Source organism: Pezoporus occidentalis, unplaced genomic scaffold, assembly GCF_034315485.1.
Source record: "Pezoporus occidentalis ecotype Australia unplaced genomic scaffold, CSIRO_AGI_Poc_V1 ctg353, whole genome shotgun sequence".
Classification (NCBI taxonomy): domain Eukaryota; kingdom Metazoa; phylum Chordata; class Aves; order Psittaciformes; family Psittacidae; genus Pezoporus; species Pezoporus occidentalis.
In genome coordinates this window covers 81,048-153,136 of record NW_026915516.1, presented here as the reverse complement: position 1 = coordinate 153,136, position 72,089 = coordinate 81,048, and the positions used below count along the sequence as shown (strand labels likewise).

Below are 72,089 nucleotides of genomic sequence, written 5' to 3'. Positions count from 1 at the left end.
GAAGAATCACGATGAACTCCACAGGTAGGTAAGAACAGTACATTAAAATGATATTTTAAACTCAATTATCTAATATCTTGTTCATTTTCAAGTCTCAGGGATAATAGTGAAAATATAATAGGAATCAAAAAATAGGCCTGGTACTTTGGAGACTTGGTTTTTGTGGAAATAATCTCACTGAGAAAAAAAAAAATAGCTACTTTCAAAACACCTCTATTATTAACATAGCATGACTTTTCAACTTTACAAGTTAATCTGATGCATTGCATAGAGTAATGGAAAAAGTGTTGTACTGTCCAGACTACTTAGCTGCAAGTGAGAAACAAAACATTCCTTAGAAATGCACAAGCATGAAAGAAATATTCTGTAATTTGAAATGGTGAACAGAAAATAAAGACACTAGGTATTGATACCTGAAGACGTCATTAAATATTTCCAGTAATTTATTAGCTGGTAAATTTTCTGCCTGAAGCCAAGGAAATTACACTTTCCAATTCTCACATATTCACATTCAAACCAGAAAGATCAATCTGTCTCTTTACCAGGCACAGCAAACACTTTAACTGCAGCAGAGATGCAAAGGAAAATTTTTAAATAAGATTTTATTTTACTAAAATCTACTCAGAAAGTGATCAGGTGCAGGCAAGCAGAGTATGAAAATTCCAAGACCATCTGAACAAATTATATTTCACAGAAATGACAACTACAACAACATTTTGTATATTTAAGCTAGTTTGCTTGCATAACCTCTGCCTATTGTTGAGCTCTTTATCTCAATACAGAAAACGTGCAAATGGCACAGTTCCTGTTAGAAGAGTCTTCCATCAAGTTATATAGCTCACAACACATTAAAATCCAGAAAGCTAGTGTTCAACATAACTTTTGCATTTGTTTAAATTCTTGCTGCAGCAAGCAAGACAAAAAGAGTTAGAGAACACAAAAATGAACTGCTTTTTTTGGTTTTATTTCACCGGTAGCTGGCACCTACAAGACAAACCTTACGATGAACTGAGTAATAATAATAATATACCCAGTTAATAAGGAAAATTATCTGAGTCCAGAAATACTGTATAAATAGAACCAGTTGACAATATAAGTTCCATTGGAAATGGCAGCTACAGAGCACATCTCTCTGCAATTCTGAAAAGCTTTGGATAAAAAATTCTCCACACATTCTTGGACAAATTAAAAAGAATGCCATTGCCACAGTTTCATCCTTTTTTTTTTTTTTTTAAGAAATCCTGATAGACATCTAGAGATTGGAGCAATACAATTGGTGTCAAGACATTAATAGATATTTATTATAAATAAATGTAATAGCAGTCAACATTTTATTGACAGAATTCTGCCTATTTAGGTGTACCTACCGGCCCAGCCCTTTGCCAAAACTGAGTGGGTCATCCCTGCTAAGATAATTCTGGCAAACATTTAATTCTTTCAGTAACCCATCAAAACAAAGTTTTTTAACAATGTCTCGATTAGTTCCTGTGTCACTACTTCAGGGAAGGTGCTGCCTTAGGGAGCTGGCAGAAGGGTCAAAATAGAAATGCAACACACTACAGTCAGTTGGTTCTTTTGCAACTGCAGTGATCTGAAAAAAAGCCAATTAGAAGGCATGTGATAGAATACATGTACCAAAGGATGCATAGTTTTGCCATTTTCTGATGATAAACAACTACTCTAACCTACGCGACCACTTTTTGCTCAGTGCAACATTTTAAGTATATAATTTTGCAAGGTGTTGTTTAGGCTTTGTGGTCTGTTTCATGAGAACAGACATTTTTTACCATCAAAAAAACCTGGAGGATGCATCTCAACTTTAAGCATTGCTACACTTTGGGATCATTAGTAGAGATGTTCTTAGATACACTTATTAAAAAATGTAAGACAAATCCTAGCATCTGAGAAATGAAGATTTTTTTCCTCTGGTGTCCTGGTGTCAGAATAATCTTTGTAATTACCATAAATTAAGCCCATTTTTAATATTAGAAATAGAATTATATTTCATTAGTAAGCAAGCTTTTCTACCACTGCACTAAAAAACATCCCTCCTTAATGAATGACTATGAAGGAAAACTGGGGTACTTTTCAAACAACTTGAGCTACAGCTTTTTCCCTTTGTTTACCAGTGAGCACCATCCGAAAGTTTATCCAGCACAGAAAGACATCTACTGACTAAACAGTTTTCTGAAGTAAACATTTCATTAACCTTTCTAAAGTGAACAGTTTCTCCCAAGAGAGAAAGCAGGTTTCAAATAAAAGAACAGAAAGCAGGATACATGATCAAAAGAGCTTTCATATTAAAGACTAGCTGTCAGATATCAATAGTGCAAAAACCTAAGAGATATAGAAGTAGATAATAACAAACCAAAAACTCCACCTTTTCGCTAGCATCCCAATCACAACCAAAGTCCACCAGGCAAACAGCTGGCTGGAAGCCACTTTGTATTTTTAGATAAAAGCATTCTGCATCTAAGCTACAGTTGTGCAGTTCACATATCTATTCACTCCAAAGACAGCAACTTTCTAAAAGCAGCGGATTTTTCATGTGTAGAGGAGCCCTTTAGTAGCTGACTTCAGCCACTGTGGCCCAGATTTCACACCACTTTTACAGGATGCTCAGCCACAACCATGGACCAGCAAAGAATATGTTCAGCTGACTATGCTGAACCTATCCCATGCTGAAGCTGACTTCAAGATAACCTAAATCAATACATCTGCCTCATAAATGCCTCTTTTAAAATGATTTGGAGTCACATTATCTTTGTTTTCTTGTAATGGTGTTCTCTCCACTAGGACCTTGGTTTTCTGCTCATTTCTGAAGGAACCAAATGAAACCATTGACTAGAGAAAGAAAAGCAAACACTGAGAATTGCATGTACACAAGCCTATTCACCAAGTGAAAACTGGGAATCAACTTTTTTCCAAAAATCTTACCGTATTTAAGAATCTCAAAATGCTTCATGTAGTAATTGTAGATAAAACATTTTCAGTCATGATTATGATTTCTTTTACAGAATGTCTTTAGAATTAAAAGTAGGGGTTGATCCCACCTTTTGCCTTCACAGTACATAATACTGCAAGCAATTTTTACACTTGTCTCCATGTTTCATTATCTTACATTTAATTCATACCAAGACGAATAATAGAATCAAATCACTGAGGTCCATACAAGTATGCGTCTCTAACTACTTACAAGTAAGAAACCTGGTAGAAGCAGGAGAGTATAGTGAATGATGGCAGTTGGAATATCTGGTGCATGAGAATGGAAATGTAGTCAGCTTGTGCTGCCATCGTTCCCATCCTCATTGCCATGAACTCCCATTGCTTGTCTCCCTTGAATAGATGTTGAGGAAGACATGAAATGATGCCACAGGAAACAGACAATAGTGGATAAGCAGGAAGGGATTCAGTTTTAAGACATCTGAAGGTGAGAGAAAGATACTTGCAATAAGGACAATGAAGGGCACCTGCACTGGAGCTTCAAACTGCTGCTAGTATAGTCCAGACTACTGGCAGATGATCATATAAGCTTCATTTTCAGCACACTGGATAGTTTGAAGTAAGTAAAAAGCATTTAAAATCAAAGTTAAAACTAGATACACAGAACTGAAGAAACTAAAGAAATCCTATAAGAAAAGGTTATTACTTCAGAAACTATTTCTGCCCACTGTCCTTCCTATTTTCTTGCTAACCTACACTGGAGCCTTACTGGTGAAATATTCAGAAGTGCCCAGACCCACTGAAATCCAATTTCTTTTTCTATTTTTAAAATTAAAGGCTTGAGTCAAACCCTGATATATTATGCAATGAATCTGCAACAAGAAGAGCTGTATAACATTGCCAGCTAGTGGTCACTTGACTTCAGAGCACAATAACTCAATTCTAGCACAGTTTTAATAATTTTGAAATGCAATCAAACCTTTTATAGTTGTAGTTTAAGAAGATGAAAAATAAATTGCCAACATATTTCAGTAGCTTAGGCATCAGAACCTAAAATCTACACAAAGTTAACATTTAGCTAATGAATATGTTAGTCCTGCATTTATGTTTAATTTTCCAATTCAAGAGCACACGGATATTTATAAGATCATAACAGCACTGATTTCCATTGTTCAGGAAATTATAGTTTAATTAGTGTTGTTTAATTTTACAGTCACTGCCATCTCTGAGTTATCTGTTCTGACACCAGGATAATAATACAAATTTTTTATTATGATTGCTGCTGATAATTATTATTTATCAATTAAAAGAAAGCTCTCATAAAGGCACAAACTTCACCAAAACAAACATGAAATGGACACTAAAGGGGCAAGGAAAATGCAGGAGTGTGCATTTATAATAAGCTATGCATCTATAATAATTACAATATTGATGACGCATCGTTCTGTATTCTCTCTGTAATCTAAGGTCTAGCTTCAAACAGGCTATTTTGTGAAATAGGGTATAAGGGAACATGAACAACAAGTAATGAAAAATGCATGCTACAAGAAAGTGAAGGAATGGAAAGAATGGATCCTAAAGTAAATGTCATGTCCTGCAAAAATATATATGCTTAACTCTGTTTCTATATAGAGCTCCAGTGGCGATGCTGCATTTGTACAAGTTAAGTCAGTCAGCATTTGCATGTCAGGATGTAAAGTTCATGAAGCAGAATATGCATTTTGGAAGTAGATATAAGAAAAACAGAATTTATAAGAAATTATATTTAAAAATTACAACTAACACAAAATGTTAAAGGCAAAGATATGATGCTATAAATAGTTATCACTAAATAATTCCTGCTAAGGCAGGTCAAGGGAGATGATTCTCCTCACCCCACCTGGAGTACTGATTTCAGCTCTGGGGCCCCTGACATAAGAAGGATACAGACCTGTTGAAGCAAGTGCAGACGAGGGTTGCAAAGACAGAGGGCTGGACCACCTCTCCTATGAAGATGGGCTGAGAGAGCTGAGGTGGTTCAATCTGGAGAAGGCTCCAGGGAGACCTTATATCAACCTTTCAGAACCTAAAGGGGCCTACAAGAAACCTGAAGAAAGATTTTTCACAAGCGCATGCAATGATAGGACAATGGTAACAGCTTTAAAGATTGAGATTAGATATAAAGAAGCATTTCTTTACTCTGAGAGTGGTAAGACATCTGCGAACAGGTTGCCCAGACAACTTGTGGCTGCCACATCACTGGAAGTGTCCAATGCCAAGCTGTATGGGTCTTTGAGCAACCTGGTCTGGTAGAAGATGGGTTGAAACTAGATGATCTTTATGGTCCCTTCCAACCCAAACCATTCTATGATTCTATGGTTGTTGGAATTAATACACTTCTATTACACCAAAGGGTGTATCTATGCCACAATTCGCAGCCAGCTTTAAACTTGCTCTGTTTGCACTAGGATCAGCCAGGATTGGGAGCTACCACTACCTTGCAGTAAAATTGTGTTAATTCATCTTGCCTTGCAAGCAGATTTATTGTGTAGTCTTCATCTCAGAGCTAGCTGCAGTTATGGGGCCTGGCCTGCTCACAGGAACACATCAAGCTTGTATTCATAAGGAACACCAGAAAAATCAACCTGGTTTTTGCCTGTATAGGACTGGGCAAACACATCCTAAAAAAAAGTCTGTTTAAGTTCCTTCCAGCCACAGGACATTGTTCTGCAAAGATTTACATGCCCATTTAATTTTATTTTGACTTCAGAACTACTTGGCATGGATAAATACAAGCTTAGCAGGCATCTTTGCAAATGATTCTGACAGCCAGGATAAGTACAAGGAGTGAACTGAGATACGAGCCTGAAGTTCAAGACCCCCTTGCCTGGAAAATTGTACTGCTATTAAAATTCATATGAGGAGTACCCCTAGAGGAACAGATCTGTCACCAAAAGCACAGAGCTACTACTGAGGACAGAATATCTGTCCTAAACTCAGAATCATTTAAAATTATCCACTATCTGTGAATGAAGCCCTAACCTAGCAGGTGTCTTTCTTTAAAAAGAGGAAAGAAGGAAATTTTCTCCTTTTAACCTGTGAGAGCAGTTAAAGGCAGCAAAGGAAAATCTGTTCCCTTCAGGCTGCATCTGCACTAGCAACTTGGTTGAGCAGTTTTGAAGCACTTCCCCTAATTGTCTTTACTTAACATTCTCTTTTCTCAGAGTGTTTTTCCACACACAGAACAGATTCCTTAGGTCTTGTACCAGGTCTGTCTGTCCCAAGAGTATCCATTTGGGCAGCCCTCAATCCTTTTGCCTTTAGCTATGTCCACACATGCGATGGAGACTTCTGGCCCAGGGGACCAAGCTAGATGTAATTCAGAGTAAACTCCCTGAACCAGAGCTGCCAACAGAAGCAGAAGACAAGGACCAGGTTCCAACTACAGATCCCCTTCTGTTGTGCCAAGTGATTTCCTAACATAGATATAACAAAATGTATTGAGTAAACAACACAAAGCCACTCTTGTTACACTGTTAGTCACCACAAACAGAAATCTTCAAACACACACAAACACTGTTTGTAAGCATATTATTTAATTAGCCTCAGCAGTGTCAGGTACTGTGAGGTGCACCTGTAAGCCTCCCAAGGCACAAGCAGACTTGCTGTCTAGCAGTGAAGTTAATAATTCTACATGGGCCACTGCCATCCCTGCAAGTGTCAAGGGATGACTTAAATTTTGCTAACCATCACAGTGCACCAGGGAGTTCATCTCATCCAAGTTCTCAGATTCTCCTTAAGTATTTGCAAAGGTATCCAGCTGACAGGAAATACCTATTTTTAAGCTACATTTTTTCAGGCACTTGCATCAGTGCCCCACATAGGTTCTCCTCCAGTCCAAGGCTGCTCTGTGGCTCCAGATTCCCTTTGGGTCAGACATGGTGGCCTAAGTCTTGCTGTGATCTAGCTGTAAGCCTCATGTTTTCTTCCCCATTTTCAATAACAGGATGTTTATGGTTTTGTTTGCTTGCTTAAAGATGTTGGCAATACTTTTCTAATTAACTTGGGTAGTTAAAAACTTGTGCAGCTACAAGCAGCTTGCAGAGGAGTGCTTATAGACTGTCAGTAAACACCGTTCCAGGGCTGTCCATAAGTCTACAATGACCAGCACATTTGTCACCTCTTGCAGCACCCTGTGCTGTGCCAGCACTGGCCAGTTTTTACAGCGTATGATATGTTTCCCTCCGCAGCCTTCACTCTCTGCAACATAAAAACTTTCCAATGCCAAAGGCTCATTGATCTCACCTTCCTGTTTTCACTCTCTGTCCTACACAATCCAATACCTGATCAGGGACCTGTTTTCCTCCTTCCATCAGCAAGTGCCATCAATATACATACATATGCTTGCTTTCTCTTTTATACTTAGAGCTTTTCTTGGTATTTTCTTGATAGACTTCATTTCTGCACAGAGAGCAGCATTCCTAAATTTTCCCTAATGCAGTTAGCTCATCTGCCTGAGATAATGGAAAGACATTTAAACCACACCAATTCAGAACTAGCATTGCCACCAAAGAAATTATCCTCTGACAGGCTTCCTGCCTGGTGGCATCACTTGCTTTTGTGGATACAGAGCAAAGTACTTTTCAGCCACCACTTACTCTACTAAAATTATGTCAGTCATGGCAAGGCTTTTAACTCACTCCTATATTTGTGGGAAGTTAGTGTAGCAAAATTCAATGCAAGATGTTACAGATGGGGAAGGTGATTTTATTCAACAAAATTATCTCAGATACACTGCGCATGTAGTTGCATACCAACAAGCACCAAGGCATGCAGCTAAACAGTCTGGCCAGGATTGCTTTGACACAACACGAAGGACAAGCAACACTATCTACTCAGCTCTCACATACTACGATTTCTCTTTGGTTGACTTATAACTTTTAATAATTCTTCACTGTGGGCACCGCTTAGGATTTTTCACCTCCATAACTTGTCTCAACCTTTGTAAACCCTGAGTAAGATGCCTGAGACTTGTTACTCTCTTCTCTTCCTATATGGGTATTTTATGACTTCAGATCTCTCACTTTGACAGCATTAATATTTCAGGTTTTTTTTCTTGCTGCCAAGTTATCTGAATCAAACAACGTACAGCATTCTGTAGCAATTAACACATACCATACCCTTGCTTGGCTGTTTCTAAGGCTTCAACACACTATTCTGTTCACACTTCAGTCATACCAGTCTTCATATTTCTGGTAGAAATCTCTGTACATTCTTTAAATTAATTAGCTTACTTTGTTTCCATTTGTTTTTCAGTAATTCTGCTATTTAACACCTGAGAGGTGCAGCTCCTCCTGTGTTAGACTACTTTATATTTGTCATGTTTAATTATAAAACAGGAATGTGCTTTATCTTCCATCATCTGCTTCAGCAAATACATTTTCACTGCAGAGGGTGATTGGTTTTGAAAAAAAATTTAGTTTAGAAATCCAGACTAATCAGTACACAAACACAGAAGACAGCTATTCAAGCTTACTAAGACTTATAGCAAGGTATGAGCAACACAGACTACACTCTATTGTGCATGAGTGACAATTTTTAGTCCATCCACAGATGAAACCAACCTCAGATTTCACAACTGGCACTTCCAAAGAGATCAACACAAGCACTGTTCAGTCCCTCAGTCTGTTCTTTACCAGGGATTGTCCTTATGTAGCATTAGAAATAGAGTTTGTGTCCAGTTGGTAAAGGGCTTTATGGTCCTTTCAGTTGAAGGGTAATGCCAGATATATATATTTTTTTAGGAATTCAATGGCTTTTTGCCATAATGCAGGCACTGGATTTTCTAAAACCACTGACAAGATGGTCTCAGACTAGTATCTAAGAAGCATCTGTGATGTTTTACCCAAGCATTTGAAGCTCAGTGCCTTGAGGCACTTTCTGACTAAAACAACATGCTGGGTTTTGTAGATTAGATGTACTACTTTCTCAGCTAAGATTTTCTCCTACGACTAATTCTACTCAGGAATAAAGGGGTACAATCTGTTTACAAAGACACCTACACCTTAAAGTACTCCTGAGACCACGATGTGAATGCTAACACTGTGACAACTAAAGCCAAGATTTCCACATGCTTTTACTACTATCACTAGGCTTTCTAGACAGCTGCAACTCACAGTATCAGGCACTTCCACTCTCTACTGTCAAAGGGATTAAATATCTGAACCTTGGCTAGTAAAGAAACTATGCAGTCAAGGCTTAAATGATCAGTACGTACGATGCTCTAAATAGTGCTGCTGCGTCACCCTTTCCTTAGACTTTTACATCTTTTTTATGCAGGACAGAGAGGACACAAAAAAGCATTAAACCAGCATTCCTCTGACAGCAAGCATCTGAACACTCTAACTCAAACATGGTTATTTGCTGCTAACACTGTCACGTGCCAGCTACTAGAAATCTTCTCAAAAGTCACATGGTCAGAAAAGAATTGTCATCTTGGCAGGGGGGAAATACTGGAACATGAACAGATAAGCAAAAGACATTTTTACAGCACTGCAGTTTAGGAAGTGTACCAGCTGGAAGCAGCTGCAAAACGGACATCAGAGACTGCAGCAGCTGGACTCTCCCAGCTTTGAAGAACAAGGTGCCTGAAGCTGTTAAGTTTTCTTCTGTGGGGATAAATGAATACCAGAAAAGCTTGTGGCACACAAGGTGTCATGGGAAAATGGCTCTGTGTGAGATGGGGTTGAATTGTCTTCTTTGTTTTCAGGTTTCAGAGATCAAGTTTGGTGTGCAGGGTTTTCTACTACCTTTTGATTCATAGGACTCATTTAAAAAAAATCTAGGTATATTTCAGATATAACCTTGGCTAAAGTCTTTGATCAACAGGATGTCAAAAATATTTAATTTCAAAGCCAGGTCTTAGTGAAAGTAAAGCACTTTTTAACTAAATGATTTTAACAAAGCCTTTGTGCAACCACTACTAATCCTTATTGCATCAACTTCCAGATAAAGCCGGCTCACTTCATGATTTCTATTGGGTCTGAAAACTCAACTGGAATTCAAGCTGCTTTCTTTCCTTCTCTCTCTTCAGTAATCCCATGTTATTTCAAATGCATTTTTATTACACTTACTCTGCACTTCAGATGGCCAGAATTTCTGACAGTTGTGTTAGAAATGTAACAGCACGAGTTGAAAAATCTCAGATTGAGTTTGGAGTCTTTGCAATTAAGGAAAAATAATATTTAAAAAAATATTACCTCAAAGGGCACACACGCAATCTTCCCTGTTGCATTTTTATAGTCCCTTTTCCAAATACTACTACATGTAATGCTGAAAAAAAACAAATAAATTCAAATATATTTGCCTTGGGCTTCTTCCACAAACAGAGTTAAGCTTTTACTCTTTCTGCATTTTCCAACCCTAACTATTCTATGATTCTATTTCCTAATAAAATAAAAGACCAAGACCTCGACCAGCTGCTTGAGGCACCTGTGAAGATTTTTTTAATATTATTGCTACATGGTAGCTTGATGTTTCCCCCCCGCCAGAGATGGGTGAAATAGGGCAAGTGGGTTGTTTTTACTACCTTCAGTTACTGCCTAGAGTCACGAGTTGTTTTTCCTTTTGATGGATGGTGTAATGTCAATGTGGCACCAGCCCACTTTTGCTGAGGCTTTACCCTAGGAAAGTGTTTTTCTCATAATGCACTGCCTAACAGACTGACCTTTATCACATTTTTCTTTTCTTTCACCTTCACAAAGGGCAGCTGTGGTGCTGCTGATGTATTTCATACGCAGATAAATAATTTCGTAATTTTAGAAACACCAACAATTGAACTCTTCTCTTGATCTTGCCACATAAGCTATTTTCATGTGATTTGCATTAAAAATAAAAATTAAAAAAAAAAAAAAGTTTTATTTTGGATTACTTGGTTCCAGAATCATTAGGAGTTCTCAGCACTCCATTATTTCCCATGGTATTTACCCAAACATGCCTACATGTTTGAAAAATGAAAGCTAACTCATTGGCAGGGAAAGCTTGCTTCTTGAGGAAAAATGGAAACCTGTTTTCCAAGCACATTAAATCCTTAACCACTCCACAAGACTGCAAATTAGCAGCTAGGCAAACAGCTTTTTTCCTCTGTGGACTGCAGGGAGGCCTGCAACCTCTCTCAAAGGTCAAAATGCGTGCCTGACAAGGATCTGCAGAATGCAATTGGCTTTAGGTGGCATAGTCTATAAATAGTATTTATATTCCTCAGACTTCTTGCTCTCTGTGTTAACGAAAATATAAAATATACACCTTTTGTAGACTTCTTTAAATATCGTATTTAAAGTATCCTAGTAGCACTCAAATGCATATTTAAATCTTTCTGGGATCACTAGCAGCATTGAATTAAAACTCATAGTGCATTTAAGTGTAAGCACAGAGTGCAGGGGCTAGAGGACAAGTGTGGCAAAACAGAAGTATGATGTTGCAGCCACTTACGTACCATGGCAGGGGGGGCTGAGCTTGATGATCTTAAGGTCCTTTCCAACCCTAACTATTCTATGATTCTACAAATGAAGCCAATGACTACAAAACACATTTCAGTTATTATGCAGGCATAAAGAAGTAATGCAGCAAGAAAAAAACAGCTTTGGAGCTTTCACCAGCGTGGAAGGATGATTAGACACGTATGTTCCGTTTTTTCTTCAGCGTATAACTCCTCAGTCTGTTACCAGAACTATTATGACATGTTTTTTTCCAGCACTATTTTTCACAGGTATCTTTCAATCATTGCTCTAAGAAAAAGCATCAAGGTGTCAACAGTAATATCTGCATACATACAGCAGACACCTCCATACTTTATTATCTCTAATAAAAGAAACTCTTCACTTTCAGGAAAGACTGCAGTACTTTGCCGCAAAGCATGAAAACATGCTTAGAAATACTATCAAAACTGGGAAGAGAAGAAAAATAGTTGCCAGTAAGACAAAATCTGCCTGTAAAACAGATTCTTCTGAAGAAAACAATAAAACCACAGCAAAGTTTTCAAGAACAGACACTTTCCATGTGTACAAAAGTCATTTGACATGGCTGATGCTGCTTTTCTGTTGTTCACTGTCAGTTTTTGTTGCATAATCACTAAATAAGGTCCTTCTCGGCAGACTTTTGCCTTTGTTCAGACCTAGCAGCACTTTCCTTTATGGCCCATTTCTTACACAATTGATACATACGCATTAAGGGATACATAAGGGAGCAATTAAGGGACACTTCAGATACAAGCAACTTTCTGAAATCCACAAGCCTAAATTCTCATTTAGCTATGCAATCAGAAATGGCCACCATTTCCTGCCAACAAAACCAAGGGTTACAAAAAATACCGTAACTTCACAATTAGTACCCAATTGATAAGACTGCATTTACACTACCCATTACTTGTGCAGCAATTAAGTTGGACTTAGAAGTGCACAAAGTGCTACAAGATGTCATCAATGTGGTTAATTTTATAAACCCAAGGACCTTTCAATATTAGAATCTTCACAATACTTTGGGAAGAGATAGGGAGTGACCATAAAAGTCTATTGTAACTCAGAGGTTCACTGGTTATCTCATGGCAAAGTGTTTAAGAGTAATCAAACTTAACAGTAAGTATACAGTTTAATTTCAGAAAAAGAGAAGCAAGTTTTTTCAAATCTCCTGACCTTTTCTATGATGAAAAAGGCCTGTCAGTACCATGCTACCTAGGCCAGAAAAATAAAAACATTTAATCTATCCCTTCAAGGTAAAGGTGACTTTTTGACAGTGAGTGGGAAAATAACTGCTTTTCTAAAGAAACTCATTGTATGGAGAGATCATTTTGAAAACAGAAGTTTGGAAATGTTTCCCTCATCGTGATTTTGTTGCAAAAAGGAGGGCAAAGGTATCACCTATAAAAGCTCTGATACCTGCATATTTGAACTCGAAAACAATTTCGTCATCTATTTAAAAAATCTTCAAATGATGAGGTTTAGTGCCTTTTCAATCCATTTGTTAAAATCCACAAAAATTCAAGACTTCACAGTTTGCTTGCAAGAACTGATTCACAGTAGAGGATGGAAACCTACTGCCTGAATTTTAACAAACACCTCTGCATAATTGCTGGATGGCATTGAAAAATGAGAATCACAATCTAGTAAGCAGAGCCAGCAATGCACTTGTTCCATTTGGATCTACGTATCTGCGTGAAGTATTCTTACAGCAATGACAGCCATTAAAACTGAGTATTAAAATAAACTAAACTTAGAACCAGACCTTCAAATCCCCATGCTGCAGTGTTAAACCCAAGATTTTCAAAAATAATGAAGCATATTCCACAGCACCAATTTTTTTGCATCTAGCTCTGGGTTTCCCAACAGAAGAAAGACATGGACCTGTTGGAGTGGGTCCAGAGCCAGGCCACAAAAACTATCAGAGGGCTGAAGCACCTCTCCTGTGAAGATAGGCTGAGAGAGTTGGGGTTGTTCAGCCTAGAGAAGGCTCTGGGAGACTCCTTAAGTATATAAACATGGCTTATAAGAAAGACTTGAGAGATGTTTTAGCACTGCCTGTAGCAACAGGACAAGGGACAACCTTTTTTAAACTTAAAAGTTTAAAGTAACTTTTTTTTTTTTTTTAAACTGAAAAGTGTAAGTTTAGCTTGGACATTAGGAAGGTCTTTACTGCAGTGGTGGTGGTGAGATGCTGGAACAGGTTGCCCAGCGAAGTGGTAAATGCTCCATCCCCAGCAGCATTCAAGGCTGGGTTGGAGAGTGCCTTGGGTGACATGGCCTAGTGTGAGGCCATGGAACTAGATGATCTTAAGGTCCCTTCCAACCCTAACCATTCTACAATTCTATGGACATGGAAGAAAACACACCTACACATGAAACCTAGAAAGCTTAAGCTGTAGATTTATTATGCATTAGGAAGCTTATTAACTTAAAAACCAAACTGCATAGTACAAAAGGTTTGTTATCTTTGCTCTATGTGGAACAAGTTTCAAAATATATATTCTTAGATTTGTTCAGGCAATACACAATCCTTTTAAAAAACTGTATATCTGTCAGTACCTTCATTAAATTTATAAATACTTGATTTACACAGCACCCCATATGGAAAAATTAAAACTCCATACAAATATCTACATACATTGCATACATATAAAACATTCATAGGAGTACTTCATTAAAGTTGGGTTTAATGGTCCATTTACACTGCAACAAAATACATATAAATCTCTTTTTCATAAAATGTCTCTAAAAATTAGCACATTTGTACACATTCATAACTCCTTTAAAGCCTCTTTTTGAAAGGAAATTTAATATGAATATACCCATGATATCCAGCAGGTATGACAGTGATATGAAGGCTAAATATGATTAATAACAATAAATGGCAGTTAAGGCAGGGGTGAAAAGAATTAATAGGAAGCATTTCATATGGCAGATAAAGTGACAAAATGCAATAAATATACATATTTCTTGATGTAAACTGTTCTGGCAGCCACTGTTTTTCCTACCTCGGAAGCCAGAAGTTTCCGTATTTCTGGTGCCGCTAATTTTATAGTTAAAATTCTATGGTTTTTTTAATCAGGAAAACATTAATGTGACCAGTGCTCTCAGGTGCCATCTGGATTTGCTTTAACTGCTCAGAACTGACTGCTCTGGAATGTGGGTTTAAGATTCCAGTATGACCTTCATTTATGGGTAATGACTGTCATGTGTGATCATATATCCTCAAAAGTTATCTCAGTTTTATCATAGCTTTCTTGTAGCTTCTGGATTTCTTTTTACCTAATAATATTTGAGAATGTATCTTCAGAAATTGTATTACTTTTATTGATAACCACTATTTCAGATACCAGAAACTGTATGTGAGGACTATATGTGGTAAACATGCAGACAAAAGGCATAAGAGACACAAAAACACCTTTACCAGTGGTGGCAGAAACCATTCTGCCTCAAACCTGGTTATTTTGCATACAACTCTGGGAATAGAATATTGAAACTTTAAAGAAAAAAAAAAATATTATGCCTGTGTATTTGCGTTTCTGTCAATACCAGGAATTGACATAGCATTTGCAGTCCAATACTGGGTTGAGTCACACCCAGCTGTGATCTGCTATGCTAAACAAACCCTCCTGCAGGTATGGTATCAACCTTAAGTATCATACTGCATGTGATGTTCTCCTGTCATGTGGGAAGCTGCCTTCTTTTCAGGGGCTAGATCTCTGCACATCCCACCAAGCTTTCAGAGCTGCAATTCAGTGCATGAATTTTTTCCAGTCTTCTCAAAAGTAGCCTTCATACACTGCTATCTTGCAGCAATGGTTCAATGTCCTCTTCACTACTTCGGTCTAGGTTGTTTCCCAGAGTATTGCTGCTGCTGCTGTGTTTTCTGGTACTGCTGGTTTTGCTGTGCTCAGGAATAAATAAGGCAACTAGGAAAGCCAGAAGAACAATGCATGCTCCAACCAGGAAGGGTGGACCAGGAATGATTGCTCTCTGCAGGGAAACAAGCATATCAAAGAATTCAAGAGTTTTAGATACTGACTTCTGCACTAAGAATTGTACCCTTAAGGCAGGACATAATGGGAAACATATTTACAGTGGCTATAAAGTTTATGCAAACAAGTTCATATGCACACTTTAACATGAATCTTCTGCATCCCTAAGAATTCTTCACCTGATCTGCACCCTGATCTAAGAAACAGAAACACACACAAAACTATCAATTGACACTAGGATTGCCTAGCAGATGAAACAGACATTGACTGATACCTATTTGCATTTCTTTTTATTTAGGCAACATACCTGTAACCAAAATCAAAAACAATCATAAAAAGGTTTATAAAACTAGTTTTAAACCAGCTAAGTTTGATGACAAAAACCATATAAAAAAAGCCAGCAATCCAGCAATTTCTTTTTAATCTTTAAACAACTTCTCTGTATTTTTGTCAACTGAGACTAAATAAAAATCAGAAACAGTCAATCCAGTGCACTTCTTTTCTACCAAATTAAATGCAGAAAATTATTCTAATATGAAGTGGGAAGGTAGCTGAAATTAAGCATACAGCAATAGGGTATTTCCCTTGCTCCTGCCTTATTACAAACAGAAGCCTACTTTTTCAGCTGATGGTGTCTAAATTTAAAGTATATAATCATATTAACAGAATTTATATGAGCAGTATTACTTAAATCTTCAAGTGCTAAGCCTCCAAGTTCTGCAGACGGACGTGGCGGGGGGCGTTCCCACAGTGACGGCGGGAGATTTAAAAGCGGCTTAAACTCGCTACTAGCATTCAGTCAGCTGATCGGAGCTAGCCTAGCGAGAGCCACAGCCGGCACGCTTCAGCGACCGCGAGGGTCAACGGAGATGAGGAAAATCAGAGGGGATAGCGCAGAGACATCGCGACTCCCGACATCTCCCGATCCCCGAAGCCCCAGCAGCCCTTGCGAGAGAGCGGCTGACGTGGCGGGGAGCGTTCCCACGGTGACGGCGACCACTCCCCTGCCCCTTGCCTTGAAAGAGCCTCTGAGAGAACAGCGACGCTGCCCACCAGGCGCAGGGAGGAACAAGCAGGTCGTGTTGCTGACCCTGTTGCTGGTGTCCCAGGCTGCGGACCAATACGGTCGCCTCCAGAAGGAGAGCTTGCAGTAAGATGACTGCAGCAACTCAGACAGAGACCCCGTCCCAAACCGTGGCTGTTCAGGTCTCTGGGTGCAGGGAGTGCCAGAGCCTGATGCTGCCGGGGGAGGGAGGACAGCATTCCACCTGCGTGAGGTGTGAGCAGGTAGAAGATCTGCTTAGCCTGGTGGCAAGACTTAAGGAGGAGGTTGAGACGCTGAGGACCATCAGGGAGTGTGAAAGGGAGATCGACTGGTGGAGTAACTCCCTGGCGTGCCAGTCGGAATGGTTCCAGGGAGTTACCCCCCAAAAGGGGAAGGACCCCCTGCCCTCTCAGACAGAGGGGGATGGCCCGAGACAGCCCCTGCCCTGTAGATGTTGCGCAGAGGTAGGGGACCAAAAAGACGACAAGGGTTGGAAGCGAGTTCCAGTTCGACATCATGGGAAACCCTCCCCCCTTCCTGCCTTGCTTCCCCAGGTGTCCCTCTGTAATACGTTCGAGGCCCTGGATCTTGAAGGAGGTAGGTGAGAAATGGGGCAAGGCCAGCCTACAAGGCCACATAGGAAAAGGCGGTCAACTTTGCACCTCAAGACTGCCTCTGATAAGAAAGAAAGAAGGGTCACTGAAGTAGGCAATTCCCTTCTGAGAGGAACAGAGGGCCCGATATGCAGAGTTGACCCTCATCATTTGGAAGTGTGTAGTCTGCCTGGAGTCCTGATCAGGGGTATCACTAGGGCGCTCCCCAACCTGGTGCACCCGACAGACTACTACCCGCTGCTGGTCTTCCAGACAGGTGGGGAGGAAGCTGCTTCCCGCAGTCTGAGGGGGATGAAGAAAGACTACAAGGCCTTGGGGCGGATGGTGAAAGAGTCTGGGGCTCAAGTGATCTTCTCCTCACTCCTTCCATCTTCCACTGATGATGTGGGAAGGAATGGGAAGATTCAGTTCATAAACAATTGGCTTCGAGACTGGTGCTACAGGCAGGGCTTTGGATTCTTTGATAACAGCTGGTTTTATAGGGCACCATTCTGGACAATGACAAGTGGGAAAGGTTTATCTCACAGAGGCAAAAGGATGCTGGGGCACGAATTAGCAGGGCTCATTTGGAGAGCTTTAAACTAGATTTGAAGGGGGATGGGGTTGTAGCTGGGCTTGCCCCAGTGGGGCAGCACTCCAGAACTGATGAAGACTGGGAGGCCTCCTATAATCCTAGAGTGAAATCGGTGTGCTCAGCTCGCTCCCTGGAATGTCTGTACACCAATGCGCGCAGCATGGGAAATAAGCAGGAGGAGCTGGAAACCTGTGTTAAGTCAGGAGACTATGATCTGGTGGCAATTACAGAGACATGGTGGGACAGCTCACATGACTGGAATATAGTCATGGAGGGCTATGTCCTTTTCAGGAAAGAGGCCAGCCAGGAGGGGTGGTGGGGTTGCTCTTTATGTGCGGGAGCAACTACAATGCACCGAGTTCTGTCCAGGGACAGATGACGAGCGAGTTGAGACTCTGTGGGTGAGAATTAAGGGGCAGGCTGGCAGGGGCGATACTGTTGTGGGTGTCTGTTACAGACCACCAGATCAGGGTGAGGAAGTTGACGAGGCCTTCTACAGGCAACTGAGAGCGGCCTCACAGTCACAGGCTGTGGTCGTCGTGGAGGATTTTAACTTCCCTGATGTTTGCTGGAAGGACCACTCAGCAACCCAGCCACAGTCCAGGAGGTTCCTCCAGTGTATGGATGGTAACTTCCTCCTGCAAATGGTGGATGAGCCGACCAGGAGAGGAGCGCTGCTGGATCTCATCCTCACTAACAAGGAGGATCTGGTCAAAGCAGTAAGGGCTGAGGGCTGCCTTGGTTGCAGCGACCACGAGATGGTGGAATTCAGGATCTTGTGTGGTAGGACTAGTAGAATACCAAGTAGAATTGCAACCCTGGACTTTAGCAGGACAAACTTTGGCCTTTTTAAGCAATTGCTAGGGGAAATCCCATGGGCAAGGCTGCTTGAAGGTAAAGGGACCCAAGATAGTTGGTTGACATTCAAGGATTGCTTTTTCCGAGCTCAAGATCGGAGCATCCCGACACGTAGGAAGTCAAGGAAGAGGGCCAGGAGACCTGTGTGGCTAAATAGGGAATTGCTGGGTATGCTCAAGTGGAAGAGGAGAGTTTACAGGTCATGGAAGGAGGGGCTGGCCACTTGGGAGGAATATAAGGCTGCTGCTAGAGGATGTAGGAAGGCAGCTAGGATGACTAAGGCCTCCTTAGAATTAAACCTGGAGAGAAGGGTCAAGGACAGCAAAAAGAGCTTTTTCAAATACGTGGCAGACAAAACTAACACCAGAGGCAATGTAGGCCCACTGATGAATGGGATGGGTGCCCTGGTGACAGAAGATACAGAGAGAGCAGTTACTGAATGCCTTCTTTGTCTCTGTCTACTCTGCTGCAGGCAGTCCTGAAGAGCCCTGTGCCCCTGAGACCTTAGATGAAGTCAGGTCAACGGAGCGGTTTGCCTTAGTCGATGAGGAATGGGTTAGAGACCAGTTGAGCAATCTGGACATCCATCAATCCATGGGTCCAGATGGGATGCACCCACGGGTGCTGAGGGAACTGGCAGAAGTCATTGCTAGACCACTCTCCATCATCTTTACCAAGTCTTGGGAAACGGGAGAGGTGCCTGAGGACTGGAGGAAAGCAAATGTCACTCCAGTCTTCAAAAAGGGCAAGAAGGAGGACCCGGGTAACTATAGACCGGTCAGCCTCACCTCCATCCCTGGGAAAGTGATGGAACACCTTATCCTTGGTGCCATCTTAAGGCGTATCAAGGATAACAGGGTTATGAGGGGCAGTCAACATGGCTTCACCAAGGGGAAATCATGCTTGACCAATCTCTTAGCCTTTTATGAGGAAATAACACGGTGGATGGATGATGGCAGAGTGGTGGATGTGGTCTACCTTGACTTCAGCAAAGCATTTGACACAGTCTCCCACAGCATCCTCACAGCTAAATTGAGGAAGTGTGGTCTGGATGATCAGGTAGTGAGGTGGACTGCGAACTGGCTGAAGGAGAGAAGCCAGAGAGTTGTAGTCTATGGGGCGGAGTCTAGTTGGAGGCCTGTAACTAGTGGAGTGCCTCAAGGGTCAGTACTGGGACCAGTATTATTTAATATATTCATCAATGATTTAGATGAGGGAATTGAGTGTACTATCAGCAAGTCTGCTGATGACACTAAGCTGGGAGGAGTGGCTGACACGCCAGAAGGCTGTGCTGCCATCCAGCGAGACCTGGACAGGCTGGAGAGTTGGGCAGGGAATAACTTGATGAAATATAACAAGGGGAACTGTAGTGTCCTGCATCTGGGCAGGAACAACCCCAGGTTCCAGTATAGGTTGGGGAACAACCTGTTAGAGAGCAGTGTAGGGGAGAGGGACCTGGGGGTCCTAGTGGACGACAGGATGACCATGAGCCAACACTGTGCCCTTGTGGCCAAGAAGGCCAATGGCATCCTGGGGTGTATTAGAAGGGTTAGTAGGTCGAGAGAGGTCCTCCTTCCCCTCTACTCTGCCCTGGTGAGACCGCATCTGGAATATTGTGTCCAGTTCTGGGCCCCTCAGTTCAAGAAGGACAGGGACCTGCTGGAGACAGTTCAGCGCAGGGCAACTAAGATGATTAAGGGAGTGGAGCATCTCCCTTATGAGGAAAGACTGAGGGAGCTGGGTCTCTATAGTTTGGAGGAGACTGAGGGGTGACCTTATTAGTGTATATAAATATATAAAGGGGGAGTGTCACGAGGATGGAACCAGGCTCTACTCAGTGGCAAACAATGATAGGACAAGGGGTAATGGGTACAAACTGGAACACAAGAGGTTCCACTTAAACTTGAGAAGAAACTTCTCAGTGAGGGTGACGGAACACTGGAACAGGCTGCCCAGGAAGGTTGTGGAGTCTCCTTCCCTGGAGACATTCAAAACCCGCCTGGACACATTCCTGTGTAACCTTATCTAGGTGTTCCTGCTCTGGCAGGGGGATTGGACTAGATGATCTTTCGAGGTCCCTTCCAATCTCTAGCATACTGTGATACTGTGTGATACTGTGAAATTAGTATCTTCATTTGTACGATTTATCTGAGCAGCTTTTGAATATTTCACTACAGCAGTTTCATCAAAAGGAGTAAGAAACTTTGAAAAGCATTTGCTTACTACACTGCCAGTTATTTAAAAGGAAATTAAGAGAGATGCTTAATTTTTACTATTTATTCTCAACAGAGTAGATATGCGTTTTTTTCTTGACTAAGTGCATCAGATCTGTTCTTTGATGGAACACTGTGACCTGTGGTAACATTCCAATTCTCCTACTTCCATGAGATTAAAAAAAAAAAAGTAATATTCTAGTCCTCTAGAGTAATAGAAATGAACATATACAGGCAATTAAAAAAAATATATATATTAAGCTCAATCTGTTAAAAAAAAAAAACCACCATAAATGATGACCACTAGACTGTGTTCTCCTGCATTTACTCTACAAATTAAACAACTGAAATTTGCATCCAGACTTTCCTGTCACCACTGTTTGAACATGAAAGTTTATAAACCCATTATACCTAACAATTTGGTTTAGTACTCTTGTCAATCAATGATCACAGAAGACTATAACTGAAAGGTACAATACAAAGTTATGATGATAGTCAGATTTCCAGTGACTTTTTAAAACAAGTCTTGATGAAAACTTGTAATTAGAATGCTTCTTACTGAAAATTTATTAGCACTTAATAAAATCTAAATTACATTTTTCGAAGTATGTATACCTGTACAGCAACTCCTAGTTATCAATTTAAAACACTGAACAAAATCCAAGCTAGGCTTGTACACATCCACTAATTTCCTAGTCTAATCTTGGTGCATTCCCTAGTTTTCACTTCCATTCATTTTACTTAAATTAATTTTTAAAGCTATGTACTGTTTAAATTGGGGAGTTCTTTCGCATTTTATAATAGACTTAAACATAAGAATTAGTTAGTTTGGGTTTTCTTCCCCTGAATAATAGTTTTACATATTAGATGCCTAGTAACTATTAACAGGGAGAGATATAATTACAGATTTTTAACAAAGCTTTGAGTACACACATAGTAAGAGCTGTGATACTGAAACAAGTTACTCAAATAGTTACTGATTTTGCTGCACTGATAACTAAAAAATACCTACTTAATAATAAGTAGGTTTTTAAGAAAACTAGAACATCTGAAAGAGCAGTTTAATTTATACTTGCAGCTTAGAAAAATCATTTTTTCATACAGAAGCTCTAACATTATGCTTCAGTACAGGAATTTCTTCAACCAAAGCTTTAGAAAATTCCACAACGTAAGTTTTGATTCATTTATAACTTACTGAAGCAGTCAGTTCCTTCATTGCATATATTTGGGCTACTTCAACAAAAAGAACCATGAGAACATTCTTGCAGTAACAAAACATATTGAAATCACTTGTGACAGAAATGTGTGTACAAGGTCAAAAAGGCAACAGACTCCCTGTCCCCAAGAAAAACTTATGTGATTCAATGCTTTAAAAAAGAGTTCAAGAGCAAAAGTTCAAGTAATGGAAGCATGACAAAGCTCTCGAAAACCTGAAATCATTATTATAAAGGTTTTCCAATATTTTACTGGTTTCCTTTTTGTGCAACAAGAAGAATATCTTTGCCCCCTTACTCTACTTGGTTCGCTTGAGCAAATTAGAGAGCACCCCACCACATTCTCAGCATTTTGACAAAGTAACAACATAGTAGCTGCAGAGGTCAGAGCAATCAAGCAAAAAAGAAAAAAGGTCCATAAGATCCTCCAAATTCTGGTAAGAACACATTTGATATTTTGGAAGCCAAATAGGAAAGAACAAAGCAGGCAAAAATGCAGATGTGAAACAAAGTTGGAAGGGATTAAAAAAAGAGAAGTCAAAAAATAAAAGAGATTGGAGAGACTTATTGAATCATAGAATAGTAAGGGTTGGAAAGGACCTTAAGAACATCTAGTTCCAACCATCGTGCCATGGACATGGACACCTCACCCTAGACCATGTCTACCAAGGCCCTAACCAACCTGGCTTTGAACACTGCCAAGGACGGAACATTTACCAATCATTTGGGAAACCTGTTCCAGTGCCTCACCACCCTCAGAGTAAAGAACTTCTTCTTATATCTAATCAAAACTTCCCCTCTTTAAGTTTGAACCCCTTAACCCTTGTCCCATCACTACCGTCCCTAATGAAGAGTCCATTCCCAGCATCCCTATAGGCCCCCTTCAGATACTGGAAGGCTGCTATGAGGTCTCCACACAGCCTTCTCTTCTCCAGGCTGAACAGCCCCAACTTCCTCAGCCTGTCTTCATACAGGAGGTGCTCCAGCCCCCTGATCATCCTCGTGGCCCTCCTCTGGACTTGTTCCAACAGTTCCATGTCCTTTTTATGTTAAGGACACCAAAACTGTACATAATACTCCAAGTGAGGTCTCACAAAAGCAAAGTAAAAGGGCAGGATCACCTCCTTCAACCTGCTGGTCACGCTCCTTTTGATGCAGCCCAGGACTTCCAGAGAAATGTTGTATAGGATTAACTTCTCTCCTCCTCCAGGTAAGAAAGGATGGTGAACAGAATAGCACTGTTTAATTTAATGTTTTAAATTTTTAATTTAATGTTTTAAACATGCTGTTTTAAAAAAAAAAAAAAAAAAACAAAAAGCCACACAAAAAACACAAAAAAAAAAACCACAAAAAAAGCCCAAAACCCCCCCAAAAAAGAAAAAAACAACCAACAAAGAATTCACCACATAAATAATTAACCTGTTGCTGTGAGGTTAAAAGAGAAACCTGTTACAATTTACTGAGTTACCGAAAATTATCTCCCTATTGTGAAAATTTCACGTTTCACTCTAAGTCAGAATTACAGCTGTGTTTTGAGTAGATTTATGTGAAAGTTAACCAATTCTGTTAAATACTGAAACCAAAGCTGCTACTACTGTAAATCTGAATATTTACTATCAAATTTATCTTACAAGTGATCTTAATGGTTCAATAAAGGTGATAGGCAGGAATTACATAGTTTAAGAATCAAATATCAAGACTTTAAAATCAACCAAAAATGACAAGATTTTTACTCTTTTACCAGTGTCTACACTGCAAACTTCACATCAAATTTTAAACCTACCTCATCACTGGGATCTTGCATTGGTTTTTTTCCAGAAGTCTGATCAGGTGGCAATTCACTGAGCTCCACATGAAAAAGAAAGAAAATAAAGCCATACAGTGCTGGTCCCAGGCCATTGCACAGACCTCTTACTCCAGTTATTATTCCTTGGACAACACCTAATGAAGAAAAGAAAGTAAGAGCAGGATTATTATTTTTTTCTAATCAAGAATTAAACCTTGGGAGCCAACAGCTCTAAGCGTATTTTAATGGTTGTTCCAAAATAGAACATCACATAATTATTTCTACACATTACAATCTTAAGAAATATACTGAAGAAAACTTCCCTGGATTTAAATAATTCTCTGCATCACCAGTCTGTTACTGTACTTGCACGCCACTGGGAACAAAATGAGTTTTGAAAATGAGTAACTAAATTTATGTGCATGTTTGCAAGCCTAGTGTTCTGCATTAGTTCTTCCACCTTCACCTAAAGCCTACAATGAAGAAAGCAGAGGTTAAGTGTGGTACCTGCTCAATTTATTTTCAAGTGAAATTTAAAGTAATCTATCTATGCGTTAAGGGCTGCTACTGGCAAAATACACACAAACTGTAACAGATTTCTTCCCCTTAGTCTAATTCCAGGATTTACTGTAGTATCAAATTTTGAGGCAGTATATTCACCAATACTGTAGTAAATTCATAATACTAGACTGGTTGCAGTTTTATGTTAGATTATTTTAAAAGCTTGATTAATCAGAGTTCTATGGGTGTCTTTCTGTTTCAATTTCATTAAGTGATTGTGACAACAGTGTAAAAAGGTTTTTGACAATCTTACAGATTAAAATTCTATAGAACACTATTCTCATAATATCAGTAGTCTGGACATCTGCTTCCTCCTTAAGGCAGTAATAACTTCTAAAAGGAAGGAAAACATGCCAAAAAAAGGAAGTTACCCAAATTTTTCTTCAAAGGCTAACATGTAAACTTAAATTCTTTGTGCCACTAGGTGGCAAAACTTCACTTTAGAAACTACTGTATTCATGAGCTATTAACTGTAGTTTCCTCTATGTACAATGAAAAAAATCAGTGATTTCTGTCAAGTAAACCATTTCATGACATTATAAAGTCTTTCAAAACTCTTACTCTTATTAGAAACAAAAAAGGGGGGCAGGGGAATAATAAAACAAGCCATGTAAAATACTGTCTTTTGTACTTTCAAACTCAATAGAAATCTCCCTTTTAAAAATATGGTACCTCCCGTATTTAACTGCACTAATCTAACTCCAAGTTGTACAATGTTACAGTGAAACTGAGAATTTATACGGACTGGGTTTTTTTTTTTACAGAGAACACTAAATCCAGTTATTTTATGCCAGTGTTATACTTTGTGATAACTTCCTCCCTCACTTCATTTTAAATGAAGAGTTATATTTGATTGTTCATTCCCCTTCATATTAAAATCAATGAATTCTTCAGTTTTCTCAGACCTTAAGCTTCCTTTTCTATTTCTTGAAAATCTTAAGTATTATAGCAAATAGGGACAAATTTTCACACAAATAGAGCTACATGTATGTTTCTTTTAATCTGGTAAAATGTGGGTTTAGTTTCCATTAAAAATATGGCATTGTTACAATAATCCTCATTATCTATTTAGAAAATATTACTTTTAATAAAAAAGAGGAAGGAAAAGAACCATAAAAGTTACCACTTCTGGTTTTGCTGCTTTTGTGGTACTTTTACAGGAATCTAGACGTAGCTGGTCAGACAGAAACTATGTATTTCGCAATGCAAATTTGATAAATTTGTGTATTTCGTTTCTCTCTAGATAAATTGACAGACTTCCACAGCTGCTACCAAAGAAGTCATTATTCATCAACATATTTGAGAAGTACACCTAGATAAGTATTCTGCTTTCTAGTCAGAAGTTAAGAAAGCAGTCTGACGCTGGAACAGAAATTCATTCAATACTCACCTTGTTGGTCTGACTCTGCATTTCGTGAAATCAGAGCACCAATTGCCGGGAATGTAATGCTTGACATTGCTGCTACACCTCCTGCTACCCACATCATCCTGTGTTAAATACATAATATGAATTGAAAATGAGACTACTCATATAACTTCCCTCCACCCCTCCAAAAAGTGCCACAAGGGTACCTTTAAAAGTACTCTTACTAAAACATCTAAAGACTGAAAATCATCCAGTATGGGCTTTCTTCCTACTTCCCTCCCACAAATAACCCTGAGATTGTTGGAACAGAAGCATATTTGATACTACACTACCTTCATTGATACTACACTACCTTCACAGCAAAGGAAAAGATGGGAGTGAAGTAATGCACAGACTTTCCCTCTCCAAAGGCTGTACAAAGGAACAATGTCACTCACAGGGTGTCCCAGTGAAGCTGTCTTCTACCTTGTATAACTCGCTACAAATTGCTCTGATACAGAACTAGCGTTTATCAGTTAGTACAATAAACTTTGTAAAGAAACAGCTGTTCCAACTTTTCTGTTGACTTCACTTCCAGTTTTTCCAACAGAAGAAAATCAATATAGTTTCCAAGACCAAATACATTTATAGTAGGAGAATAGCATGTTAGAAAATAAAAGAAAAAGAGGTCCAGTAACTGACTGATAGAATGGATATCTAGTGGAATTACTGGAGAGAACATACTAGCTTGTGAGTTTAAGGAAAAGTTTTAACCGCATTTGTAGAGGTAAAACGCAGCTGACCAAAATGATGCAAAGACTCCTTTTTCAAAAGGTCTGCTGGTCTGCAGCTTGCACTACATACCCGGAATATTCTATCATTCCTACATGTGCAAAATGCAGATGGAACTTTAATAGTATAACACAGGAATGCTCATTTTGCAGAGCATTTACATACTCATGATAACCACATTAAATGGCAGAATTTCTTGGGAAAAACATTTTCAGTTCCTTAACAGATATGTACCTATGATATGTTTGCTTACCAAGACTGGGATCCAAAACCATACCAAGCCAACTGAAGGATTTGAAAGCCAAGGCCAAGGAGAACTGTATTTTTGTTCCCTATAGACCTCATCAAGATACCAAGAAACACAGTCTGCAAGAGAAATTGGTTAATCCAAAATTTATTTTAAAAAGCCAGATTGCTAAAGTATTATCTCCTTCTACACAAGATATTTCAGAAGACCTTTCCACTGCTGAGGAAATTCACACTATCTGTGCTCTTACTTTCCCTGTATTAAATCCAAAATGCAGACTAGTCATAATATTTGATATACAAACATTCTTAACTATTAAAGGATTTTTACTTCAGGACATTGAGAAGCATATGTACTGCCTTCTCTATGGATGTTTATCTCAATGTCTGCTTCTACTGTAAACAGGCTTTTGTTTCCACCTCTACAATTCTGTTTCACTGCAGTCTAGAGAGTTCCACAATGAATGTTTGTATCAAGTTAGGATAGTACAGGCTGGATATTGGTTGAATTTATCAGTATGTCACTGATTTATTACTATGTCACTTAAATTTACTAGTATCTACATATGAAAGAAAAAAAAAAAAAGACTCAACTCAGACAAAAGTAATCTCTTTAGGTCAAGTGAATTACTATCCAAACTTACAATTAAACACTAAATACTGATGCTTTTCCAACTTTACCACATACAGTGAAATTTGGACAAGGTCAGTTCCTAGGCATCTTAGATTACATTTCCTGCTGACTCTTTACACCACTGATATGACCTTTTTATTTCCTAATAAATCCTAATGGAAGACCACTGCTTTTCATCTGTTGGAAGTGTTTCTGCTGAGGGGCAAGGCAGTCTCAATCCAGGTACAACAGGAATACATTCACGGCAAGAAGCAGGCCGTACATAGTACGGCCAAGTATGTATGGACAACTTCACTCAGTTAACAGAGCACACTTTTTTTTTTTTTTTTACATAAAAAGCTCAGCAACACATCAGTAAAAAGCCAAAGAAAATAAAACAACTGCAGAGCAGAACACACTTCCCCTCTAACACAAATCTTATACTAGTTTTCCTTCGAGACAAAGCTAGCTTGAAAGCCAAACAGGAAGAATATAGTAATTCTATCCACATGTGATCAGTTCTTTCGAGAAATATCCAAAATTCTAACATAAACCAGTTTTAGGAAGCAAAGGTGGTTTCAATAAGCGACACTTTTCAAAGAGTTCAAAAGGTTTTTCAAAAACTCAAAGATCTTCAGAAAAAATATGGGCCTGGATAAAATATGACTGGCAAACATCAGTGCACATTAACAGCATCAGAACAAACGACACAGGAAGGATTAACATAATGCCTTGAATCGATAAGGAAGGACAAAACTGACACCAGTAAAACTGGTAAACACGGAGAAATGTGTTGTTTACATCAAACCATTACGACCTCCAAGCTGCTAAGAATGGCAACAAGGTTACATTGTATGTGCCATTCCTTTTCCAGTTAATACAACAGGAAAACTGTACCCATAAAGATACCAAAGATCACACCATAAAAAATGTTTGATTTCTAAAGTGCATAAAGCACCTGTACAAAAATCAGCTCACTGTTCCCAATTAAGATGTATAAAAGCAATATACCAGTTCTTCACGGTTCCTCAGTACCCATGCTGAGCCTCAATAACCCTCAGCAAACAATGTCAATTCCTGTGTTATCTGTATGTAAATTTGACAGGAGCCAAATCAAGAGATGCAAGAACATGACTTTTGCTTAAGATAAGTCATTTCCCTTTCAGAAGGCCTTGTATTAAATAACCAACTTCCTACATTATAAAACAATATAGAACAAGAGTTCCAGTAAATTTACTGATCCAAGCATAGCAATTTTATTTTCATTTTCTGATACCCTGGTACAACAATTCTAAAAGAATTCAGATTTAAAGCAAGACATTTACCCGGAGTAGGAATCATAAAATCATAGAACGGTTTGTGTTAAAAGGAACCTTAAAGATCATCTAGTTCCAGCTCACCTTCCACCACGTTGCTCAAAGCCCCATCCAACCTGGCCTTGCACACTGCCAGGGGTGGGGCACCAACAGCTTCTCCGAGCAACCTGTGCCAAGGTCTCACCACCCTCACAGTAAAGAATTTCTTCCTAATGTCTGATCTAAATATGCCCTTTTCAGTTTAAAGACGTTACCCCTTGCCTATCAGTACAAGCCCTTCTAGAAAGGGCCTTTCCAGACTGCTTGCAGGCCCCCTTTAGGTACTGGAATAAGCTGCTATAAGCTTAAGCTGCTACAAGGGCTCCCCAGAGTCTTCTCCAGGTTAAACAAGACCAGCTCTCTCAGCCTCTCTTCACAGGAGAGCTGCTCCTGCCCCCTGATCATCTTCACGGCCCTCTTCTGGACTTGCTCAAGCAGGTCCACATGCCTCTTGTGTTGGGGGCCCCAGACAGCATGCAACACTGCAGGTGAGGTCTCGTGAGAGCAGAGCACATGGGGAGAATCATCTCCCTTGGCCTGCTGGCCATGCTTCTTTGGACGCAGCCCAGAACATGGCTGGTTTTCTGGGCTGCACATGCACATTGCTGCGTCATGTTTTGCTTCTCATCAACCAACACGCTCAAATCTCTCTCCTCGTGGCTGCTCTCAATCCATTCTCCATCCCAGCCTGGGATTGTCCCAAGCCATGTGCAGAACCGGAACCTTGCATTTGGCCTTGTCTCTGACAAAGATGTTAAACAGTGCTGGTCTCAATACCAGTCCTAGAGGGACACCAATTCTCATTGGTCTCCGCCTGGGTATCGAGCTGTTCACTACAACTCTTTGAGTGCAACCCTCCAGCCAGTTCCGTACCCACTCAGTGGTCCATCTGTCAAATCCACGTCTTTCTAATTCAGAGTCAAGGATGTCATGCAGGACAGCATCAAATGATTTGCGGAAGTCCAGACAGATGATGTCACTCGCACCTTCATTACTCACTAATGTCATAGCCCCATCTTGGAAGGCCACCACATTTGTCAAGCATGATCTGACAGTACCAATCACTTCCTTACTTTCCATGTGCCTGAGCACAGTTTCCACATGGATCTGCTCCACGATTTTGCCAGGCACTTGGGCGAGACTTATCTGGGGTCTTCTTTTTTTCTCCCTTTTTAAAAACAGGGATTCTATTTCCCCTTTTCCATCAGTGGAAACATCACTGGACTGCCACAACTTCTCAAATATCATGGATAGTGGCTTAGGCACTTCATCTGCCTTTTCTCTCAGGATCTGTAAATGCCTCTCGTGGGGCCCTGTACACCCGTGCACTTCAAACTCCTTAGACGGTCTTGAACCTGTTCTTCTCCTGCAGCGGGAGGTTCTTCATTCTGTCAGTGCCTGCATTTGCCTTCTGTGACTTGCGCAGTGTGGCTGGAGCTCTTGCTGGTGAACAGCAAGGGAAAAAAGTCACCAAGTACCTCAGCCTTCTCCACATCCCCGGTAACAGTGCTCCCATTTCCTTAAACCAGGAGGACACATTTCCCTGGTCTTCTTCTTATTGCCAGCATACCTACAGAATCTTTCCTCATTGCCCTTGATGTCCCTGGCGAGATTTACTTCTGTCAGGGCTTTAGCTTTTCTAACCTGACGCATAACTTCCTCTTTTGTCAGATGCAATGCTCCTGAACTTGAAGGTGGTGGAATATTAACCAGCTTTTTGGGGCCCCTTTTTCTTCCAGTGGTATATCCCATGTACCAAGGAAATCCCTAAAGAGGACAAAGTCTACTCTCCTGAAGTACAGGACAGTGAGCTTGCTATGTGCCCTCCTCACTACCTTAAGGATCTTGAACTGCACCATTTCCTGGTTACTGCAGCCAAGGCTGCCCTCCAGCTTTACATTCCACACCATCTCCTCCTTGTTGGTGAGAAGAAAGTCCTTGTTGTCTTCTCCATCACTTAAGAGGGAAGATATCGTCAACAAATTCCAGGTACCTCCTGGATTCCTTACTTCCTGTTGTGTTCTCCCTCTAACAGATAAATCAGGATGGTTGAAGTCCCATGTGGGGACCAGGGCTCTTGAACATGAGGCCACACCTAACTGTCTACAGAGAAGACCTCATCTACTTAGTCTTCCTTGTCAGGCAGCCTGTAGCATACCCCTGCTTCAGTCACCTGCCGCTGCCCTCCCTTTAATTCTGACCTATGAATTTTCAGTCAGCTCCCCATCTATCCCCAGGTGGAGCTCCATGCATTCCAGCTGTCCACTGTCACTGAGGGCAACAGCCCCTCTTCTTCTCCCTTGCCTGTCCTTCCTGAAAAAGCTTATACGCTTCCATTTGAACACTCTGGTCATAGGAGCCATCCCACCACATCTTCATGATGCCAAGAAGATCACAGCCCTGCAGGCATGCGTATGTCTCCAACTCCTTTTGTTTACTTCCCATGCTACATGTATTGGCATACAGGCATTTAAGGTGGCCTCCCAGTGAAGCTGACTTACTGGCTGGGGTAGCTGAAATTTTCTTTCTGCTGCTATTCAGGTGTTCTCCTGCTGACCTGCAATCCCTTTCCAGACTATGCATTTCTTACTTGCACTGGCATCAAACTGGTTAGAATGGTAAGAACAGTATGGATTCAGGCTCCTCTCCCCTGGCAACATTAGTTTAAAGCCTTCTTCACTACGTTGGCAAGCTTATGACCAAAGATGGTCTTTCCCTTCTCTGACAGACAGGCCCCATCAGCCCACAGCAGGTTTCTCAAAGTGAGCCCCATGGTCTCGGTTGCCAAACCCCTGGCTGTGGCACCAGTCCATAACCTATAATCACTTAAGACTCAGCTGGCCCTTTCAAACCCTTTCCCTCTGACTGGATGGATTAATGAAAAAGCTACCTGCACTCTTAGTCTCTTAGAGCTGCTACAAGAGCTTTGTAATCCTTCTTGGTACAGCAAGGAGCAGTCTGAGGAGGACCACTGGTGCCCATGTAAACAACAGCAGCAAATAATAGTGAACTTCACAAGACTTGGTAGTTTCTCAGTGACATCCCTGATTATGAGCCCCTGGTAAACAGCACACCTCTCTAGAAAGTGCATCAGGTCAGCAAATGGGCGTCTCGTACTTCACAGAAGAGAGTCACCTATCAGTATCAACTATCACCTTTTCTTAGTTGTGTTGGTTGTTATACGGGGAGCAGACTGGGCTGCTGTATTTGGCTCCAGCCTCTCTTCCAGTGTGACAGGTCTTTCCTCTTTAGTCTAATGCAGTTCAGCAAGGGTACCTCTAGACTTTGGGGATGCTTCTCCCTCCTGCAGGTCCTTCCCACTGCAAGCTGCTATCCTGTGTTATTGGCCCATTCCCTTCTGTGGGTGCTGCAGGGGAATTCTTGTCTTTTTGGCTGTGGGTCCACAGCAGACTGTTCTTGGAACTAGCTATCTAACACCTTCTTAGTCTCCTTGATGCTGCACAGCCTTCTCACTGCCTCCCGCAGCTCAGCCACCTGTTATAGGAGGTTTTCCACTTAAGCACACCTTCTGCAAGCAGGTCTGCTTCCTGTCCCTACCCCAGCAGAAAGGTCTGAACATTTCCTGCACTTGAGTTCTGCTCTGCAGCCTCTCCCTTCAGCAGCTTCATCTGGGTGCAGGCATTGGAGCAGATCCCCCAGCCAACACTGCAGCCTTTGCTCTCATGAGTGCCCACCACTCTGCCTTGAGGGTCTGACCCGTGCAGGTGGCCACAGAATGGTGCTCAGTTGCTGCATTATTGGACTTCAAGTCTCTGTACTTGGCAGTGGAATGTCTGTCCTTCAAAGACACAGCCTCCCAAGTGAATTGCCATGCAACCCACTGCACCACAACCCAGTTGATGTGCTATGCCCTGTTGGACTGTCCTGTTGGTGGTGCTCCTGGTCACTCATGCTCCCCAGGGCTGCCATGTGTGGGAGCAGGAGGTGACCACTGTTACTCCAGGCCTCACACATCCCTAATCAGCCGTTCTCATGTGAGCTGCTGGCTCTGTCAGGTCTTAGCACTCCCCTGGCTCATGAACCTTCCACTCCATACACCGTGATCCCCAGCTCCTCTGTGAAAGGTGTCTCCTCCAGAGCTGAACACCTCAGCAAGTTACAGAAAGAAATGAATATAACATTTAGTGAATGCAAGACATACTGGCATTTTAGAGCATGTAAGAAGTTTATAGACTTAACAGTCTGAAGAGCATGCCTTAACATACAGTTTGTACCATCTAATTAAATGCTAAAAAGAATACAGCTTACCTGCGCTACTATAGACAGAATGCCTACCACAGCAATAAATGCTGCAATGCTGGCAGATCCAAAACCTATAATCTGAAGAGAAGCAGATAATACATAAAACAAATGCCAAACACAATCCAGAACAATCACAAGCAAAGAGGTGCCTTTTTCAAAGAAAACACTGATCTCTGCTTATAATCTAAATCTATACAGGAAGTGTCCTCTTTCAAGAATAATCCCTAACTTGACCAATTGACAAGAAATCAGTACAAGAAGAAGAAAAAAAAAAAAATGCCTTCAAAAAAGGAGACAGAGGAAGTAATGTATTTGGAAACTCCTACAGACACAATAGCTTTTCAATAGGCAAGATCCCACCTCAAAATATACAAACTGCTCTGTGGAATGGGAACAAAGGTCTACTTAACTTTATGAACACATGCTTAAACTTATGGCAGGGTTTATGCACCAGGAGTCAAGTCTTGGCTTAGCAAAGTACACTGACTTTATTTTTTAAAGCTGTATTTTGCCAGAACGTAGTTTTCTGAGCAAAGTCTTCAATAAGAAACATGTCTTAGGGAACACTTATTTAAATGTCCTTAGTGAGACACAAAGAGACCAACATTTACCTGTCGCAAGTACAGAAAAAAGCTTGAATACTGGCCCGCCTCAGGCAGATAGGAGAGAAACACTGTAATGCATATCAGGAGAACTGTTGAATCTTTTCTAACCTTCTTCAAAGACTGTAAAGAAACAAAGCAAGTATTGGAACATTTATACAAAGTCTAATGAAAGCACAAAGAAAGCAAAAGGTAAATTCACTTTTTAAAAATGTTTTAACCATGCACATGAGTTAAAAAAAAAAAAAAACATACAGGGAAACAGATAAGATGAACATTAAGTTCTAAACAACTTCCTGTTATATATGGTTTGAGGTATCCGATTCTTTTGTAAAGTGTCCTTTGATTTTGAAGCTACTGCTCAGTGCCAAATTACAAGTATTCACTGAAAACAGCACCATACAGTATTTAGGGAAATGCATATCTTCTAACTGATCTCCATAACAATCTGTTCAGAAAGATGTTAGCAAATAATATAGCCTCATTACAACAGTTTCTCTTCCCAAACTATGAGAGTTACTTTTCCTTGTTCACCCTTATACTTGTTCACCTTATAGTTGTTTACCCACACTATGAATCACTTTGAGTAACTAATAAATTGTGGAACACAAATACTTTTAACTGCAGTCTTTCAAGCTTGGCACTCATCTCTTAGCATTCATAAGCAGTTCCTAGCAAGATGAAACCTCATGAAGCACAATCACTCTTTCCCCTCTTAAGCTGTCAAGGTGTAACACAAAAAACAAATCAGCTAAGTAAGTGTAAATAATTGAACAAGTCACTAGAACAACTGCATGTTTTAACCCTTCCTATATATGCCTGTAGGAAAATCAGGCTTTAGAGATTCATTCTAGATTAAAAAGAAATCAAATACAGCCAAAAGTGGAATTCAGGAGTGGGGAGACATGTTGCCAACCAAAACTAGGAAGCATAAGATGAACATGGAAAGTTTTACAGGATCAGGTTTTAGGGTCTGTAGCAGAGTAAATATTCAGCATTTCTCTTATGATAAAATAGAATAAGTTAGAAAAGGAAAGCATTTTCTTTTCAGATTTCAAAACAAACATTGTTTCCTATTCAAGAGTTATTTAATCCATAAAGTTTGATTTGGTTTCAGTTTTTAAGTGTAGCTAGACCTTTCATGCAAGAGTAAAGAACAGAGATTATGGTATACTGAACAGTCAATCTAGAAACAGGATTAAAGATTTCTCAAGCTTATAAAATGCAATTAATTATTATCGATCAATCATCAACTAATTATTAATTACTTATTACTCTTACTGCGAAAAGATCTGCTTGTTCCCATGATATAGAAGCTCCCCACGAAGCTGGTCTTATTTTTTCTGGCAGAGATTCAGGTACAGCTAGCAGAATGAAGCAGATGTCCACAACTGCCACCAATGTGGCCACTAGCACGACGAGGTTATCTCCATAGCTGGCAGACAAGTATGCTCCAATGGCAGGACTAGTTACCAAACTTGCTGCAAAAGTGGCAGACACCTGCACACAAGAATTTGTCAAAGTAGTCGTTCTGCCACTGAAGAAAAATGAAGCAACCACCCCTCCCCAGAAATGTGGTTTTGAAAATAACACCAGTCAAAATTAAGTAAAAAAAATAAAACCAACAAAAACAAACAAACAAAAAAAACAAACAACAAAACAAAAAAAAAACCAACCAAAAAAACTTACCACAGTAAACACGAGTCAGGATAAAATATCCCATTTCCCCATCTTCCTCCACAGCCCACCAGAGGAGACAGAATTTGCAGTTAAAGAGCAAGTTTGGCCCAAAAGAAACAGTTCTTACTTTCAAATGCTCTAAAATGGTTTTCCAATTACCACTGAAAAAGTTGTCAGCACATTTAAATGGCTGCCTAAGTGAACCTGAGCCTCAGCACTCTGGGTAATACATAGAATAATACATAAAGCCTTTGTTAACAGTTTGCATTTTAAATACATAGCAACCATAAGTTAGCACAGCAAACTAGAAAATCATTAGCTACATCTTCAATAACTGCTTTGCTTCATATTATGCTGTAGTGACAAGCAGCTACAGATCACTTACTATATTAACACACATTGGAACATGATGAAAAATCAAGTACTGTAGTTAAATTTCACTATTAAAACCTTCAGGAAAGGTTGCAATAAAGCTGGTTTGTTTGGGTTTTTTAATGACTACTCTTTTCCAGGGACCAAACTAAAAACACTCTGTAGAACTGTTTTACAGAATAAGAACACAGACTAGAAATTAAGCTTTATGCAAAGCTAGAAAAAAAGTCCTAAGGAAAAGGTATAACAAACAAATTAGAAAGAGATACAGCCCTCATCAAAACAACCACGCTTTTGTCTGTGGCTTTACAGAATTTCAGATGAAGGTGTTTCTGTGAATAAACAAACAAAAACCCAAACAAAACAAACCTATCTGAAGGCAGGCAAATATATGTTATATAAATATACTTAAAGTCCTCTTTAAAGGCTGGAGAAATAAAGAGGGAATTCCAGAACTTTTGCACCTGTTGTCTGCTCTGCTAAACAATACATACAAGTCTGGTCAAGAGAACTAAGTCCTTTATTTTCTTAACTGTTAAATCAGCTCCTGAGGAATCATCCATCTCTAAGGCTAAAAAGAAATGGAAACCTTAACAGCTCAAATACAGTACAGTCAGCCAAAAAATCAAGTCCATGAATACCTGTGTAGTGAAAACATACGCACAGAGGATGAAGGGATAAATGACGTTCAAAAGCTAAGGGCATCTACCAATGGGCATCTACCAATGGGCCTGCAAAACCTAAACCAATATAGGTACTCATGAAAGCAAACTAAGCAAGAAGTACATTATTACTGAAAAGGTTAGTTTGTACTAATCTGAACTATTTTCTTCTTCTCTTGCTAACTAAAAAATGTCACGACAAAGTTACCAAAACTACTAAATTATGCATTTTCATCCTTCCTGACTGTTTTGACTACAGAAGAAGCCATTCTGTATTAAAAAGAAATCACATAAAGTGCAATTTATGTGTGGTGAAAAGGTATTGCTAGGTTAAAGTACTGAGTAACTTTTATTAAATAACAAGTATTAAATAACCTTTAAGGACATTTCTTGTTCAGCCTACAAAACTTAAAACCTGTTTTGTTACACGTGCCTTCTATGCAGATAAAGTTGTCAAATTCTTACTCTTCTTATGAGCACAGAGCAATCTGTGAGACACTGAAAAGTCTAACACATATTTCCCAAACTCTAACACAGTGCCTTGATTCTTGATATTCACTCTTTTCTCTATCCATCTCATTACATTAACCAGGAAACAATCTGTGCACCAAAACAAAAGTTCAGTATGAAGGTCATAATCTGACCTTTTTTTTTTTTTGCATGTTTAGCATATCTTACCAGTCCATAGGCTGTAATTCTTTCATGTTCTTGTGTTACATCAGCTACATAGGCAAATATTACAGAAAAGGTAACAGAAAAGATTCCAGACACCGAAATCAAAGCGAAGTACCACCTAATGATTTAAAAGCAATAATTAGGAAGTTTAAGCTAAGACATCTAGCTGCTATTTTACTAAGCTATGAGAAGTGCTCCTCAAGAACTAACACACACCTTTACTAGAGATGAATGACATAGTCTCACCTAAATATTGGAATACAGCATTTTAATTTTTTATATTCTACTGTTTACTTTACATCAGCCTGAAGAAAGTGGCCCTTTCAGGAAAGGCTGCCTATACATTTTCACTCTCAAAGCTGAAGAAGTTTAAGTTATAAAAAATTAATTATCTCAGAACTCAGATTTTCAACCAATTAAGGAATAATGTATCACATATAATGCTTCAGAAACTAAACTCTCAATGAACTCAGTGTACACAAACTTCTTCTGTAATCCTTCTACGCTACACAATGAATGTAAATGAAACTGAAGCCAAGTCAATTCCACTCAGTTAAGACTTCAAAGTTGCCTAATAAAGAGTTAAGGGATCTAATTTACAGCAATTATACTTTTCTGTGGTAAATAAATTCCCGGGTTCATTCAGTTTTACAAGTATGTTCCTTACAGCATTTTTAGTCCCCGGGGGAATAAAAATTAACAGCTGAGCTTAAAACTGAGTTAGACAGGACTATCAAAACCATTTAATTAGTTATACTTGTGTACCTCAAAATTAGAAATTATAAAATGCGATTTAGTTACATTTTTAATACTCGAAAAGCTACAGAATAACACAACCATGTTTTGAATGGAAAGTGGCATTTCTCTTGTCTCACCATCCCTCTCCCACATCCCCAGATAACTTGTCTGCTTGGATTCCTGCTGTATTGAAAAGCTTGTTATTAGAAGTCTGTACCACTTACCATGGACTTATTCTCATTAATGGAATTGGGGCACAAGTGAAGAAAACTGTAATAAGAAGAAAATATTTTCTTCCCCAAGCATCTGATAGAGCACCTATTAGTGGAGCACTAAGGAAAGAGAAAAAGCCCTGTGACAGAAAAAAAAAAAAAAAAACACAGTTAATATGTGTATATATATACATTTCCAAGTTTTACTTCACAATATAGAAAAGAACTACCAGCAAACTTGATTTGAAATTGACTACAAAATTGTAGTTAACTGAAATAGCATGAAACTTCTTCTACTTTTTAATGATTCTGATGTTTTGTATTTCAAATCTATAAAACCTGACTGCACTAAAAAAAAAAAAAAAAGAAGAAACATATATTTCTCCAAAATCAATTTAATTCAATACAGAAGTACCACAGACTGCAAAAGTTACTATAAAACCTCAAAAATATTATATTATAGAATAGAAACATCACTGGACTGCCACAACTTCTCAAATGTCATGGATAGTGGCTTAGGCACTTCATCTGCCTTTTCTCTCAGGATCTGTAAATGCCTCTCGTGGGGCCCTGTACACCCGTGCACTTCAAACTCCTTAGACGGTCTTGAACCTGTTCTTCTCCTGCAGCGGGAGGTTCTTCATTCTGTCAGTGCCTGCATTTGCCTTCTGTGACTTGCGCAGTGTGGCTGGAGCTCTTGCTGGTGAACAGCAAGGGAAAAAAGTCACCAAGTACCTCAGCCTTCTCCACATCCCCGGTAACAGTGCTCCCATTTACTTAAACCAGGAGGACACATTTCCCTGGTCTTCTTCTTATTGCCAGCATACCTACAGAATCTTTCCTCATTGCCCTTGATGTCCCTGGCAAGATTTACTTCTGTCAGGGCTTTAGCTTTTCTAATCTGGTCCCTGGCTGCCCCACCTATTACAGTCTCGTTTCACAATGGACATCTTTGTTTTATACTACCTAATTATCATGTACAGGACAATTGTACATTGCAATAAGTATGAGGACCATTTGAATAAGCTTGACAACTTTAGGCAGTAGAGCACCATAATGATATTCCAGTGGCAACTGTCAGACTTACAGGTACATCTGTTATGGAAAAAACTGACTAAGGATCAAATATTACCATTTTTCAGCACTTCATAAAGTCCTGAAATACAGGCCTCAAAACTGTTATGCATTAGTCAGAAGAATTAAAATAAGCAAAGCCTTTCACAGGTTTGTTAATTGCAAAACCCTCAGAACAGATGCATCTTCCTCCTAATTAGCATAGTGCTGTCTCGTCAATACAACTCTGCCATAAACCCAAATGTCAGTAAATATATGGTTCCAGAAACACCTCAGTACACTGGAAGCCTACTCCAGCTAACTTTAGCTATCCTCTGGTATTCACATATAGTCACCTTCAAGTTTAATATATATGTACAGTATACTGTACTAAATCACTGCTCTTCCAAATCCCAATAAACAACTCCGATTCCAATGATATCAGTATGTAAATTTAGAGCAAAAGCTCTAAAGCAAGAACACCAGATCCTAGCACAGTTAGATGCCTTGCTCAGTTGATATTATGCTTTTGCTCCTGGGAAGTCAGACTTCAGTAGAATATAACATTTTGCTGTCACCTGAAACACTTTTGATTTTTCATAAATAGCATTTTAAAGAAAGTATTGGATGGTGATGTGCAAGCTCACTCTAGTTTATGCTCCCCTGCTTATTAAAACTGTTCAAGCAACACACAGATTTAGACTATGATATGCTCCGTAGATAATATATGGGAAACCTTCTACTCACTAATTTTAAGTGATACTCACTGTAACTTGAAAACAGAGTTGCAAGAAAACACAAAGAGGAACATGAACTTTGCTCTTCTAAGAGATAAATACAAAGTTAACTTCTTCTTTCAGTATGAGATATCCTCACATCCCCAGTGCATGGTGACATCATCCTAAAGATGCCATGTTTTTACACATAAGAACAACGCTTTAATTTTGTTACAGAATACAAAGCTCACTTTCTGGCTGCTATAAATTAGTCAAAACTTACAGTAAGTGCTTTGAAGCCTCTCAGTAAGACAGCAAAGAAGAGACTTTCAAGCTTTAGTTATGCTAGAGAAATTTTGCAAGGTTTTTTTGTAGCAACAATCCAGCATGACCATCATGTGAATGAAGTGGTGTAAGCTATAAACTGGCCTGAATATCCTGACCATCACAGAACACTAAAAAACACCAATCTAAAAAAAAATCATTTAATATTAGGAAGCAGACATTAAAAACCTATCTCCATTCTTAGAAGGATCTTTATCAAAATTATAATAGCTACAACTGGTACCTATCTAAAATTTGAGAAATATTACACTTGTTTTAAAGTGCTACAATTTAGCAGTAAAACTGGAACCGAGACCAAGAAAACAACCATTACAATGAAAAAAAAAAAAAAAAAAGGTTTTAAGAATTAATACAATTAATTACATTCTCAGTGGTCTGAATGGAAAATGCAAGACAGACAAATTGCAATACAGGGACACGCAGAATATATACATCAGAAGCTAAAAAAAAAAGGAAAAAAAAAAAACTTACCTTAACACCCTGAATAAGACCATTCATTAAAAATGTATGATGGGAAAATGTTTCATGTAAGACCTGATGGGGAAAAAAGGATTACCTAAATCAGAAGAGACAGGAGAAAGTTGACACAAAGTTTAAATTTTATTTATAAAACATGGTAACTCTATTGGGACTTGTTAAGAAAATATGTTATTCCAGAATTACACTCTTATTTGTCTTTGGAAGAACATACTGACAAGGTTTATTATCAATTTACTGGCAAAAATTCCTCTGCTGGCACAGACGGCACTATACTGCAGAGACAGTTTGGTTTGGGTTACTCTGATCAGAAAGGGATCAATTTAAGCAAAAGGTAGCTCCATGTGGTATAAATAACAATTTGAGGCAGAGAATTCCTTCAAAATGTTGACTCAATCACTGTTACTAATGAGTGAAAATGGGAGTCAACTAACTTACTCTGTCAAGAAAAAAACAGCACTATACTCACAACTGCCTAAAAAGGCACTGTGCAAACTGTTTCTGTATGAATTGCAGATATACAATAGTCAAACAGTTAGAAACACTTCTAATGAACAAGTAGATGCTTATAAATACTAGCAACAGTTCTGAGCATTTCATGTATCCTTTAACTACAGCTATGAATTCAGTTAAGGTGCTTTACCAGCAGTCTTAATTCAAGGGCAAGCACGTTAATCTATACTAAACAGATTTACCATAAATATGCAAGAGAGTTAAAAGGCCTCACACTTGCTATTGTGTGGATTAAAAAAATTATTGCAATAATTAAAGCATGTATGCACACACACTCCAAATACATTTGCTCATTTTATCTATAGGTAAGTGGCAACTACGATGAATATTACTGACAGAGAGAGAGAGAGAGAGACAGAAATCCACTAGCCTAAAAAACACAATACTTCAGTATCATTGAGAAAGATCAGCATAATTTTTCAAGGATGACTAAGATTCTGAAATGATAGGGTTTAATAATGATTATCGTTCCCATGCTAACTGCTGGTCAGACCATTCAGCTTATTAAGAGCTCTATTTACTTCTGATCTCATCTTCAATTTAAAAGAATTTTGCACCTCTAGAAAAAAAGTCAGGGCTCATATTAGAAAACAAGCAGATGTATTCCTAGTCAGGGGAAAAAATAAAAGTAAAAATTAAAAAAAAAAAAAAAAAAGGGGCAAGCAGAAAGTTTGCAGTGTCAAGTCTAACTATCCTAATTATCATTCTGTAAAGTGTTTTCCAGTATTTTTCCTAGAACACAACCACTGCTGATGATGGTTCAAGCTTTTGAGATTAATTTCTGTCACATTACAGACAAAAGAAATGCAAGTTGACAAACTATCAAAGAGAACTGCCTTACTCAAGTGCTACTGATAGAAATCGTATTATAGCATCATAGACTGGTTTGGGTTGGAAGGGAGCTTAAAGATCACCTATTTCCAAACCCTGGCCATGAGCAGGGGCACCTTCCACTACACCAGGCTGCTCAAAGCCCCATCCAGCCTGGCCTTTGAACACTTTCAGGGATGGGATGCGGCAGCCACAGCTTCTCAAGACAACATGTGCGTATTCATAAAAAGATTACATTGAAGACACAATATGCCATTAAGTGATTAATATTTCTAATGGTGATTTACTAATAGTGGCTTACAAGTCCACAAATAAGATGAATGAGCATAAGCTTTGTGCAGTCTGTGCCCAAAATAACCTTTGTGTGCTTACAAACACTTTTAAACACCTCTTCTCCAAGTATAGTGTCATGTAACAATTATATGCAACAGTAACAGCTTTGCTAACAGATGTTAAAAAAATTACAGTCTCAGCTATCATAAAATAAATAGTTTATTTTGAGAATGCACAATATTTTAATCTAATTTAATGTTGACAATGACCGGGAGAATCACAACCACAAAAAAACTGAATGATCATGAGCACTGACTGACAGGCCAGACATTTCCACTTCTGCTCTTCCCACCAGACAAACCTCCTAGAACAAAAGTGGGCAGATGGCAGTTCCAATGATGAACTTTGCTCATAGGAAAGTTCTGAATGACTTCTAATGCAGCTGACCCATCAGCAGGCCAAGGTAAGTTACATTACATGACAGAAGGGTGAAAGTATCAAACCAGATTTGAAATTATTTAAAACAAAGAGCAGCCTTTCAGTGTGTGCAAAGCTGATTACAACTAATGATGATCACCCCCATGATCAAAGAAGATATTTACACCTGTGGAAGGCAAGTTACACTATTATATGTAATTCGGTGTTTTAAATTAAGTTTTTGATACAATGTAACAGCCTCCAAAGTATTCAAGACCTGGTAAAACAGAAACACAACTTGTTCAAAATACTGGACATTCAAGACCACAACTGTACGGAATCCACATATCTTCAGTCAAAGTAAGAATTTAGCTTTACATTAGAAGAATTTCATAACACTCCCATTAGACACAATACTAATTTCAAGAATTAACATTTCAGCTGCATGTGCCTAACAGTAAAAATTCATATGTAACTATTTCACTTGAAGTACATTATTGAAGAATCCATTTAACAATTCTATTAAGGTGGGGTGTTTTCTTTAAGACTGTGCAGGAATTATTATTGGCACATTATTCTTTCAAATGAGAAGTGTCAAGCTTGAGCAACTTCAGCATTTTGCTTAAGGAAAAAAAGGAAAGAAAACAAAAGAAACAAGAACAACCACCCAGTAAGCTTCCCCATATTATGACACTGGCAAGATAGTGTGACAGGATGGTCACTTAGTGAGACATCTTCATTTTGGAAATCTGTTAACCATTTATATGAACTTCATTATTAAGCTATGTTAAAAAAGATCAGTGATTGTCTTTACGAAGGGTAGACAAACACCTCTCAAAAATTAGGTAATTATTTTATATGGAGTTTGGAGAAGAAAAATTAACTCAAAGACCTTTTAATCCCATAAAACCTTGCCTGTCTTGTATTCAAAGTGCTCTCAGATATTATTTGATGAAAAATTGGACTAATAGACTTTTGATGACTTCTCTCAGGCAGTCCTGATTTTAACTAACAATACCCATTTCTTCAGGCTTCATATCCTATTACCAAACTGCATTCCAGAACAGATTAAATACTTACATAATCCACTTCTTATATAAAAGCCTTTACATTTTAGTTCAAGTTATATGCTTGCAAAATAGCCAGCCCACAACAGTGTAACGCAGTTAACTATGGAATGCATATATTATTCAATTGTTATGACTGAAAGACGAACTGAATCACAGTCTTAAAAAAAAACAGAATTTCCAAAGAATATTTACATCAATAAACTGGTATTACCCTAAAAATCAAATAAAAATCAGTAAGTATTACAGCTAATTTATTTTTTTTTACTATCTTTTAGTCTTTCAGCAGTTCAAATCTCAGCTGTAATATACTAGTATTGCACAGTGTTCAATGTGGAGACTCCTGGAATTCAGTTAAAGAGGTAAGCAGAAAATGTAAAACAAATTAAAACCGCAATTCTTAGGAATTAGTAAATTAATTTTTGTCATTATTGTCAAGAAGATAGCTGATCAGTGATACTTACTGTTAGCATTGGAGTTGTCAAGAGCCCCCAGGCAAAGAATTCTAGAAATATGACCACCACCGCATGGTACACACTTGGCCGACTAATACCATGTTGCTATGAAAGAAAAACACATGCAGTGGTTTGTAAACATCCAGCTAGTTACATGTGCAAAGATCTCTTGGAAACAGCCAGCTCTCAGAATGACCTATTACCAAGCCCTTGGGAACCCTAATAAGTCAAACACGGGTGAAGAGTTATTACAGAGCAACAAAAGAACTCCAGAAAACTTAAGAACATTTGTTCCCTCAAATGCTTGCTGATTGAAGAGAACTATATTCCCAGTTCCTGATACTGCCCTGTACTGCTCAAACCTCCAGTGTGCCTTCAGACTTCATCTTCCCTTGAGTACTATTCACAACCTTCCACAGCAGCGTGACAAATGGTGTAACTCTCCCTGCTATCTCCACAAATGACAATGAAACAGACCTCCTTTATGAAGATCACTGTTACAACAAAATTACAACAATATACATAATCATAAGAGCTGTAGTTTTTGCATTTGAAACTGCACAAGTATAAAAAAATAAGGGGCGGCTTATGCCATCTGTACAACTGCTTTCTGCTAACTGCTGACCTACACTTGTGTGCGCCTACACACTAGAGGCCCAGGAGCTATTCTGCTCGTGAACAAGTAATCCCATAAGAATTAGCAAGACATGGAAGTGCTTATGATGCTTGGCATGCTGTGAAACTGCTTCTGTTCAAGACCCAAGGACTGGATCCCAGGTAAGAAGAGATCTGGAATCAAGCATCAAGTTATTGTCAAGAAAATAGCTTATAATTGATCGTATACACAGCCTGCACCACTGATAAGAAAGCAATAAAAACTCATCTTAAAATCAAAGAGCTTTCTAAAAATATTTATACTTCCTTTTAAGACGGAAGTATCCCAGAAGTAATAGACTTGGCTCATTTCTATATTGAGAAAATACTTCACAACAGAACACAACAGCATGCAATCTACATACAGAACTTAAGACAGACATGAAAAATTGTTATAAACTTGAAGCACAAAGAGCTCCAGGCTTCCAGAACTAGACAATATGGGGACGACCAACTGAATTCTTCATGATTAAAAAGATTTAAACAGAATTTCAGAAATAGCGCAGATTCGGTAAAATACAAATTGCTTTCATCATCCCCATCCCCAAAATTTTAAAGCTTTAATGTTAAAAATTAAGTGCCTTCAGGAAAAATTTAAAAACCTGTTATGGGCCTATCTTCTATCCACACAGATCATCTTTAAATGGCAGCCCAGTGTGTGGGCTGAGAAACTACGTATGAACATTAGAATCCCTTTCAAATGCAGCTGCTCATCAAGCTATTATACTTGCATAATCAATAATGAGCAAAACATTACATAATTTCAAATGCTTAACAATAAAAGTTTAAGGCCATCATTATAAAATCTGAAGTTCTAACAAAATATCCACTATTTCTCCAACTTTCCACTTCCATACTCTTCACTGACACCCAATTCTTAAAAACATTTCTGCTGCTTTAATTAGAGGCAAAACAAACCCCAAAGTTAATCTGAAGATAACAAGGAAAACTACTGGGATGCAATACAAAGGTTTTTTTTTGAAGCAGAACACAGCTGTTGAACATTAATAAACCCATGAGGAGTTGTCAAGATCATAAATCCAGCTGGCGAGGAATTGCTCATAGAAAAGAGGAAAAAAAAAAAAAAATCACAATACAGTATCAATAAGAATAGACATTTTAAAGATTTAAAGATCACCCTAAAACATGCCACCCCAAGACAGTTTTATACTAGTCCCAGATCTTCAGAGCAAAACTAGAATTAACAGTATTCATTTATTCACACCACTTTTAGGTAACTATTTATCTGTTAATTCAAATCTGTAATTTAACAATTAAAGTTGTCTGAATGGCGGTCAAAGCATCCTAACATCCAATTTCAAACATGCTTACTGGCTGTTGGAAGGAATGTACTTATTCCCGGGGATTTAAAAAAAAAAAAAAAAAAAGAATAAAATAAAGAAAAAAAATCACCACACAAAAAACACAAGCAAACAAAACCACTTTCTAACTACTCTGAAATCCCCCAGAGTGCAGAAGACTCTACTGGATAAACACAGCACGCTTTTTTGGCCACAGAGGTGCACACAGACACCCTCAAACAGTCCCAGTACCCAACCAGAAAAGTTCCAGGCAAGCTGCTCACGCCTCACCACTGATCCTGCCCTGAGGAGAAAGAGATCTCTTTGAAGCGCCTTTTCAGTCGAATAATTCTGTTATTTCTGGGGCAGATAACAACCAAACTCAAGCTGAACTTCTGAAGAGACAATCACAGGAACTTGCCCTCCACACCCTCCTCTGGGAAATTCTTTCCCACCAGGCAGTAGGGTCTCTCAGGAGAGCCTGCTAGTTGCTTGTTCTACTTCCAGTACACAAACAACTTTGCAAACAGCACTCACAGTCCTTCCATAGTATGCAAACCAACATTCAAGTGATCAAGTATGAAGTTTTCTTACTTTAGTTTTTAAAAGCATCTTCAGAACCATTCTCCCACTACACAAGTTAATTGCCACAAGTACTTTTAATTTACAGAGCAACCTGCGCTGCAGTTCACTCTGTCAACTCCAAAGTTTTCAAGAAATCAAAGAACTGAACAGAATCAGTAAAACATGTTGAGAAACATGCATGAATCATTCATACATAAACCCTGAAGTTCATGCCAAACCATAAAGCGCATTCCCTTTCCACATTTACATTCACTGTTCTTTCCTTAGTTTCTCCCTCAAATTATACTTCAAATGCACTTTTCCTACTATGCATCACTACATCACTATTTTATCATTTTAGCTGATTCTACCACAAATATATTACACTACCAAACTGTCTCACTGCATTATGGATACTCTTTTCTCTCACATGTTACCCAGGTAGTTCTCTAGGCATACTGCATATTCATCTCTTTCTATTGCCTATTGTGTTTAATTTTCGAACTGAAGTATTTAGGAACCACCCTAATTCCAGCTGTTCCCCATGAATGACTCATTTACTGGAACCGGCAAGAATTCACTCAAATGCAAAAAGCACCCAGAAGACCGTAGCTGCTTTTGTCACACTAAGTAACCACCAAAGTGATAATGTGTATAAACTGCAGCCTCAGACATGTAATTTCTATGCAGTGGAAAATACACTGAACACAAGTGAAAGTACTCTCCAGTCCAGCACAGGCTTTAGCATTTCAGATGTGCTTTGTAAGCTAGAACATAAATCATAAACAATTCAGCTTATGCATTGTCCAAACTTGTATTTCAGTTTGCAAAAGAAATACCTTAAGCAGATTTGTATCTGGACAGCAAGATAATGATGAGCTCTCCCAAGAAAAAGCTAGGCTAAATCATATTACACAGGACTAGAGTATCAGAACAACTCATTCAAAATGAAAAAGCCTGCACAGATTTTGTAAATGGACTGTGCCTTAAAAAATTCCTGGAGTTCTCAAAAAAGCATGCATGGATAAAAGAGGGCACATTAATAAGCCTTCTGAGAATTCAAGTAAACATACTGAAGGACCCTCACCAAACGCTCTTAAAAAAACAGAAAAAATAAACAAAACCAAACAACCCACAAACTAAGCAACCAAACCTAATCTGTTTCCACAACTGAGGAAAGTTACCAGATGAGTCCCAGTGCCCTGTCCCAATGCTTGTGTAGTTCAACGTATTCATAACCAAGCTGGAAAAAAGCTGAAAGCAAAGTAACAGCGTTCACTGATGACAAAAACCAATTCACATTAGAAAAGTTATATGGTAATAGTGAAGAACATCAGAAGCTGACGGAATCAGTAAAAAAATCTAAGTGGCAGATTAAAATTAATGTAGATAAATTTAACTAATGCAAACATGGAAAAAAAATTAATTCCACATACAGGATGACTATTATTTAGTAATGTGATCCTAGAGAAAACGGTTCCATGAAAGACACCAGTTTAGCAAGTGGCTGACAAAAAAGTATTCAAAGATCTACCATGTTAGAAAAAGTATTATCATTACATTGCTGCATAAACATGTGATATGCCTGTCCTAGCCCTCTGCTTCTGGTGTGCTAACCATTTTTATTAGATCTCCCTCTTATCCCATGACTGCTTGTTTTGTTCAGAAGCTTGAAGCAATACACATTGTTTAATAGCATATTTTACAGAAGCACAAGAGGCTCACAGAAGGACAAAGAACATTTGCTAAAGGTATAGAAGAATGCTGAAGTAAGCTCCTCCAAGCTATAGCTGAAACATCTGCAGAAAGATACAACTGGGATTTATAGAAATTGGAGGGACATGAAGGGCACGAAGAGAAAACAATTGTCACTGCCTTAAGCTAAAATACAAGAAAATTAGTAAAGTGGGACCAAACACACGAAGTCAAAATTGGAATGTCCTGTCGGTGCCCAAAACGTTTTGCCACTTTTTTTTTTTTTCTCCTGGGAACACATTCCTGTAAACTGGACAAGTTTAAGAAGCAGGATTCTGAAGAACATAAACATGAGAACACCATTTCTGCTTCAGTCTTTGAAGCTAAGGCCATCAAGGGTCCCAGAGACCAATCAAGCACCTCAGAGAACAATAACCATACACCCTGACACATTCTGAAAACTTCGCTTTAGACAGTACTGCATTGCCTAATTAAAACACTTACAGAAATAATATATAACCAGCATATTATGCTACACCCAATTGCCAGCTGATTTAAACATGGCTGAAGTTTTCTTCCTAAAATGTAGAGAGATGCATGACACTGAGAAGTAACTAAAAAGCACAGACTGCTTAGTTGATACACATGCTTCTCCATGGCACAGATAACTGCTCAAGCTCATTGCCCAGTGGTTAAGTTTGGATCTTCAGCACTAAAGTATCAAGCCCTATTTATACAATTAAATTTCTATTGCTCTAGCCTAGCATACTTTCTTCTAGACACAAAACTTTTCAGACTGCTAAAACATGGAGGATCAGTAACACAAACTTAGTACAGCTGAAGTGCCCTCTTAGCATGAATATAAGCAAGAGAGATTTGGTTTTACAGAAAGCAGTTAATCACTCCTGGCAATGGTTCAGAGTTCAGACTCAGTGTTAATTTAACATGATGGGAAGATTCTGAATGACATTGGCAACCCTGAGAAGGCAACACAGTTTCTCTCTTATTATTCAGATTTAATAGGGAAAATATTTTTTGTGGGGGAAACAATACTGTTCCACAAAGGACTGGTGGAACAATACTGTTCCACCCAAACTGCCAACTTCAACAATGTACTTACTACTGGCAACTCAATTTCCAAGCCAAAAATTTAAAAAAAAATAACTTCATGGACTGAAAGGTGTTTTGGTAAAGTCTCATGACATTTAATCAAACTGCCTCAATTTCACCATGCTATGTCTTTCTTTGAAGCATTAAAAAGAAAAATAATAGCAGAAAGAGTAAAAACCTGTAATTCTGGTAAGTATATACCAGTTGTGCTCTGCTGTTTAAAACAGTTTAAGGCATACAGGCTGGCAAACTTCCAAGATATACAGTTCTGACCTTCAGAATGCATTCATTATGCTTCTAAAAAAAACACAGAGGTACTGGGCTTCACAACAGCTGAGGCATTTTACAGTGTCCAAGAACATGAAACTAATGTCTGGTTAATTCTCAAAGAGGTATATAGGTGTGTTTTATCCTCAGATACCCTATCTGGGGACTTCTCCCATAAGAGCACTTATTTAGATAGAACAGTATACTGTATTTTACTAGAAAGCTTCCCTACTATGGCATTATTTTACTGACAATAGGTTGCATAGAAATGAAGTACGTGGTATGAATATTCTGAGTGTCATGCTAAGTTCTATACTACCAGTGTTCATAATTCAGATAGAACAGATAGAACAAAATGTCCGTGGCATCATTACTTCAATTTCTGAAGCTCACTGAAATCAAAGTAACACAGCCAACAGAAACTGATTTGAGTGAAATTTACTTAAACATACTACTATTCTTATTAGTTTTGAGCCAGTAACTCAATTAATAAAAACTCATTTGCCTGGCATTTATATTTTAGTTCTTCACTTCAGTCAAGCCAATGTATTCAACAGAGTGAAGTTAGGTACAGATAAATGAACAAGATAGAAGCTTGCTACTCCTAAGCTGGAGGGCTAAAAAGTCTTGTGCAACCTGACAGACTTGGTTATACTCTTTCACACTGTCCTACTATTCGGTGTGACAGAAGAATCAGAATAAAAATTAAAACATCCTTCACAGAGCAAAGAAGTGGCTCACCCAAATGACATTTCTTTATTTCCTTCTTTGTCAGCAGCCCAAAGGGCAAGCTTCTACTTTCAAATGTCAAGGATGGACTCCCACTGATATCAAAGAGATCTCTACAGTTACATACAAAGCCATGACCCAGCCCCTCATATTTTACTTTGTATAAGCTCTTTCAATAAAGTCTAGTTAGAGTCCTAGCAGTATGACAGCCACATGAGAATCACAGGGAGGTGCAGAAGTGCAGTAACAAAGTAAGAAACAGACTGCTCAGTCAGGAATTGTGAAGCAGACCTTATAATTGCATTACTGCTATATTAATGTACAGAAGATAAGATTAAAGTTCCATGTCCTTCACTCTGGTAGGAGATGCATTACAGGAACATGAAGTCCCTTAAGGGTACAACTAGAAGGGAGGGGAGAACAAAATCTGAAATCATTTTATAATGATAAAATTTTCTACTAAAATTTTCAAACTGACAAACCATCATATTTTAAGTACTTAAAAGTCTTATTTTAATCCATCATATTTTAAGTACTTAAAAGTCTTATTTTAATCCTTAATCCAACTTCAGTAAACATTCCATACTTTAATAAAAAACGCAGGTTAGTGCCTCTGTCACTTACAGGTTTTTTCTCCATTTGAGTTTCACTTTTCAAAGTTAGAGAAAGAAATCAAAGTTGCTTGATTTTTTTAAAACTTATCTACCCATACCCTCCATTTCCTATTCTCTGTTAATATTTAAATAAATTTGTCTGGTTTTCCTTTACACAATGACTGCATCATCTTTACTGCTTCCACCCCATCATCCATGTCGATAAAAATGAAAACTTACATTTTTTAACTAAAAAGTTAACAGGCTTCTTCTAGAGTTACTTTCCTATTCAGTCTTAAGACTGTCTTCCTGTATCTTACAGTAAAGTAACAGTATCTTACGTACCTACCGTTATAAACAGGAGAGTACACAAACCTAGAACAACAAATACACCATACAGCATACATCAGTCACACTTCTTGAAGAAGTCCAGCCTGCTTTTTGGAAGGCATAACCATTTCTAAAAGAGAACTGAAAGACTCAAATACAAAAGTGATCCTTTACAGATGTGCAGCAGATACTTTGTAATTAACTTACACAAAATAACTTGACTAATGAATTCCATAGAACTTCTTTTGTTTTCAAATCTTCTGTGGGTTAACCACTTGTTAAAAGTACCTTAACCCCTTCATCAGAGATGAGTAAGGGAAAAAGAACCTACTGATATCAAATAGATGGGTTTCAATATTTATTTATTTATTTACATTTCTGAGGTTTAGTCATATCACCACATTAATGCTGTGCCATTAATTCTCAACTAAAGATATCATAAGTTCATTCACTTCACATTAACATAAAACAGTAAACTACTGCCTGTCCAATAGCAGAGATGCTTATCGTTGGGAGGTTAGGTGGCACAGGTAGCAGATGTTGGTTCCCTCACACAAACTTAACTTCCAGAACGAGCAGTACCTGCAGCATATCCGAGTCTGAGCAAACTAATACTAAATACATTATTCAGGAACACCCTAACATGAATGCAGTCTAACAAAAAATATTAATAGGTGGTAAGTCGGGTTGCAAATAAAATTTATGTGATTTCAACTTGCCAGAAGATTTATCACGGCAAGGCTTTGCCTAGTTTTCTGTCTGTACCCCTTCAAAACCCACATGTGACAGGATCATCCGTTTTGTTACTTCGCTGTTTTGTTACCCCTGGGTTCCTCTACTCCCATTCTGCGCTGGGATCACTGCCAACAAACAGGGTGGGCTGTATGATCTCTGATCCACGAAACAACTCACCTGTCCCCACCTACAACAGAAAGTTCAGGAGGTGTCATCTCAGATCGGTTTCAAAAGCACCTCATGGGCATGCACGCACAAAGTGGAAGGCCTAACCTACTCAAAAAACGTTTGCGCTCGGAAGTAATTACGGTTTGCTCCCACACAAACACAACTTCGGATGCTTTCAAGTGCACAGACCACCCCTTTCCAGCTCCTTTTATTTCCACAAAATCATATTAATGCTTAATGTGGTGGGAAGCAACGAAACGGAAAGAGCAGCAAGTTATTAAAACTGCGTGGCAACGATATGGTTTTAGTTCACCAAGAGGCACTTCGTAGAACTCCGAAGGAAATCTAAGCTTTACTTACAGGCATGTAAGTATTTGCATGTTTTAAAAGAAAGTTTATTTACAGCCATCTGCTCCCAGGCGTCGCCTCTGCCCGGGATGACCTAGCAACGAAACGTCGAAGCTAGCACAGACCCGGGGCTGGCACAGGAAGTGGAGCGGACGAAGGGGAACCCCGGGCCGGTCCGACCCCAGGTGCCGCCAAGTGCAGCCGGCAGGAACCCGGTGCCCCGCCGCACCCCAACTTCCAGAAGGCTTCCGGGACCGCGGGGACACCCGGACGCCGCTCTCGGGGGCAGCTGGCTCCCCACGGGTGGGGAGGCCCAGCGGGACAGGCCGGGTCGCTCTGCCCCCCGCAAATCCCATCGCCCCTAGCCCCGCCCCGCACTTACCGCGCCGCTGCTGCCCGCCTTCAGGCTGCCCCTCTTCACCAGCATGATGCGGCCGTCTCGCCCGGCGGCACCGCAGCCCTCCCTCGCCGCCTCCGCCTCCTCCTCCTCCGCCGCCGCTGCCTCCTCCTCTTCTTCCCCCCGGGCTGGATCTGGCGGCGGCTCCGGCTCGGGGTTCATCCCGCTCTCATCATCCTCCCGCAGCAGCGGCGCCCGAGGAGCGCCAGGGGCGGGGAGAGGCGGGGCAGGGAGGGTTGGAGGCCCCGCCCGCGCCGCGTGCACGGGGCACCGCCTCCGGGATCACGTGACCCCGCGGCACCGCCCCGGTCCGGCCGCGGAACTGCTCCCTAGCGGCCGGAAACCGCGCGAAAGCCTCTGGGGGAATGGTCGTCCGTCGAGCGTGTGGTGCGGCGGGCGCAAACCTGGCTGGGTCCTTTGCCACCAGGCAGGTGCAATTGGAAGCTCAGTGTCCTCTTCTTTAAGTAGTACGAGGGCAGCCGATTATGAGAAGTATCACAAGATTTCATAAGAAGTCAGCTGACCAAATGTGCACAGATGGAGAACTTTGAGATAGTAAAGATTATGGCTACTAACAGTGAAAAATGAATGCATCGCGCTAGCTGCCCAGCCAGAGTGTGCTGTTCACCAGACAGCTGAATATGGCCCGTGCATGTCCGATGCTGAGAGGGTTTCACCCTGGAAACCTTACTTCAGCCTTGACACGTTATTGGGCCTTTGTTTTCCTTGGTACCTCAGGTGTCCTGTGCTGCTAACTACCAAGCTGTTTATAGTTTAGGAGCTTCTCATTTTGCTAGAATAAGAAATTTTAATTTAAAAATAAATTTACCATGTGCTGTGTATATCAGGCTATATCCTTGATGGGTATAGTGCATAGTGAAAGCTGATCTTTTAGGGTATCTTACACCACAATTTAACAAGAATTCTCTTTTAGCAAAGTAGCCTGCGTTGACTTGAACGCCTTCCTGTAGGTGATATTTTTTTTAAACTCTGTTTTGCTTAAAGAAGACATTGGTATTTTAAGAGCAACATTGGAATATCATGAGCTAAATGGATAATGCAAAATTATCTTTTTTATTATACAGGCATTAGTGAATCGACACATAGTCTTTAAAATTAATTTTGCTAGCCAGCTTAAGGAAATCCTTGTTGAAAATTCATTCTTTCCACTTCTTTTGTTCTCTTACCGTAGAAGTTACAAATATTTCATTTCTTCAAAAGTAGTCATCTATTACTTTGAAATACAGCAATATTTTTTGCTCTTTTGAAGACCTGACCATTTTTCTATTAACTTGTAAACAAAGAGGCTTCATCCCTTACAGTGTTGGGTGTTCTGGTCGTTGTTTTTTCTGTTAACCAACAGACTTCAAAATACTGAGTTTTTTTTTTTAATTAATTCAAACGCCTTCCTCTGTTAGAAAGTTATGAATACATAAGCTTAATATATCAGGTTTTGTAGGCAGACAGATTTACGGCTAACACATCTGGTAGCAACCACATCCACCTTATCTGTCCTGTAGACTCTTGGCAACTGTACAGCTCTGTTGTGTAAATGCCTATGAGTGTAACTTGCAACTGTCCAGGCTTACATGCTTAAAAAAAAATTTGTGTAATTCTCTGGTCCACAGCTGCAGGATATGGATTATTTCCCACTTTTGGCTAGCAGTTGTAGAAGTGGATTTCAGTTTGATCTGCCTGTAGTTTATGTACTGCCATAAGAGTGCTCAAAAATTTTTGATGGTTTTGTGTCAGATTTATCTGTGCAATGATGAAGATAGAGTTCCATAATTTCAGTTAATAGCTATCAAGTAGATTATATGTAAATATGATAGTTAGTATTCAGGAACATAGTGTCATTCACTGCAAATTAAAGAAGGTGGTATGCACATTTGCCTTTTATTTTTTAGAGGGATACATTCAGGGGTAGATATCACTAGGTTTTCTGCTCAATGCAGTCTTGGGGTACTTCTTTACAAGGTGCTTTATTGTTAAGTGCATGAAAACATTGTAGCTAATTTAAGCAAACATAGGTAAATGTCCCTTTAAACTATTAAAATGTCATTGCTAATGAGTAGCAAGAGTTATTGTTGAGTTGTTAGTGCATCAGAGAAGACCTGGAACGTTAGTATGCAGATGTTTTCAAAAGTCATATTCTTGATGAATTGTGGTAACTAGTTGGCTTGGATGATTTTCTCTCTTGCTTGATGTAAAATTACCTCATAGCAGGGGAAGGGACTAGGGAAAAGTCAGCTGAGCATTAGCATTTCCTATGTGGTATTTCAATTTCTATATCAATTATAAAAAAGTCGAATAGTATAACAACTAGTGCAAAATGTAGGATGCACAATAGCTCCACTTAATGTTGATTAGAGGCACATGGCTGTTTGATCATCAACTTGACAAAGCTATTAAAGTAATCTCCGTAATTAATTTAAAATGCAAGAATTATAGAATCATAGATTCATAGAATAGTTTGGGTTGGAAAGGACCTTTAAAGGTCATCTAATACACCCCCCCTGCAATGAGCAGGGACACCTTCAGCTAAGTCAAGTTGCTCAGAGCACCATCCAACCTGACCTTAAATGGTACCAGGGATGGGACATTTACCGCCACTCTGGGCCACCTGTGCCAGTGCCTCACCTCCCTCATTGTTAAAAAAATTCTTCCATATATGTAGTCTGAATCTCCCCTCTTTTAGTTTAAAACCATTACCCCTTGTCCTGTCAAAACAGGGCCTGCTAAAAAATCTCTCTCCATCTTTTGTATAAGCCCCCTTTAAGTACTGAAAGACTGCAATAAGATCTCACTGCAGCCTTCTCTTCCAGACTGAACAACTCAAGCATTTTCTCATCATTTCTGTGGCCGTCCTCTGAATTCACTTCAGCTTCAGCTGCGCCTTGGCCTTCCTGACCCCATCTGTGCACAACTGGACAGTGTCTCTATACTCTTTCCAGCATACCTGCTGCTTCTTCCACTGCATCTGTATTTATTCTTGACCTTTAGATTGACCAGCAGGTCTTGATGTAGACATGCCAGTCTCTTCCCTTCCTTTCCTGATTTCTCACACATGGAGATTAAGAGCTTTGTGGAAAGTGTCCTTAAGGATCTGACAGCTCTGTTCTGTTCCCCCATCCCTAAGGGTGGTTTCCCAGTGGATCCTATTGACTAAATTCTCTCCTAAAATTCAGGGTCCTGACTTTACTCTTTTACTGAGCCATATCCCTCAGGACTGGGAACTCCACCAGTGCAAGAGTAAGAGTGAACTCTCAGAAATTATTTTACCAATCCTTTGGCAAGGCAGAGGGCTTGTGTAATAAGGGCTGTTTATATGATTGTGTAATAAGACATGTATTAGTAAGCATGCAAGACAAAATTGTAAAATCTGATTATCTAAAAGTGATCACCTTCAAGCAAATGGCCAGACTATCACCTGTGTTGAGAAAATGCAGCTACCTTTGATATCACCAGAGAAAAAGGCAAGTCAATACCTTCCATCACATTCAACTCCAATGAATGCCACAGATGCTTAGAACCCAGTGGGACAAAGATATTGGTAGTAGATGCAACTTTTAGGCATATACAGTTTAAAAAAACTCACAACCTGTCTTTAAATGAAAGGCCTAGAATTTCTAACCATACTTTTATTGATTTAATTAAAGTGGTTATTACTTTATGCATAGTCACATACGTCATTAAGTATAAGATACAGGAGTTAGCTGAATAATCCGATTATTAAGCAACATATCAATTTAGATCATAATATAATGGCTTTAAGCTAAAAGAGAGGAGATTCAGGCTGGTTGTGAGAAAAAAATTCTTTACAATGAGAGTGGTAAAATACTGACACAGACTGGCCAGAGAACTGGTGGATGCACCATCCCTGGAGACATTGAGGGCCAGGCTGGATGTGGCTCTGGGCAACCTGATGTAGTTAAAGATGGCTTATTGCAGGGGAGTTGGACTAGGAGACCTTTGAAGGTCCCTTGCAACCCAAACTATTCTATGATAGTCTGCCAAATCTGTGGGACAGTATTGAAAGTAAGCCCATTATTATGATCTCAGAGTTACCTCTTTGGAGAATTAAGGGAACCAGAACACCTATTCATAAGTCAAAATGGAATATGCTTTCCGTCTGAAGAGGGGTATTACCATCAAGGAGAATGCATACACAAGCAACAGAGGAAATCTTGCAGGCTTACAGCAGTGCTTAAAAAAAATTGGACCACTGTTTAGAGACCCAGAAATTCATTTAGCTGATTTGTGATCAGAAATGAGTTAGCAGACAGTTTCACTAGGTTCTTCTGTCTTCATTTACTCTGTAAGGACATAACAGGTACACCAATGCTGCAGGCATGCAGCAAGGTTGACACTGATACCATATTTCCAAGGCATTCACACGCCTGTCACTGTGCTAGGCCTTAGCATGTGTTTGTATCGTGGGATCAGTTGGTAATCAAAGGAAAATGTTTTTAAAATCGCCACATTATCAAAATACAGCTTCATCAAGTGAGATCCAGGTTGTGACAAATAAAGGACATTTTCAATTATTATTGTTCTTTATTTTAAAATTGACTCTACTATATCATCTATGCATATCTCCTGTGCTTTTATGGGGTTTAGTAGTAGAAACTACTAAATTAAAATAAATAAAACTAAACTAAATAAACTAAATAAAATAAAAAGTAGAATTATAAAAAAAAAAAAAAAGACACAACAGGTTAAAATGCTGAAGAATCCTTATCAGCAGGAACTGGAAGGTTAGTTCCTGGTGCTAGGCTTGAAGCTCAAGTGCAAGTGTTCAAACTTAAACAGAAAAAACAAGATGGTGTTTGACCTTTATCAGCAGAGAGCCTATTCCATTTAAGCTGGGCTCTGGATGAATTTACTGCCTACACTTGAGGGACGAAAATCAAAACTCGGATTTAACTGTAGTGGGCGCTACTTACTCACTTTATATTATAGTAGTGGCAACTGCAAATGCCTGCAGTTCAACAGTTCACAGCAGCTTGTATAATTTTATATGAAACACAGAATATAGGAGACTCAACTTGAAGTAAAAAAAAAAATGCCAAGAAGACAGAATAGATTTAAACCTGAATTTGCTCAAGAAACACAAAATGTGACTAGCAAAAATTCCAGTGTATGTAGCAAACCATGTAATTGCTGCAATTTCAGCTAGTGTTGCACTTTTCCAGTTAAATCTATTTGTTGCTGGTGCTGCTGTTCCTCTACTTCTGCAGGATGAAGCAAAAGTTTATTGAGCTGTTGCTTGGCCTCAAGCTTACTACTAGAGTAGTAGAAAAGACATCCTTACTGTGTTGTCTTGTCTACATCTCTGAACTTACATATTGTGTGTATCACCAATTAAGGAAAAATTCAATTCTCACCTTTTTAAGCTTTTACTAAAACAATAGAATATGAACTTTAGCAGTGATTTAAGATGTTTGAAGGGGGCTGGAGGTTGGGGCGTTCACAGAACTTCACTTCGAATGACAGATTCATATATTGCCAGGCTCTGCAGAGCAGTGTTTGGTAACTTCCTGCAACAGACATGGTCGTAGCTGCTACAGCTGCTTGCCCCTTCACTCAGATTTCCCATGGAGGTGTTCCATTCAGAAAGTAACTAGCTCCAGGTTTCAGTTTCTCATGCATGATCATATAAATACCTTGCAATAGCTTTTTTTTGGTGGAATATTAATACCATTCTATAAATAATCTCTTTATTTTGAAACCCTGCTTTCAGTCTGAAGAAAAGAGCTCTCAAAAGTATTTACCAGACAAAAGCTATCACTAGTAGTACCTTGTGATTAACAAGTCACGTTTTAAAGAGCCAACCTAATGAATGAAAATGAATGTGTAAATTCACAGCATACATAATAAGTAAATCCATACAAGTTGCATCTACAGCGAAACTGCAAGTTCTGGTGGTACAGCCTATTACAGGTTTTCAAGAAACTTAGACATTAACATGTACCTCCAGTACAGAGCATGCTAACCTTCAGTAGAATCAGTTATTTATTTCCCTTGCAACTGTGTTTACACCTGTATCTTAATTCAGAATTCCTCCTTGGGTAGTTATTTGGTTCTACTTCATGGTTCTTTTACAGTTTTTTTTTCTTTATATTGAATATGCAGCCTTGAACTTTGCCTTCAGGGCTTCAGAAAAGGCTAAAAGCCCAAAACAGTCCTAAAACTGCTAAAGTATACAGAAATTTAGAGTATCTTTAGAAGCCTTTTTCCTTCTACAGAGAATTGGAGTTTGCTATAATTTTGCACAGATTTAATAGGAGAGAAACAAAAAGCAGACATTTTGCACATGTTCCTCTTTCCTACTTGCAGTTCACGTAGTAGGTACTGCAGCAGCATCAACTCTGCTTTGTGTTGCTTTATCTTCAAAAAGCAGATCAATAAAGGCAATGCCTTGTCCAAGGACTAAAACTGCTGTTTCGGGGTCCAGTTAGAAGTATTCTTTTTCACAGTTCCTCATGAGGGGGTAGGGGAAAGGGAGAGAGGAGGAGTAAAAAACCCCTTTTCAAACAAATGAAGAAGTACTCAGTTCCCAAAGTGACAGCACTTACTGCTCCTTTCCTTCCTGATCAAAAAGGGAACAATTGAAAGGCCTGTCTGTTATTTCCTTTTAGGAGTAGCAACTTTTGTGGATACAAGCAGAGAGTTTCATGTCCATTTGGCACATAAAACGTGTTTCCCTTTTCCTATGGGAATTTCAGACTTGTGTTCTCTCTGCTAGAAAGGTAGGTACACATTTTATGTCACAGTAGACCTGACTTGCCTCCAAGATCCCTGAGGATCCAAAGAACTGAACTTGGTATTTTGTACAAACCAGTATGATTTGTAGGCTACACCTCAGGACTTTGCCTGATGATAATAATTCTTCCCCTAAGTGGAAGCATAAGACAACATGTCCTGAAAACTATGGAGGCATAACTTTTAAGTACTGCCAGCCGAACATCTCATTGGTGGCATGAGGATACCAATATGGACCTCTCTAAGCATCTGTGTGTGGTTTGTAATTGTCTCCCTTGCCATTCTCCCTCCAACAGGCCTCCCACTCACCTAACTCCAGACGCTATCTGTATTTTCTTTCTGCGGTTGGGAGCTCATTAGTACAGCTGCAGTATTACTTAGCCTATTGTCTGTAAGTCACATGTTACTCATAAGGCAGGAGAAGATAATCCATAAAAGCATTGCATTCAGAGAAACAGCAAGTGCTATGAAGGAAAGTCGGGAGCTACTTCATGATTGCTGTGGGTATCTTCTGGCATCCAAACCCAAGTGTCACATTCTTTTTCTGCTATTCTGCACTTAATTATTTGTAATTTTTAGCTAAAACACAATTTTGTATAGTAATAAATATTTATTTACATACATTATACATCAGTGCTCGGCTTTCTTGACTGCTGCTTAACAGTAGCAGTGTGCATGTGTATGTGTACTTTTAAAAGGTTAGGTGATCTATATTAGAAATATTGAGGAACATTGAGGTAAGGGAATAAAATTTAGATGACGCAGTGTGAGGTTTCCATCTGTGAATAAGCTAGAGACTGTGGTTCTGTAATTACATTGGTATGTTCCTCACCATTTTTCTAGTGCAATACACTGCACTAGGGTGAAGCAGAGCATTTGCTCATGCAGCTGTCTCTAAACTCAACAAAGCTCTGCTCTGTGTCAGGCATCTCAGGAAATGCACATCCACAGAACTGCATATGCCTTAGTGCAGTAAACAATGTGAGTGCTAACTGGAAACACACCACAGAAAACATCTCACAGCAAAAGATGGCATTTGTTAACGATTTTGGAATCATTTGTAAGGTTCCTTAACATTACCCTTTGTTTATGTCACTGTCTTCACTCTTGCACAGGCTTTTCCCATATAGAGCAAATTACTTTTCTGGGGAAACATACATTCTTAAAGAAAAATGGAATTTTTAATCTGAAAAGAAACCAGAACATTTTGCAACTTGTAAGAATACTAAAGCTCTTTAGAAAATCAGGTAACAAAAACTTAGCATTCCTACAAAGTTGCTTAGTGTTATTTCCTTTTAAAAGATTAGGAGAGTGAGAAACAGGGCTGGTTTTGTGGTTTTGCATGATTAAGGTTAGATAAGGCCCAGAAGTTGTAAGCCTTGATTCTCAGCACTCCCATTTATTTCAGAAATAGAAGAATTATAGTAAGTACGTAAAACTCATGACTGTTTTCTGTTTTCAGAAATATTTTGTTTCTTGGAATTGGTTTCATGTGGTGCAGCCAAAAAAAAAAACATGAGAACATGAGAGCAAAACAGTTGCATGTCAGGGAGTCCTTAACCATGAGAGACACGTGGAAGGACTGTCAGGAAAACAGCTGACAACACTGTATTTTGCAATCATTTATATCTGAAGCACACACTTACAATCCACGTAATCAGTATACCAGTGTCCCATTTGGCCTGTAGCAGTAATCTTTCTTTTCCACTTCCTGCAGACTTCAGTAATGGGTATAAAAAAGACACATGAGATGACTCTCACAGATTAAATTTTCTACTATCAAAGAAAGATTGATTGATGGAATTTTTCTTTCTCTACATATGTATTTCTACTAGTGTATTATTATTTTATACGTAGATGCTTTAGACAGAAAATATGTCATACTATAGCTAGCATTTTCAAAAACAGTGTAAGGGATCAGTATGCTAAATGGTATATGCATCCTTTCTTCTGCATACCTTTATGAAGACGCAAAATGTTTAATCAGGAAAAAGTATACAACAGTTAGAGCAGCACAGCCTTCCTTAGCAAAGGTCTCTGTAAATATACTTAAATGTAGTAGCTGCTCCAAGGCACTAAATATAAAATCTTGGTGCCAGAAAGATGGTGTAAACCATTCAGATTGGCATCCATCTAAAAATGAAAATTGTTGAAATTGATAGGAGAGGACTCATTTTGCTGATTGTTAGCTGAAGCAAACCACCAAGTTGAACTTTAACTAAACAAAACCATACATATGTCAAGAAGGAACAAAACATTCTTTGCCTCTCCAGCTCATTGAACTGGGAACCATTCCTCACAAGGTCAGAACAAGAGAAGCCAACCTAAGACCGTAAAACAAGAGTTCAGCCGAAGCTCAACAAAGATACTACCACTAGGGGTCACAAAGACCCTGGAGACCCTCGCTCAAAATAAACTGCTCATGCTCTAGAGATTGGTAACCCAGGTTAGAATCCTGGAATGGTTAGGGCTGGAAAGGACCTTAAGATCATTCGGTTCCAACCCGCCTGCCATGGGCAAGGACATCTCCCACCAAACCATATGACCCAAGGCTCTCTCCAGCCTAGCCTTGCACACTGCCAGGGATGGAGCATTCACAACTTCCCTGGGCAACTCATTCCAGTGCCTCACCACCCTCACAGTAAAGAGCTTCTTCCTTATATCCAATCTAAACTTCCCCTGTTTAAGTTTTAACCCGTTACCCCTTGTCCTATCACTACAGTCCCTAATGAATAGTCCCGTCCCCCCCCCCCCCCAGCATCCCTATAGGCCTCCTTCAGATACTGGAAGGCTGCTAGGAGGTCTCCACACAGCCTTCTCTTCTCCAGGCTGAACAGCCCCAACTTTCTCAGCCTGTCTTCAATACGGGAGGTGCTCCAGTCCCCTGATTATCCTTGTGACATTCCTCTGGACTTACTCCAACAGTTCCATGTCCTTTTTATGTTGAGGACTGCACACAATACTCCAAGTGAGGTCTCACGAGAGCAGAGTAGAGGGGAAGGATCACCTCCTTCAACCTGCTGGTCATGCTTCTTTTGATACAGCCCAGTATGCAGTTGGCTTTCTGGGCTACAAGCAGATACTGAAGCTGTTAATTAGTTTTAGGAAGAAATTATAATATGTAGAAGATTTCTGGCAATTATAATGTAGATGTATGAAATGAATGCTTATAAGCAAGAAAATTGTAAAAATTGACAGGCACATTAGGAGGAGCTATGCCCTCTGTATCCTGCACCACAATGAATAATACCTGCTTCTTGATGCTACATTGGTATTAAGGATTTTTGTTCTCCTGACTTTTGGTGACAAAATAATACAAAAATTAAAAGAGAATGGAACAAAGTCTGGGGAAGTACAGCTAGAATCCAAATCTCTGTATTAGTCACACTGAAGGGAAAACAACATGGTTCCATTTCAACACCACTGACGGATTACAGTTAAAAATTTTTGCATCAATTTACTTTTGCTTTCCAGTTTTGTAATCTATAATAATTCTCTTCGTAATGCACTGTAATTCTGTAAAACACTGATAGATTTATATTTTTAGTTAAGAGGCACTACCTTCTACTTTTCTTTGATTTAGAAATACTTTTCAGTTTTTGTTGTGCCTTTTTAGAAACTTGGAAGGAAAATGCACTTCATGTGTTCCTTACAAGCAAAGTCATGAACAAGCAACACTGGGAATACACACTGCTTAAAGATGTGTTACAAGGACAACACAACACTTTTTTTTTCCTCAATTTATCCAGTAATGAAAGGTTTTTCTGTAATACTTCTGCATCCTGTAAAATTATTTGAGGTCTTTTTAATACAGTGAAGAGAAAGAAGAAGAAGAAAGCCTCAGATGCAAGCAGTGTTAGAACTTTCATCAGACTGCAAATGAAGCTTATTATGCCTGAATCCAGTAAGTATTTTGCATATGTGATTTGCTATAAAGACTAAATCTGAAAACATTCTGGATTTAATAGAAATTCTACTTACTAACTCAGGAACCATGTTATGAATCAGTCATTCAATCCTTATTTTATGTTTTACTGTAGTAGAAGGAAAGTTACACTTTTTTACGGGATATTCAATGCAGGATGCTGAAGATTGTCTTTCAGGAATCTACAGCTATGATCTTGATGAATACAAAGGTTCAAAATGAATGCTATTTGGAGTTTAAGGCAGTGTCAAATGGAAGGGACTGGGTTTGTTGTTTTGAGAGGTTTTTTTCTTTACAAATAGCTTTTTTTTCTCATGTTATTTCTGTAATGCAAACTGGTGATGAGAATAGTTATCTATTCAACTTGTGCCCTTGTAGAACTCCCAATTCCGTATCACCTCCAAAACATCAAAGATATATTACGAATATCATATTGATACACATTAGAATATCCTATACTGAAATACAATATTAAATACTTTTTAATGCACATTATACTTCATGGCAAAAAAAAAAACAAAAAAAAAAACAAACAAAAAAACAATTGCTTAGAATATTCCTTTACAAATCTGAAAACTGCAAAATCAGTTTGGATTCTGAAAGCATAGTGTATTATAGCATTTTTTTCCATTAAGAGAATGTTTTCAGGCATGTTAGGTACCAGAATTTAGACAGCTCTGCAGAAGTTTGTTTCTTTGTGTTATAATAGAATGAAGATGGATATAGGAAAAGGTTAACTTTCTTTACTGGTATAGCTAGAGCTTATTTCCGAAGGAGCGTGGAGACCTACCTGGAATGCAGCTTACTTAGGAGTGCCTCTTTTAGGTGACTCCTTACTTCTTTCACTGAAGGCAGCTTGTCTCAGTGGGTGAGGTTTCTTGCTGTGAACTTTCCAAATAAACAGCTAATTCTATGCCAAATGTTAGTTTTCAGAATACAGCATTTCAGATCCCACTTCAGACTTCTTAGCTCCACAGAAGAGCATAGCTCAAAACAGTGAGTGAATGCACAGGCTCAGCACAGGTCCTCTCAACAGTATCATTTTCAATGTTCATACAACATCTGGAACTTTAATAAATACACCTTGAAGTGTTCCCAGATGTTGTTGATAGAGGTTGGTGGGGAAAGTATCTTAATAATTTCCAAAGAATTGACATCAACATCAGGATAAACTCATTAGATTTTGAAGTATCCCCTTCTTTCATCAGGTTCCCTGAAAAAAAAAAAAAAAACACTGAGATATTGATAATATGTGATCCAGTGACAGGACATTTCCATGGGATATGGGATGTGGGATATTCTGACACAACAGGTATGTAAACCTGAGTTGACTGTAGCTGAGGTACCCACCCACCTGCTAGACTAATGATTTATTCACTCTTTCTCTCCCCAAGAATCCCAGTTTAGGTAAATCAATATAAATGGAACAACTCTGATGGGAAAGATTAAGGCATCTATCCTAGAGCTTATAAAAAGTGCTTCATAAAAAGACACATACAAGACAAATACAGAAAACCGACACATTTTTGTATTTCCTGAAATAATGGGAAACAGAAAGAACATTGAATCAGGCAACTTCTTATCTGAAAAGATACATGCACATTATGGGCTGTTTCATCCATGTGACAGTTATGGGTAAGACCTAGCTTCAGTCAATGCTCCAGTGTTTCCCATGGATCTGGCTTGAGAAGGGAAGAGAAAGGTCACTGCAGTTGGGTGTTGTTGAATAGACAGTTACAAGATAGGCAGTGGCATATTCATCACTGAAGCAACTGTGAAGAGGGAATAGCAAGAGAAGGGCCAGAGGGCAAAATCTGACCTGTTATATGGTGTGTTTTGTATGTGAATGGGGTGAAGCATGGGAACTTTGAAAATAATCTAAGGGTAACTCCTACAGAGAACTTTCTTCCCTTCTCAACTTTACTGGTTTCTAAATGGATGAATGACTTATTATTACACATAGCAGGATAAGACCTGCTGAGTGTAGGTTGCTTCCTGTTGCCATGGTGATTACAAATGTTGGTTGTATTTACTTCTCTGATCATAAGCAGCATTAAAATTTTCCAGCTTTTTCTGGTGATTATTTTATATTACATGAGCAGTGTGAGAACACGTTTTTGAGCAATAGAGCAGTATACATGCTTAGGCTGACAGAAAACCTTTTGTATGTTGGGCAATTCTGTGATATCACGAATGCAACTTGCAAGCTTCTGGTACTGCAGAAAGAGCTGTGGAATTTTTTTGGTTGACCATGTTTGTTGTTTCCAGCGGAGTGCACAACCCGCAGAGTGTTCAGCCACCAACCTTAACTGGGTCCATTAGGACTCACTCAGAATTTTATTTTCTCTAATGTTGAGGCAGATTTGAATCGGTGCTTCATATTGATGAGAAAAAATGTATTGCTTCACTTTGCTTGTGGGTAGACAGGGAAGCAGAACATCAGTAACTCAGTTTACATTGGGGGGGTGTATTTCCTTCTTATTACTGTTTATTTGCCTTCCGATTTTCACATCAGTCTTTGAATACAAGAATTTTGTTGGCATTATGTATGAAAGGCGACATTATGCACTTTTTTTTTTTTTAGATCCTTTACTCTGCATCCCTTGATTTTTCTTTCCACTTTATTATTATTCTGAGACTGAACAGCACAGATAACACCTACCTTATAAAGAGGGGACACAAAATTATGAAGTTCAACCAACTTGATGCATGACTTGTCACTCCATTTTTTCTGGAAAAGAAAGATGGGATTAAATTCAGGTCTCAGCCTTCGTTAGACTTAAGTCCAAAAATCTGCGTTTCTGAGGAAGGAATGATAGGCAGGTAGTATTCTACAGTAATTTACTGGAATCCCAGAAATACTGTTCCTATGCAAATGCCACACACCTTTACCTAATCAGATAGAACATATACTCATAGATTCATGTTTTTATTGTATACAAAATGTTTGTGTCTAAAAATGAACTGTGGGATTTAAAAGTTAGTGGTAGGCATATGGCAAGTCACTGACTTTGCTGTATAAAGGCTTACTGCCAGTACTATTAAAGAACATATAATGGGGGGGGGGGGGTGGGGGGGGGGGGGGGGTCTTTTTAGCAAAAAGACTGTACCTCTGGGCTTGCTTTTTAAGATGTTCTGTAAGACCCAATAATATGGGTTGGTTTAGATATGTTTATCTAGAACTTGCCTCTTTTTGTGACCTAAAGATAAATTGTAACAGTACTACATAAAATTTGCTAAATTGCTTCTCTCCAAAACTAATTCAAGGTTAGAGCTGTATGAGGAACTTAAATAAGAGATCTTAAGCTTTCATGTCTTTATTTATTTGCGTGTCTGTTCAAATCTAACTGCTTAATATTGTTTAAAATGGCTTTTGATTTCTTTCCAGATAGCAGAATCTCCTGCATTTTAAATATCCCAGAATCTTATAGTCATAATTTCTTCACTTCTTTTTTTCTCTCCATAGCACTTAACTCCTAACACACCGTCACAGAATCATCTGTGTTGCTCTGCCCCTTTTATTTCAATCTTTTAGTTAAGCAGCTGGTTTCTTCTGCTCCACTGTTACAAGCAGAATCTGCTTTATTGGTTTTCCTGGACATTTTGCAACTCTACACTGTTACTTTCTACCATTTCTTTCTTATTGTCTCATTTGTCAATTGTTACTATTATCTTTAACAGTTTGTTTGCCTCCTTTCATATGATGTCTCTGCCATTCCTTCAATTTTTTTCTCTTCCAAAGCTGGTCAAGAAGGTATTAGTCTTTTCCTCAGTGATTTCTCTACGTCTCTGGAAGTAAGGGTGTCTCTAAGTAAGTTGTCAAAAACAAAAGTCAAGATAAGTTGTTATAGAATAATTAATGCATTTATATTGGCATGGAAAAATATTGATGCATTTATTATCGTATATTCACATCCACTCAGCTGCTTCCTCCATTTTCATTACATCTCCTTCTGTCCAATCCATACTCTCCCCCTCTTTCTCATCAAATGCACATACATTCTGCAGGCTGTGATCTTATTTTCATGAAGGATCCTCAATACTACCATTATATATTTTTTAGACCACCCAAGCACTCAACTTCTCATTCACTCTCCTCTTCTGTGCTGCAGGAGAATTCTTTGTGAGATTAGAAGAAGCTATCCATAGCAATAAGTAACCGACATAGGCATGATAATCTGTTGTTTTTTTTTTCCCCAGAAAATAAAGATAATGTGAAATCTTAGAATTGCTGAGGTTGGAAGGGACCACCAGTAATCACCTGGTTCAGTGCCACTACTCAAAGACAGGTCAACTACATCAGGTTGCTCTGGATCATGTCTGGTCAGGATGTAAGTATTTCCATAGATGGAAAGTCCTCAGCCTTTCTGGGCAACTTTTTCCAGTGTTTGACTAACCTCTTATTTTTTGACAGAATGTTATGATAGTTTTGCACTTTGTAGGATGTTTGAAACACTAATGCCAACAGGATTTAATTATTATTTTATTATCTCCTCTTCTACTATATGATTCTAGGATAATAACCTGCACCTCCCTGAACTCCCCTCAATACACATTGTCAGGGCCTGACTGGATAAAACCCAGTGTCTGGAAATACTGTTTTCATGATCCCCAGACTGAAATTAAAAGGCAAATAAGGTCAAGTGCCACAATTGGTCAATGTGTTTATTATAAAAGATAATTATTATGGAAATATTATTATTATTAAAAATGTAATTATTTAGTAGTGATAGGACAGATCGGGGCGGGGGGGGGAGGGAAGAAAAGGACAGAAATCAAGCATTCAGAACAGATAGTGTGGGGAGATAGTCACCACCATGGATATGGATCCATCGGTGTCCCAAGGGTCCGTAGTCTGTGTTAGTGGTGGGTGGCCACACCAGTGATTATCTTTGTCTCCTTTTATTATGTTTTAGAGAGAAGTAATACACATTCCTGGTTGATTGCTCACATCCAGTTTCGCTGGTCTTGCAGCCATCTTTTCAGCTGCGCATGTCTGTAGTCAGGCTATTTCTGCCTAACATTATTTCCTCCTAACATTATTTCCGCCTAACATAATTTCTGCCTAACATTATGACTAACATTATATCCCAGCAGTTTCCCATCACCAGCAATTCTTGAGACAAGGGAGAGCAAACTTTGATAAAATGAACCTTGTTTTCTCACACTAATCCTTGAAAGAGTGGACAGTGAAATCTTACCTCAGTTCCTCACACAGCCATCTTTGAGACAATGGAATGTGATCTCAGGTCCTCAAACCCATCTTTTAGACAGTGGACTCAGTTCTGCACACCCATGTTTGAGACAGTGGACCTCAGGTCTTCACACTAGTCTTTGTGACGAAGGATGGCAAAGTCTTAGATCAGTTCCTCACACAGCTACCTTTGAGACACTGAACAGTGGAATGTGATCTCAGTTTAGTCTCTCACACATGTGCACGCAGCTAAAGAAAGGTAATTAGACTATCATTTATTTCTCCAGCCACTGTGAACCTCTAGGGATCTGTGGCTAGCCATTAATGTGCTGTGAAGAAGGCAAGCCAACAAGAGGTCACTAATATTTAAAAAAAAAAAAAAAAAATCCCAACAAAACAAAACCCCTAACCAGCAAAACCACACATTAATCCCAAACCAAAAAAAAAAACACAAACAAAAAAAGAAATTTTAGACACAAATCAGAGCCCTGCAAACATAAGCAAGATGTTTTTAGTATCTCAAACATGCATGCCACCCACTGTCAAAAGGGCTGATGCAGCAAATGGGTTTTGTCCTGTCTAAGAGCAAGTTTGTGTCATTGAACCAAACTCAATGTAATTCTCTTTGGATACACCAGCCCTGTTTCCCTTCCATTCTGAAATTATGAAAGCAGAGAAGTTTTTTTTAATCTGCTTTTGTTCTTATCTTCAATTTTTTCATGCCAGATGATAAAGAAGCTATTAACATCACACCCAGACACTTAAAACACAGCTCAGCTGTGGTAGGGAAAAGTGTCTGTGTGTATCATGGTACAAGGAAGTGATTGATGATCTGTACATGTTCCATCAAGTAAATGAAGCTACCCTAAACTGTCTCTGTGTTTAGGAAACATGTCTCACAATGTGAAACAATATATTTGAGTTTCAGAGTACTACCTTAGGAAAAGTTGCTGTTAAAAAGTGAAAACCTGTGTTGGCACACTCAGCAGGTGTTTTAGATGAAGAATACCACTAAAAATCAGGCTCAGAAACCTTTATGCATGTGCTATATAAATATAAATTACTTAATTAGTTTCTTACTGCCCCCCATGAAATCAATACTGCATAAGACTTAAGGACATACATGTAAGTCCCCATCTTTCTGCTCATATTATGTACCAAAACACTTACTTACACATCTAAGGAAATAAGGTAGCTCAATGTATCATAGAATCATAGAATCCTAGAATGGTTAGGGTTAGAAAGGATCTTAAGATCATTCAGTTCCAACCCGCCTGCCATGGGCAGGGACACCTCACACTAAACCAGGTCATTCAAGGCTTCGTCCAACCTGGCCTTGAACACCGCCAGGGATGGAGCATTCACGACTTCCCTGGGCAACTCATTCCAGTGCCTCACCACCCTCACAATAAAGAATTTCCTCCTTATATTCAATCTAAACTTCCCCTGTTGCATTCACAACTTCCCTTAACCCTTGTCCTATCACTACAGTCCCTACTGAACAGTCCTCCCCCAGCATCCCTATAGGCCCCCTTCAGATACTGGAAGGCTGCTATGAGGTCTCCACGCAGCCTTCTCTTCTCCAGGCTGAACAGCCCCAACTTTCTCAGCCTGTCTTCATATGGGAGGTGCTCCAGTCCCCTGATCATCCTTGTGGCCCTCCTCTGGACTTGTTCCAACAGTTCCATGTCCTTTTTATGTTGAGGACACCAGGACTCCACACAATACTCCAAGTGAGGTCTCACAAGAACAGAGTAGACAGGCAGGATTTGACCTGCTGGTCACACTCCTTTTGATGCAGCCCAGGATACAGTTGGCTTTCTGGGCTGCAAGTGCACACTGAAGCCGGCTCATGTTCATTTTCTCATCAACCAACACCCCCAAGTCCTTGTCTGCAGGGCTGCTCTGAATCTCTTCTCTGCCCAACCTGTAGCTGTGCCTGGGATTGCTCCGACCCAGGTGTAGGACCTTGCACTTGGCATGGTTAAACTTCATGAGGTTGGCATCAGCCCACCTCACAAGCGTGTCAAGGTCCCTCTGGATGGCATTCCTTCCCTCCAGGGTATCAACAGAACAACACAGCTTGGTGTCATCAGCAAACTTGCTGAGGGCGCACTCAATCTCACTGTCCATGTCAGCAATGAAGATGTTAAACAAGACCAATCCCAACACTGATCCCTGAGGGACGCCACTCGTTACTGGTCTCCAGCTGGACATTGAGCCATTGACCACAACTCTTTGTGTGCGACCATCCAGCCAGTTCTTTATCCACTGAGTGCTCCATCCATCAAATTGATGTCTCTCCAATTTAGAGACAAGGATGTCGTGTGGGACAGTGTCAGACGCTTTGCACAAGTCCAGGTAGATGACGTCAACTGCTCTACCCCTGTCCATCAGTTCCGTAGCCCCATCGTAGAAGGCCACCAAATTGGTCAGGTAGGATTTCCCCTTAGTGAAGCCATGCTGGCTGTCACCAAGCACCTTGTTGTTTTTCATGTGCCTTAGCATGCCTTCCAGGAGAATCTGCTCCAAGATTTTGCCAGGCACAGAGGTGAGACTGACTGGTCTGTAATTGCCCAGGTCATCCATTTTCCCCTTCTTGAAAATGGGGGTTATATTTCCCTTTTTCCAGTCATCGGGAACTTCACCTGACTGCCATGATTTTTCAAATATGATTGACAGTGCCTTAGCAGCTTCATTCACCAGCTCCTTCAGGACCCACTGATGGATTTCATCGGGTCCCATGGACTTGTGCACGTTCAGATTCTCAATATGGTCTGGAGCCAGATCCTCTCCTACAGTGGGCCCAAGATCTTCATTCTCACAATCCTCGCGTCTATCTTCCAAGACTTTGGTAGTGTGGTCAGAGCATTTGCTAGTGAAGACTGAGGCAAAGAAGTTGTTAAGAACCTCAGCCTTCTCCAAATCCAGGGTAGCCAGTTGTCCTCATAGCTTCCAGAAGGAGAAGTACTTAATTGTCCTCAAAAAAATAAGCATGTCAAAGTCAGAAGACCTTTTGAAAGAAGACATTTTCAGTGCTGCTTTAAACACAAATGTCAAAAAACTTGATTTTTTTTTTTTGTCATTACTGCTGCCTCCATAAGGCAGTTCTTATATAATGCCATTTTTGAACGCTGCAAAATTTTTTATTCTCATAGAATAAGAAATAAGACTTTGGTTATTATCATTCTGCAGTGCACTTCTTGTAATAAGAAATAAGTGAGTGATAAATGTTCCACCAGTGTGGAAACCAATGAAAGAGACTGTACAACAAAACACAAAATTAAAGGTTACTGTGTATCATGTTTCAACAG

At 39.3% G+C, this 72,089-nt stretch overlaps 1 protein-coding gene across 1 annotated transcript; it reads right to left on the bottom strand.

Annotated features, from left to right (window-relative positions):
- Positions 1-14,805: 14,805 nt before the first annotated feature.
- On the bottom strand, positions 14,806-52,976 carry LOC134169712 (hippocampus abundant transcript-like protein 1). The gene is given in 13 exon segments (XM_062630491.1): positions 14,806-15,233; positions 15,236-15,431; positions 23,735-23,892; positions 25,689-25,786; positions 26,689-26,801; positions 32,919-32,990; positions 33,524-33,637; positions 34,796-35,014; positions 36,907-37,021; positions 37,866-37,993; positions 40,439-40,501; positions 44,010-44,105; positions 52,877-52,976. Coding segments are annotated over 13 exon segments (1,473 nt in total). The 5' UTR covers positions 52,922-52,976; the 3' UTR covers positions 14,806-15,177.
- Between the last annotated feature and the right edge of the window lie 19,113 nt (positions 52,977-72,089).